This window comes from Prosopis cineraria, unplaced genomic scaffold (assembly GCF_029017545.1).
Source record: "Prosopis cineraria cultivar Desert tree isolate PC_DT_omini unplaced genomic scaffold, ASM2901754v1 PC3, whole genome shotgun sequence".
NCBI classification, from domain to species: Eukaryota; Viridiplantae; Streptophyta; class Magnoliopsida; order Fabales; family Fabaceae; genus Prosopis; species Prosopis cineraria.
This window is the reverse complement of record NW_026555334.1, coordinates 42943874-43015182: the sequence shown is the minus strand read 5'-3', so window position 1 is coordinate 43015182 and position 71309 is coordinate 42943874. Positions and strand designations below refer to the sequence as shown.

The following is a 71309-nucleotide window of genomic DNA, read 5'->3' as shown; positions in this document are numbered from 1 at the left end:
TATTTTTAGTTTTTTGATGTGTAATCATTGCTTTTTTTTAAAGTGTCCCTATTGACAGTGATTTTATATTATTATAGGGTGTTTAATAGGGATAAATAAAAAAATATAAAGTTAATTTGAAAGTAGGTAATCACTTTATTGAGAGGTGAGATTTGGTTAAAAATACCTTACATTTTAAATAAAGGGAGCATTTCTTTGGGTCTTTATTATAGAGCACTTTCTGAAATGATTTTTTAGTCTTTAATATAAGGCATCTGATGAGGTATTAATTATATTTTTTAGTATTGATCCTATTTAAATTTATTAATTATGAAAGATAATGTAATACAATTTTTTAAACCAGGACAATGAAATACAAATTTATTTATTTTTATTTTGATAGAGGTAGAGTTGAAATTGAAAGTTGGAAGAACGATAGAAAAATTTTTTAAATGTGAAAATGATAAAAAAAATCTTGTAAAATGTAATAATTGTTTTAAAATTCCTGAAAATTTAAGTGTCAATAATTTTAAAAAAAAATATGTTTTTACCCTTCACCATTCTCCCTCTCTTACCGTCTTGTATTAGAAGGAAACAACAGTCTTTCAATGATATTCAATCCTATAGACTATTGCTTCCCTTTAATACGAGAGATAGAGTAAGAGAGGGAGAAGAGTGAAACTTCCTTTTACTTTAAAAATTTTGAAACGCAAATATTTATGAATTTGAGAATAATTATTACATTTTGTATGATCTCATTAACATTTTCACATTTCAGGAGATTTTTTTTGTCATTCTCCCTTAAAAAGTTTATTATATTTTCATACATACTCCCTTCAACCTATAATATGAGATATCTTTTAAAAATATTATTTGGTTCAAAATAAAGCATTATATAACTTTTATAATTATATTTACAATTACACATCCTACTTCATTTAGTACTCTTAAAAAATGATATATTTGAATTTTATTTATCATTATTAAAGTACTTATATAAAGTATTTAATAATAATAAAATTGAAAAGATATAGTAACTTTTTTAAGATATTAAGATTTCAATTAACATTTTTTAAGAATTATAAATTAGCTACTAATACCTTATATTTTGATTGAAAAAGTAGTTAATAACTTAATTATATCTCTTTGATTCTTTTTTTTTGAACGATATCTCTCTTTGATTCTGATGAGGTAATTATGAATACAATATAAGAGGAGGGAGTATCTACACTTGAAAATAACTCTATTCCAATACAAGTAATGCCCATTTGGGATTGTTTTACTCCATATAGATCACAATATATGGCATATTTAGAAGATTTACTTGCTCTAAAATATAATGTATTGGGTAAATTGTATACTTATTTTTTTAACTATATTCTACTTTATTTACTATTATTTTTATTCAAATTTTAATTATCTTTATCAGATCATTTATATAGGATATTTAATGAGACTAAAATTTTTTAAAAAATATAATTTTTTAAATTAAAATTTTAACTAATAATTTTTGAGACTTATAAATTAGTTACTACTTTCATATATTTTGATTAAGAGGAGTAATTTTCAAGTTTGAACTCTCAGTGTTGGCCAAAAAAAAAAAGTCTCAGTTTTTATTTTAAAAAAGAGCTTGCCAGTTGGACCCACAATAAACGGAACATTTTTTTCGCGCAAACCCCCCCACGTCAATTTCCTTCCGTCGAATGCTTTATCCCATGAATTTTTTCTGGCCATCTTTATACCTTGAAATTGCTTACGCTTCAGCCTGAATTTAATTCTCTCCTCATTTTCCCACTAATTATGCTACGGAAAATAAATCACGAAATTACAACAAAAGGGAAAGCTAAAGAAAAGAAGGAAAGATTCTTGAAGCTTTAGGACGCACTGATTAGAAAAATTCAGTTATGGGCGAGGCTGTTCGCGGGCTGTGGGCTCGAACCCTCTGCTTTCATGCTGGAAAAACAAAAGGTATTCACTTTTTTATAAGTTTATATCGTATACATATCTGGCTTCATGGCTAGGAGTTTCTTGCTGGTTTCTTGGTGAGCTGCTATGTGCGTATGTTGTCTATAGTTGATGAGTCATCATGGTTTGTTTAAATTCTACACGCCTGCTCTCATGTCCCTTTGGTTTTGTATTTTACGCGTGGTTTTTAGTGATTTAAATGGGTTTGATTCCGGTAGCTGTTGATCGGTGACTGCTTTCTCGTGATGTATTCTTTTTGCGTAGTTGGCTAAGTCAAATATGCTCTCATGTTTCGGAGGTTCAATTCTACTCCCTATAGTATATTCTTGATGAGTTTATTGGCAACTTCTCAATTCTTTTTCGTTTGATTTGAATAAAAGAATGGAGAGCTATAGCTGGTGTAACTTGTGCTTCTGGTTATATCTTAGGAGACAGCAGTTTTCATCATGTATGACTTGATAAATTGATGCATGCACTTGACAGATTTTTGAGACAGGATAAAAATAATGGGTGGTAGGATCAGAGCAGATAGGAAAGGCAATAACAACAGGGGTGTGCGGAAGGTAATGAAGTGCCTGTGCTCAGAGGATCCATCAAGAGAAGACGATATAGTTCCTTCATCTGAATCTTTTGCAAGCAAGGGTTGTTCAGCAAATTGGATTTCTTGTCAGGCCAGTCAAATTGACAAGAAGGCAGATACTAGAAATATAGAGGAAGCTGAATCACCCCTTTGTGGTAACGGTTGTTTGAACTATGAGGTTGGTTTCTTCCGAATTCCTTACGTTTAAGTTTACTGCAATGCTGAATAATCAGTCACTATATGCTTTACTTTTTCTAACCTAATCTAATCTGGAGAAGTGATTCTATATGCTTGTGTAGTTGTATGTAATCAAGTGATTACACGTTTCTCTCGGTTCCTTAATTTCATATATGCTAATTTTACATCTTTCTCTGCCCTTTCAATCGAACGGCCCACACCATCTATTGTTAGATGTCCGATAAAGTCACACATCTTGCCTCATTTTGTTTTTCATGATCAAGGTGACAAATTCTCTCAGACCACAAGAGGGTTATCGACTATTTGGCCCTATTGGAGAGTGCCTTTGCCTTGAAACATCTCTCTTGATTTTTATGTCAGTAGAATGTATAATGGCTGGGTTTTAAAGTTGACATTGAAGTAAATAACGTCTACACTTTGCCCTATCATGTTCATATGAAGCTACCTGATGCATCCAGTTCTTTAATGAGCTATATTCAGTTATCTTGATGTTTCTACTTAAGTAGCTTATTCTGGGAAATTACCCCAGGCTTTACATGGATTAAACAAAGTCCATAATTTTCAGTTATTTACTGGTTATAAGTACTCTGCAGGAAGCTAGAGCTCGTTTAGGAAAATATGAATATCAGAAAGGAAATATAGAAGCTGCTTTACATGTTTTTGCTAGAATAGATACGGAGATTGTAACTTCTATGATTAGAAGTTCTCTTGCCCAAGGGGAAGGCACAACAAGAGACTTCCCCGGAATTATGCTAGGCCATCATTGTCTATTCAATCAGTTAGCTTACTGTTGGAAGCATTCTTCCTAAAAGCAAAGTCTTTGCAAGCTCTTGGAAAGTTTAAAGGTACGCTCACTATTGGCTTAAGATTTGATTCATAACATTAATTTTCTTTTCATCCTGCATATTGATGTGTCCAATCTTGCATATGCTTTTGGTTCTAGTAATTAGATGTGATGACTGAGTTTCTTTTCTTTTTTTTTCTCTCTCTTGCGAAATTGATGGAAATGGTTTTTATGGTCAAGCCAAAAGAACGTGCAGTTGCCCATGAGCACTTGCAAACATGACAGTGTCATCCTTTCTTGTTGGCTGTACAAAGCTTTTGTCTGTAGCTTTTCACTTCACTTGTGGGCTTATGTTAGCTATTTCAATTATCTTAGCAATTTTATCATCCTATGTGCCACATCACTTGAACTGGTTATCATGTTAAATTATTAGTATTCTTTGCTTGAACTTCATCACAAAGAGTTCTTTTTGCCAGTCATTCCGCTGACATTCCGATACAAATTTTTATGATGTCAAGCAAGAGAGTCATTCCTTTGACTTCTGGTCATTTAGAAAATTTAGGGGAAGTTCTGAGCTATATCAATACGAGGAGACAAAAGGCAACCTGATGTTGTATATTTCAAATCATTCTTGCAGAAGCTGCCCTATCTTGCCAGTTATTCTAGACATGGTTGAATCTTCATTACCCCGAGGCTTGCTTGGAAACTTTGGTGTTGAATGTAAATTGCAGGAGACTCTGAGCAAGGCAGTGGAGTTGCTTCCTGAATTGTGGAAACTTGCAGATAATCCACATGAAGCTATTATGTCCTACCGCCAGGCACTTCTTTATAAGTGGAATCTTGATGCAGAAACCACAGCAAAGATTCAGAAAGAGTTTGTTGTTTTTTCTTCTATATAGTGGATCTGAAGCAAGTCCCCCCAGTCTTGGTTCACAAATGGACACTTCATATGTACCCAGAAATAACATAGAAGAGGCTATTCTCCTTTTGATGATTCTGCTAAGACAGGGCTGTTCCAATAGAATTGAGTGGGATCCTTCAATTTTGGATCATCTTTCATTCGCTTTGTCTGTTTCAGGGGATTTGACAGCTTTAGCGAATCAATTGGAACAATTGCTCCCCTTCACTGTCAATCCAACAGAAAAGTGCCAAATTCTTGCTCTCTGTTATTATGGAGCAGGTAGGGCCTTGGCGGCATTAGGACTTCTTAGAAAATTGTTAAGTGGCAGAGAGGACCACCCAAAACATGTTTTGGCCTTGTTAATGGCTTCAAAGATTTGTTGTGAGAACCCTAGTCTTGCTAGCGAAGGGGTAAGTTTTGCTTGCAGAGTGCTTGAGAACTTGGAAGGAAGATGTGATCAGTTAGCAATCACTGCCACTTGCTTCCTTGGTCTGTCACTTTCAGCTCATTCAAAATCTTCAATTTCTGATTCTGAGAGGCATCAAAGACAATCTGAGGCACTTCACAACCTGGAAATTGCCTCTAGAATGACCAGAATGAGAAATCCCTTGATACTATACCATCTCAGTTTAGAATATGCTGAACAGAGAAAGTTGGATGCTGCACTTGATTATGCCAAAAGCTTGCTAGAACTGGAAGCAGGGTCTAATGTTAAAGGGTGGTTATTATTAGCCAGGATATTATCTGCTCAAAGTCGATTTTTGGATGCTGAATCTGTTATTGATGCTGCTTTGGACCAGACTGGGAAATGGGACCAAGGTATTTTGTTGCGAACAAAAGCTAAACTTCAGATTGCACGGGGCCATTTAAGGAATGGCACAGAAACGTATACTCAGCTTCTTGCTGTTCTTCAAATTCAGAGTACAAACTTCGGTTCCGAGAACAAGCTAAATGAGGTCTGTTCATTATTTTAACATGTAAAATTCTGAATTTTATGCATTCTGTCATTTATGATATATTTTCACCCCTTGAACATTCATGTTTTCCCAATCTTATGGAAGAAATATGGTTCGGAAAGAAGCATTGCTTCTAGTTGTTTACCGTTGTCTTTTTTCCCTTTTTTTTGCATTAAATTTGTGACAGGACATAAAAGATGATATCCAGAGCTTGGAAATGGAGATATGGCATGATTTTGCTTTCTTATACATAAGCCAGTCAAAATGGCATGATGCAGAAGTGTGTCTTTCAAAGTCTAAGGCCATCAAACTGTACTCTGCTTCTAGATGTTATGCAAGCGGTCTAATATGCGAAGCAAAGGGCCTTTATAAAGAGGCTCTGAAAACTTATCGTGAAGCTTTGGATATTGATCCTAATCACGTCCCAAGCTTGATTTCTTGTGCTACGGTTCTCAGAAGATGCGGTAATGAATCGAACGCAGTTGTTCGAAGCTTTCTGATGGATGCTTTACGGCATGATAGAATGAATGCTTCTGCTTGGTACCATCTTGGCCTTCTTCACAAGGCTGAGGGTACAGTATCGTCATCAGTGGAAGCCATGGAATGTTTCAAGGCTGCACACTTTCTTGAAGAAACTGCGCCAGTTGAGCCTTTCAGGTGACCAGCTCGTGCTCTTCCTGCAGATTGTCAAAAAACTCTTCTTTTGCAATTGGTATGTTGAACCACGTGTGGTTTTACTTGCTCTTGTCTGAGATAGAGGTCAGTTTGAAAACAAAATAAGGAAGTCACAGTTCATGACATTCTTTGATTTCCTTCGGTGCGAGCCCTGACTTTAGCTACTGAATGGAGTGAAAAGAAGTTTACACGTTGTATTGTTTGATCGTACAACGAGTGAACAAACGATTACAATGATGATGATAAAAAGTATAGTTAATACTGAATTTCTGAATATCAGTTGTGTCGCTGGAATATTTTACTTTGGTCTTTAAATTTGAAAATAGAGGCTGCTACCCAAGCAAGTAACATGGGGCAAAGGTTCAGAGTGCAGAAATTGAAGTCAAAAGTCCCAACTTTACCATCTCACAATTTTTTCGCAGTCAATCAGGAGAAGGAACGTAAGCATGAACGTAACGTTTATTCAATCAATCCTTGTAAGTGGGCCTGCGGCACGAGTTATTCATGCTTTTTTCTCATTTGAGAGAGTCTGAAACTCTGAATATGTAAAACGAAGAAAAAATATTTTTAAGATGAAGATAATGATCTGTGTGTAAGAATTATTATCTTTTGATGCTTTATTCTAATGATCTGCTACTCTATTCTCCTTGTTTTTATTTATAAACAAAATTAAAGTTTTAAGAAATATTTTTCACATTTCATAAAGTCAATGCTTATTTTTATTAAATAAATTTGTTTCATTAGTTATAAAGATAATTTAGTCTATTTTTTAAATTTTTAGACATAATTATTACACTTAATTAACTTTTTTAAATTATGTGAGTTAGTTATTTTCTTTTATACTTACTTTAGATTGTAATATAAGTTATTATTAATTAATTTATGTTTTTTAAAAATTAGTTAAAATTTTGATTTTTAAAAAATTTTCACCTTTTTCTAATCATGTCTTTAAATATAACAAATATAACATTTAATTTATTCAAAATATTACTATTGATTAATTAATTAATAAAATAAGGGTATAATTAAAAAAAATATATATACACTTGCTCAATGATCTATATTTTGGATTAACCAAAGTTTTTTAAAAATAACTTTATTTATATTATGGTTCAGAAAGTGTATTTACTATTTAGAAACGGAGTGAGAATTAGGTTCTCATCAATAGATCCAGGCAGACAGACAGACAGTAGATCAAAGTCGTGTAAAAGGATCACCCAACGAAGATACTCAGATGGCAATGGCATAGAGAAACCGGTTTCTAATAACAGCAAAATCAATCATTTAACTGCCTTTTATTTTGTTGTAAAAAAAAAAAAACGGCCTTTTATTTTTGTTGTTTGAAAAGATAAACTTGAGCTTTTAGGCGAACACTTATCTGCCTACCGATTAAATTAGCTGCAACGACTGATTAAAATATTATTCTGTGGAGTGCTATCACATTCAGCCAGGTTGAGCCGACAAAGCTGGGAAGCAGGAAATGAAAAGGCATAAAATGGCTAAAGCTGAAGCAGGCAAAAAGACAAGGCACGCAGAGGACAGAGAAAAAGTGTGTGTCTTTATATACCGAGTCCTTTGACTCGGAATCCCTCCTTTTCTCTCTCTGTTTCTCTTCTTGCCCTTTTGAATAGATAGATATATTGGGGGCAAAATTCTACGGAGCAGCCAAGATACGGAAAGATGGAAGGTAAGAGAGCGGAGGAAGCTGCTGGCTCATCCTCAGGGCTTCCCGAATCGACGTCAGAAATGCCTGAAAATCCAAATGAAGAGGAAGAAGAAGTAGACGAGGAGGAGGAGGAAGCCGATCATCATAAAACTGGTGGGGTAGTTAATGCCTTTGTTCCTGCTCCTCCTGTTTCTCTCAAGGAGCAGATCGAACTCGACAAGGTGATCTTTTTCGCATTTTATCGTTCCTCTATTTCCATATATGTATTTGGGTTTTCTGAAAGCTTTACGTCTCTGCGATCGAGCATCAATTTGAGAGAGTAATCGGGGTTTGCAGGAGGACGAGAGCCTAAGGAGGTGGAAGGAGAAGCTATTGGGTTGCTTGGAGAGTGATTTAGATGGTTTGTTTGAGGGTTTTGTTTATTCTTTATGCTCCATAGTCCATAGCACTTCTTGTGGTGGTTCTGTTTTAAGTTGCGTTCCTTATTGATGACTAGGGCAAATGGATCCTGAAGTGAGATTCCATTCCATTGGAATTGTGTCTGATGATTTTGGTGAAATTGTTACTCCGCTACCAGTGGATGACAACCAAAATGGTCGAATCCTATTCACTCTCAGGGAGGGTTCTCGCTATCAGTTTAAGCTCAAATTTAGTGTCCTCCACAACATTGTATCTGGCCTCGCATACTCCAACACGGTTTGGAGATCTGGGCTTCAAGGTACGCCTCTACTCACATGATCTTCAGTTTGCAAAATCACTATCGCGTTTTTTAAATATTGGGGTCTCGAAGCTGTTATCTTTCCCCAAGACTTCGTTTCAAGCTGGATTTGGTTTGGAAATTCGGGGATGATGCACATGATCGATGGTGTATTCAACTGACAGTAGTTCTCTCGGTCTCATAGCTTTATAGGCTAATCATATTGTTGAAGCGAAACATGTTTGTTCACATGTTGCTCAGTGTCTTGTTTCTCATGTATTACATTTACAATCTGGTTTAACTGTTTGGCTTTATTCAGTTGACAAGAGCAAAGGAATGTTGGGTACTTTTGCTCCTCAGAAAGAACCATATGTCCATGCCTTGAACGAGGAGACCACTCCATCTGGCGCGCTTGCAAGAGGTCTTTACTCTGCTGAACTTAAGGTATTGAGAAGCAAAACACTTCACACTTGAGCATTTGCATGCCTGGTTTTTGATTTCTGTAAACATAATGCTCGATATATCTAATTTCCTCCTGGTCTCGTGTTTAACAGTTTGAAGATGATGACAGAAGGTGTTACTTGGAGCTTAAATATTTGTTCGAGATTAAGAGGAGCTAGCCAGCCAGCCAGCCCTGGTTACCTGATAAATCTTTTCTTCTAGCATTTGCTTGTAATCCTTTCTTTTTGAAAGTAAACAAAGCTCTTGAGATGTCACTTGTGGTGCATTTTTATATTTGTTTGTTCACAACTGCAAAATGATTTTATTCTGATATGCGCACACAAAGAGCTTATCTTTCACTTGAATGGATTAGCAACTTGAAGCAAAAGGGATTTTGAAACTTAAGTGCTGAAAAATAGTTCAGCTTAGATAACCCATACGCTCTCGCATGTCCATCAATGTATTCCATGATAGTGATAGAGGACCCACGAAGTTGGGATGAAAAGTAAGGTTATCATGATTAGTTTGACAAATTGTTCCCGAGAAGACTGGACATTGCAATCACCTGTTTCGAGAAAGGAGCTCATAATTTCATGCGTTGCAAGCAAATCTTTAAAATGGGTACAACTACAACCAGTTTTGGGACCAGCCTGCAAGTATCAATTGTGGTGCACTGTAGCGTAAGATGCTCATGCTTAACTAGAAGGACTGGAAGATAGGATGCAAGGGGGTGTGTTTCTCCTTTTTTCCCCCCCTCCATTGCTTTTTCACTACAAATCTATACAGTTTAAATTAAATTTGTATTTTTAAAAATTATCAAATTTCAATTTTTAAACTCAATTTAATGGTCCAGATTTGTATTAGTCTCTTCTCTGTTTTTCTTTGGAAGGGGAAAAATCCAACTTCGGATATGAGTATTTTACACTATCATCTGTAAATTCTAAACTGGCGCTTGACGGTTGACACTGATTGGCCAACCTTCTTGTTCGACCATTCTCTTTCTTTAAGGTCTCTAATCCTTCCACCTTTACAGGTCACTGCGTTTGCTGGAAGTTGCTTCTTCACTCCTGCAACTTCAAGAAGATAAACTTTCATTTTGAATGATGAAACTGGCGTTAGGGATTTTCCAGGATCAGTTTCAGAATCAAATTACTGGGCTATGAATTTGTAAGAATCACGTAAGAAAGAGAGGATCGTGAATTGGATCGGTGGATTCCGGGCGAACTTAAGAATTAAAAAGATAATAGGTGGATGTTTGGCAGACACCATTATGTATTCATGCGACTTCCTTTTTGTCCCTGCATTCTGCGAAGATTTTTCTATACAAAGCTTACCGCAGCGTATTTCTCTTTGGAGAAGAAGAGGAAATAATATGCTATTGGCTTTGTTGTGATTTTTAAAGAAATGGAATTTATTACGATTTCTGCATACTTTGACAAAATATTTTATAAGCGTTACTGTGAAATTATTACTACGGAATTTCAAATTGCAGAGGCATGTAGCTTACAAAAATACAAGTGTATAGTATACTGTTCAGAAATTATACTCGTTAACTTTGGAAATGTTTGAAGAAAACTGAACTCATTCAAATCATAAGTTAATGGTAAATTGAAATTTTGTTCTTATGCAATAGGATAATTGGGAGCTTTTCAAGGTATAATTCATATTATATAACCAAATCAAGTGAACAGTTTAATATTTATTATATTTTGCATTATAACAAGTTTATTATTATTGTTAATAATATATTATTGTATATCAATGATAAATTTTTTATAAATTTTTAAAATTTTGATGATAAATTTTTTGTATATCAATGATAAATTTTTTGTGTATTAATATGGATCGATCGCACTTCTAAATTTTTAAAAATTTAATTGTTAGAAGAAATAAGTTGAAAAATTTTATCATTTTAAAATTAAACCGAAATCCCTCTTTCTTGCTCATGGCCTCATACACGTTTTACCTGTTTTAAAAATAAACCACAAAGTTATGGAGGCCAGACAAACTTATCATTAGTTGGCTTTTCTCTCAAGCTTTGCTTGCCACTGTATTGAAAATAAATAATAAACCGACAAAACAAACGCCGGCGGCTCAAGGGATCGGAACAAATCATTTTATTTTTAATATAATAATTAAAAGTTACTAAGCATTTTAAATCTTATTATTTAAAAAATATTTTAAATCTTAAATTTTTAAAATAAACAAAAACTTTCATTAAATTTCAAATAAATTACTGCCCATCATTTATTCATGTAATGTTGATCATTATATAGCTTAATTCATGTCACATATCAAGAGAAGATTAATATCACATCAATCTTTAATTAAATTTTATAAAGTCAAAAGTAACAGTGATCATATATAAATTTAAGGAAGTGGGTAATTTGCTATCCGAGTAATAATTTAAGGTCAATTATGCTCATTTTAAGAGTTTAGAATTCAGAATATCATTCGAGTAATAGTTTAGAGTTAATGATATTCATTTTAGGAGTTTAGAGTCTATAATGCCATTTGAATGATAGTTTAAGGTTTAGTCTGCTTATTAACTTAATAATTAATAAATACCCCCTTCAATCCTATTTATAAAATACCTTCTAGAAATAATATTTGGTTCAAAATATAAGATACCTTGTAATAGTTTAATTTTTTTTTTAATTTTATCCCTTCTTGATTGCGTTCAGGTATTTAATGTAATTATACTATTATTTAAAGTCAATGATAAAAATGATAATACAAATTACTTTTTTATGATATAAAAAAATTAATTTTTTAAGATATGTAAAAATGTTAAAAGTATCTTATAATAAAAATATGAAGAAATACAGTAACATTTGTTGACGGAGAAAGGAAGAACTTTCTAATGATTGAATTCAAATTTTTTGCCCCTGATAGAATGAGAATTCTGTAGAAGATTGATCATTGAGAAGCTCAGTAAATAATTTAACCCCATTTATTTATTTATTTTTAACGAAACAGGGAATGTGGCGCCAAAATTAAAAACAAACAACCCGTACAGGGTGATTATTTCGGTGTTCTCTGATTCCAAAGTTTCAACTGGGAAAACCAAAGATGATCGTCCCGCAATACGACGACGAGGGTTATCTACAAATGTTTGATCCTCTCAATTTCCTGCTTTTCTTCGTTCAAATAATTTCACCTTACGATTTACGAAAGCATTGCTTTTGCGTTTGTTGCTCGGACAGCATTTCCCATGGAATCTTCCAGGTTCCATTTCAGAGATCATCAAGAATTTCAGAGTTCGATGCATTCAGAGCCCAGCTCCTTCGTTTCTTCGGTTTCAAGTGACCGAGGGGATAGCGAGCCTGAGATTGAATCAATCACTGGACGGGTTTGAATCCCAAACCCTCTCTTCCTTTGTTCAATTGAGCATCTGTTTCCTTCCCAAACCAAAATTAATTGTATTTGTTGATGACAGGGCATCAAGCATCTCTGTTCTGAACTTCTGGAGCTTAAGGCAGCGGCAAGTGAAGACTTGCAGTCAAACATCTTAGCTAATTATTCAGCTTTTGTTAGGTAAAGGTTTTATGATAGAGTATAATAACGTTATGCAACTTATACAGCTGACCCACCTAGTGGGATAAGGTTTTTTGTTGTTGTTGTTGTTGGGTAAAGGTTTTTTACATTTCAGTTTCCCTTCGCTAGGTGCGCTTGCCCTTGATCTAATGTGATTGATTGTGTTTGTTGTGTTCAATGTCAAGGCCTGAAGGCTCACGTTAGATCTTGCTTCCCTCGTTTACATTTAAATGCTAACGAAATTGTTCATATTTTGCAATCAGGAAGATCAGGTGTACGATTTTAGGCTCTTTTTGCAGCAATAGTATTTTAGACCCAACAAATTTGAACTGCTTATTATATTTTGATGTGGTTTAATAGAATATAAGGTTGGGATATGCTTTGATACGTGCAGAATACCAAAGGAAGTGAAAAGAGTTGAAAATGAACTTCTGCAACTAGAGAACCATTTTATAGCCCATCAAAGACTAGTTAAGAATCTTATAGATGACATATATCCGAAGATACTATCAGAAGAGATCATAGATTCAACCTTTAAAGATACAATAGATGTTTTGCTATCTTCTCCTAGCGAACTAGAAGTTCACATTAATGATGTTTTAGAGAAGCTGGATGTTTATCTGTCTGAAAACCGGGTAGATGAAGCATTGGACCTCTTAGAATCTTCAGATGAATATTTTCAAAATATCCATTTCGAAGACCATTATCCAGAGAGCGAGATTACGTTATACAAATCTTTGATTTCTAAGAGGAAATCTACCCTTATACAACAATTGGCGCAGATAGCTGAGAGTTCAAAAATAGCGGGACTGGAGTTACACAAGGCGCTAGCTGGTATTCGCAGGCTTGGGGATAATCAACTTTCTATCAATTTGTTGCTCAAACATTACCATTTGCGTATTTCTACTAGAACTTATGAGTTGCAGTGGTCAAAATCATCTTCCAATGGGATATACATAAGAGAATTAGCAAGATTTGTATTTTCTACGATTTCACAAGCGTCAAGGAGCTTTGTCAAATTATGTGGAGAAAATTCTTCTTACGCCTCTGAACTTGAGCAGTGGACATGCGAAGAAACAAAATCATTTATCACTTGTTTGGAAAAATATGTTGAAGGCATCTCAGAGAAAAGTGGTGGGTTGTCCAATGCCATAAAAGTTGTGCAGTATGCAGTCTCATACTGTTCTTTGTTAGAAAATCACGACTTAGTGTTGCATCCATACTTGGTAAGGCATCTATGCCCCTGTATGGAAGAGGTCTTGCATATACATTTAAACCATTTTAAGAAAGTGATTGCTATCTTCGCCGGCAGTGATCCTTGGGTTCTAGAGAGATATCTTGTATCTGGACTTTTTGATGGAGGATCGTCATCTCAAGCTATTGGGCAACAATCGGAATATCGCCTACTAACTTCCAGCGGCCGGAAATTCATAACGCTATTGCAGGTTGCTAATTGCTCTCTAATTATTTTGGGTCTATCTCCTAACCTTTTTTTTCTTTTGATTTGGTACTTGATAGTAAACATGACATATTTCAGTCGTTACGTTTTTTATCAGGCCATCGTAGAAGATATATCTCCCTTGATTGGCCTTCAAATGGGAAGTTTAGTCATTGGTGGACTCACGAAACTCTTCTCAGAGTATGTTGTTATCCTTGAACAAGCACTCACATATAACACGAGTGTAATAGAGATAGATACTTCTCGAATTAAGCCGGCTGAGTCAGTGCCACAACAAGTTTCTATTTTGGCAAGTCTGTCAACGTTAGTACAGTTTCTCAGTACCATGGGTGAGAGTATCTTTAGGGGCACCGTTGACATATATTCAAACTCATTGGAAAGCCATTCAATCGATTGTCAGCAGACGCAGCTTGATGAATTTCTATTGTTTATAGAAAAGGGTTCTAATAAGTTGAGACATCAATTCTGCCAGCAAATCATACTCAGAGCATTGTCTATTCATTGGAGCCATGAAATTACTCTAGCTAGTCACGATGATGAACAGGGTGATGCTAACACAGTCCACAATCCAATGCCCTCTAGTGTTCTTCAGGTACGTACGTATGTTTTCTTGAAAATTGTCAGCGTAATGAATATACAGTCAGCAATACAGTTAACTTGAGAGATGAAGTCAAAGTCGATGAGCTGCTAAGAGGAAGCTGAGATTACTAAAACTCAAATTCATCTCACTTTTCAGCCCTTGTTGAAGTTTCCTTCTTAAATTTTTTAAAACTACATTGCGGAAAAAGATGTTGTAACTTGTAAATAAGGTACAAATAGTTGAAGGAAGTTCAAAGACTCTGCCATCTGTTTTTGATTCTAAGAAATTTCTGCTGTATTTTATATTTGATCTGATATATATTTTTTCTTTTTTAACTGCGGCAAGATTTTATTTCTAGAACTAAGGAAATTGGAACAACTTGCTGAAGGAAACATTTTGAAAGCGGATTGGTTGATGGGCTTAATAAGAGAGATGATGGAGTCCATCTTTATTTGGGTTTCCCAAAACAAAAACATTATTAGAAATGCAGAAGAGAATGCGAGTTCAGAACATGATGACTCCAAGCAGGTTTTGATCTCCCCGTCTCCCCTCCTCTTCTATTAATTCTATGGGTCTATGCTCAGAGAATTTCAGCAGCATTGCTCTTGATTTTGATTTTTCTATTTTCACAAGATGTAGCGATCTTTAAAGTTTCCTAAGGATAATCCACATGATTTAGAGTTTTTCATTTTGATGCCTTTGTCCATGCAGTGTGCACAATGTACATATGCCCTTGATTAACATGACGTTTCCTACTTTTTGAACTTGTTGCTTGTAGAGTGAAATAATGGCTAATTAGTTCTCATGTAATGAATTAAGATTGTGAACATCAGCTGGAATTATATTTCCATCTAACTAGCAAGTCGATGGTTGAGCAGTTTGTTCTGGATGTGCAATTCCTAATGGAAATTGCAATGTACGGAGGATACTTTTCCGATGACCCCTTGGCACTTCTCTCTCTCATGAAATCAACCTTTCTTTCAGCAGGACTCGACCCTTTCAAGTAATGCCTTCTCGTTACAGTGCTTTCCCAATGCAACCTTTCTTCTGAGTTTTGATGCCCTTCTCTTATTCCTTTTCAGAGATGTTGATGACGACGGATGGACGATTGATGCTTCTACCCAGACGATTGAAATGCTGCTAGAGATTGAAAAAACAAAACTTCTCCCTAAGGAGCACGCAGTTGCAATCGAAGAGGCATTGGATGAGGACGGCCGATCTGCACAGGCTGGTATTGGTGTTATTTCTCAGGAAGACGATTCACGTTCTTCAGGGAACGGCATATTTGCAGAGGAAGATGACGTCACCGAAGATGAGTCAGAAATTGTTACGGATTCAGAATCATTAGGTCAAGTAGAAGGGAATAGAGATAGTGTTGATAAAAACACTCGCACTGAATTGGAGGATAACAAATATGAAAGGGAATCTAATGCAGAACATGATGGAATAATGGAACCGATTAATGGGACCGACATTGGGATGCGAGGGACTGAAGATTCTATTAGGAAAGGGGGTTAAGAGGACGGAGATGGTGTTGAGCTTGATTTGATGTTCAATAAGATTGTGGCAGGGATTTAATGCGGCGATGCAGAGGCTCCAATAGAAGCTATAACTTGATGAGTTGGTAGACGATAGGAATAAGGACGAGGAACACCAATCGCAAATTTGCTCTAAATTCGTTTTCCTTAGCTCATTTAAACCAGTTTCTTCCAGAACATTAATAATATTAGTGGATACAGTTTTGTTATTTCTACATTTAATGCTCAGACGCCATTTATTACGGATGTTATTTCAATTGTTGTTGCGTGTGTTGTGTAGTTCCTCTCGTATCAATACAATGAAGTATAAACTAAAGGAAAATAAACTTAATTAAAATTAATTAAGCTAATTTAAATTTGTAGCAAAGCATATTTTTTAAAAAAATTTGATCTTAATTAATTGCTTATATGTTTCCTTATGAATTCCAAATTTCTCTCTCATTAGACAATAAATGAGAATTATTTCAAGAAAAGACATTTAATAATCCAAGAAGTTATTCATCACACTAAATCTTTGTATTTAATACTTTTACTCTTTTTTTCATAAGACAGAGTTATCACATTTACACAATCAAGAAAACTGCTTATCAAGGAGAATGACAAGTAAAGACTTTATAGAAAAAATTAATACTAATCAAGATTTTTAGTATTAAATAATAGAGAATGAGTATTGAATTTGAGAACATTAGTATTGAAGAAATTTTAATTAACATTAATATTCTTATGGGTCCTTACTTGTCATTGTCCTTTTTTAATATCTTTAAAATTATATTATCTTTTCAAAAGTACCCTCATTTTTTTCTCTCTCTCTCTTAATTAATTAAAAATTCTCCTTTTCAAAGGGAACATTTAAGTTACAAAAGAAAAATATTAATTATTGATTAGATTTTATAAATCGTCTTATAAATGGAAAAGTCAAAATCTTTTAAAGATTGTTTTATAGAAAATAACGGAGGGAATATTATAGAGACTAATATTTGTTCAAGATAAACTTGACTTCGTTCTTTTTACATGTGATGCACATTGGGAGTCTGTTGGACTAGAACTAGACTACGACCTTCTGGTATACAATAGACATTACTACCTTACAAATATTTTGCCCTTACCAGTTCTAGGAATGACTAATTAATCGGCTTTCAATTACATATGCATATGACATTGACATTAACGATGAACAACAGTAAAGTGATACAATTCTTTTCTTTTACTAAAAATTTAATGTGAAAGGAAAGTAAATAAACACAAATAAAAAATTTAAGATATATTACGTTGGATGTCCTGATCCTTTATGAACTATTGGGAAAGAAAAAATATATATTACTTTCAGCTTTTAGCCTTGATTAAGATTGGATTGGGTATACCGAAGCAAATTAAGAAATGATTCATGTACATTACACTACGATACATCTGAAAAGCTTTGTTTTACACCACATAGAACAGATGTTGGGTTTGCTCTAACTGTAGTTAATTGGCTGTGCTGGGAAGTGCTGGCTTAGGTCGCCCTTGTCCTGAGATGGAGTTTTCTTCGGTGAATCCTCCATCTCCATGTCCGTTTTAGTTTTTGCAACCTCGGCATTATACACGAATGATTTGGAAACAACCAAAAAGAAGAGAATGTTGAGAAAGCTCAGTACCGCTAAGAATGCATAGTAGTAATCTAAATGCGAGATATTGGGATTATCCAAAATCCAACCCTTGCCACCATTTCTCTTAGTAACATCAGCAACAGTTGACAGAATAAAAGAACTGATAAAATGTCCGATTCCCACGCTGGTTGTGAAATATGACGTCCCGAGACTTTTCATGCCTTCTGGTGCTTGATCATAGAAGAACTCTAACTTTGCATCTTCCACAAAGGTATCGACAATCCATGGCAAGCCGAACCGTGATCCCTCTTGGCCAATGCCTAGTCTCTACAGCATTGTGATCCCTCTTGGGTTCTTGGTGTAGCGCTGCATCACAGGAATGAAAAAAAGGTCATAGATTACGAGGCTTATCAGCATGAAACTAGTCGCAAATGCAACAAGACATGCTGGAGGGATCTCAAAACGTGGGCCTATATTCCTCTATAGTTTGGTGCCTTGGTTAACGGAAAGTGTTCCTCCTTGATCTATCAAGGTGCTTGGAATAAATGTCGCTACCAAAATTGGAATCATTTTCATCATTTGTTTGGTTTCTTCAACTTGGGTCACTGTATAAAGCATCCAAGGTGAAGTTTGGCCTGTCATCGTTGCAGCTTTGACAAGGAATCTGCAGCAAATTTCCAATACCGTTATATAATGATTTTCAACCCAAGAAAACAAGTTTACTGGCAAGTGGATTACCTTAATGAAGAAATGTGATCCATTCTGTATCTTCCCTTACTTAAATACTCGTTTACGCTAAGCTCATGTAGGTCTTTGGGGTCTTCTGGTACTTGGACCTTCCATTTCCTCAAAGAAGCCATAAAGACTTGAGCCATTCTAGTCAAAGGGCTGCCTGAGGGCAATTTGTGCCTATAAAGAGGAGTACCCACCAACAACAACAACACTGAGAAAGCGAGCCCAGCTGTCTTGTATGTAAACTAGGAAAGTGTTCTAGAATAGAGTACCAACGAAGATACTGAACATCTACTAGTTAAATAATGAAAGCTTCTGGGATTTCTCCTTTGGCTCAAAGTCATCAAATTGGTCTGCTCCCATGGTTGAGATGTTGGGCTTTATTCCTCCTGTGCCTATTGCTATGATGTACAAGTCAAAAAAGAACATACCCACTTGCAATGATGACGCTTGTTTGCAATCCTCTTCATTGACTCCTTTTCTGTATGGTGGTGGCATCAGTGCTGGTAAGGAAACTATTAGAGTCAGCAAGCACATCTCCTGTAGAAGAAGAAAATAATCATAAACAACAATAGGTTTATCTAGGATTATTGTTGTGTTCGATTGAGAGAAAATGAATCATGTTTTATTACCAAAAAGTAAATGACTGACGTAGACGCAAAGGTCCAATATCGACTGAGATGTGAATTTGCCATATAAGCCATTGCAACTGGCATCATCCATGCTGCACCAACCTAGTTGGTTATATTATTTGCAAATTTAACAGTACCCTCATGCAACTTTGTTATTAGATACAACACCAAGCTCGTTGAAATTCCATAGTATGCCATCCTCTGAAACACTTCATGCCCTATAAACACATGCATTTAACTATATTCCACCTAAAAGATGTGAGAATCATTCCTAGTCCATGAAAGTAATACTAAATTGGCTTGAATTTGTAGTTCAGGCTATAAAGACTGCATTTACCTATTATGAAGGAATAAGCTTTCCACCCTCCAGTCTTTGATCTTAATATTGGTCTGCCTTTAAGATCCACAGTACCATCCTTAGTGTAATCCTCTTTTCCTTCTGCAAGGCCTTTTTCTTCTATCATAGCCATATTATGCAGGAGAGGGAGGATTAAACAAGCTTAATCGAGTTCCAATGAGAAATGAAAGTGAGGCCTTCAACTTCTTTATTATGACCTTTATATGGGTGAAAGAATTATCTTTGCATTTAAAAGCCACGCTATCTCGGCCCAATTTAGATGAGCTAACTAACAAAGACACATCTGGCCATCTGACGATCGAATTTGGTTTTGCCCTACTTGACGTTGTCTTATTGTACTCAGCTACTTCATTTCTGTAAATATATATTTGACATTTGCCTCTTGATGAACATTATACTAGAGGTTGGTGAGAGATAGACATGTTCTCACAATAAAGTCATGAAGAGCTACATGCAACTTAAGGGGAAGAAAATGTCTTGGGCCATAGGTTTCATTGTAAATAATCAACTTATCTTTTATTAATTGATATTTGTCATCATCACTGCTGCCATGCCTTTAGCAGTAATATTGAATAATGAAAATCAGCTTCTGCCTTCAACATTTATTTTACGTAAAAGGATGATTCAGGCAGAAGTCATATAAGGCTGGCTATTTGTCACAGTTAGTGACCAGAACTCACGAGTCAACAGTGATCGTCAGAAACTTTACATGTAACTTTTTTTTTTTTTGCCTTTATTTTTATATTTCGTATCCAACCCCATTTTGGCTGGTGCGCAGAACTTAGAAACCGCTAAAAGCAAAAAAGTTTGAGTATGACATGACCAAGAATGCATAATAGGAATCTCAATTGGCAACATGCAGATTATCCAAAGTCCCGCACTTGTGTTCATTTCTTTTTGTGATACACATGTATATATGTCAGCAATGGTTGTTACTGACAAGTTATCCTATAACGGCACCACTTTCCTTGTTCAAAAAATTACTAGATTTGAACCTAGCATTTGATGTAATTGCATACACGTACTACGTGTCTCCCTTTCTTGTACACACACCAGTAACGGTTGATTATAAACTAAAACTATAGTAAGAAAATGTCCAATCCTGACAATGTCTGCAAAATATGTTGTTTCTATTGGATTAGAGTATGTCTGATAATTTAGGTAAAAAGAGGTACGTCTGATAATTCATGATCGATTGGGTTTTGAAGTAACGTACTTGTACGACAAGGTGGAATGCACTTATACATATCGCCATGCATGCATGCAGTTATCTTTAAACATTGTCATATTAAAAAAAACAAATTATAAATCTGCATTGAATATAAAAGTTAATTCATGAAAATAAATTACATTAAAATGTCGACACATGATTTTTTCCTTAAAACAAATTAAACAATAGTATTTGATGTAATTTTAATTACAGTATAACGGCATTTCATTTTCTTCATTGATATTTTTCACACTTAAATTAACAATTCAAAGCACAACACGTAATTTGTTGTCATTTTGACACATATACACACAACAGTATGGAGGAAACAGAGAGAAGTTTGGTTTGCCATAGGACTAGGCATGCATCGTCACTCATCAGGTTGGTGCAAGTGCTAGCTTTCCATGAGTTTTATGGACGAGCACTCCATCTCGAACCTCATTTTAGTTTGTGTTAAGCCAGCATTACACACACAGAATTTAGAAACCACCAAAAGCCAAACAAGGTTCAGAAAGCTAACCATGGCCAAGAATGCATAATAATAATAATAATCCAAATGGGATAGGTTCAGATTATCCAAAATCCAACCCTTGTGTCCGTTTCTGCGGGTGATATTAGCCACAGTCGATAGAATGAAACTACTCAAAAAAAGATCGATCGCTACACTGGATGTCAGATACGTTGTTCCAAGACTCTTCATGCTTTCTGGTGCTTGATCATATTCATAGAAGAACTCCATCTTTCCCACTTCTATAAAGGCGTCAAAAATCCCTATCAAAGCCAACTGAGGCAGCAATATGAAAACACTTAAAGAGGGATTTTGTCAGATTTCCTAAAAAGATCGTTCTCTCTTGCAACTCCGAGTCTCTTTCTTTTGGCTAAACATGCAGTGACCATCACGATGATCTACAACACAATGCCGATGCCTAGTCTTTGAAGCAACGTGATCCCTTTGGGGTTCTTAATGCGTCTTCGGATTGCCGGAACAAATATTCGATCATAGATTATAAGGGTTGTCAGCGAGAAGATGTGTATAAATGCTGCAAGAGAAGCTGGTAGAGGGATCTTGAAATGAGGGCCAATGCTTCTATCTAGTTTTGCGCATTGTCTGATAAAGAGTGTGCTCCCTTGAGATATTACAATTGGTGGTATGAGCGTTGCGGTCCAAATATGAATCACCTTCACCATTTGCTTTGTTTCCTCAACTTGAGCAACCGCACAGAGCATCCACAATGAGGTATAGCCTGTCTTTGTTGCAGCATCGTCAAGGAATCTGCAGCCATTAATATTTCAATACGATCATAAACCATTAGCTGAAATAGTTGAACTAACATGTATAGTTGGATTTTAAGGTATTCAACCTTAATGAGGGGGTGTTATCAATCTTGTGCCTCTTGTTTCTTGAGTACTCTTCGATGTTTAGCTCATGTAACTCTCATGGGTCATCTGGAACTCGTACCTTCTACTTCCTCAAGGCAGCTACAAGCACCTGAACTACTTTCTTTACAAGGCTATCTTTGAGCGATTTGTGCCTATAAAATAGAGTACCTACCAAAAACAGCAATATAGAAAAAGCTAATCCAATAGTTGGAAGCCCATAACCAAGGGACCAGCCTACGTTATCTTCCATGTAAATTAGTAAAGCACTTGCGAAGGTGATAAGGAAGATAGTAAACATCCACCAGTTAAAAAATGAAAGCTTCTGAGATTTCTCCTTTGGCTCAAAGTCGTTAAACTGGTTGAGACGTTGGGCTTGGTTCCACCAGCCCCTGCGGCCATTGTGTACAATGCGAAGAAGAAAACATCGACTTGATACCATGTTGCTTTTTGGCAATGTTGTGTTCTCACGATGTGGAGGCTTCATCGCCCTTAATGAAACTGTCAGCGTCAACATGCACAGTACCTGAAAAACACAGCCTGTTATTTTAAAGCCAAACGATAACGTCAATGAAGAAGCAGGGATTAATATATAAACGACCAATAAATAAATGAGAGCGTCAATGAGAAAAGTCCAGCATCGACCCAGTTAAGCATCGGCGATGTAGGCGCCAGCGAGAGGGGTGATCCAAACAGTACCCCACCAGTTGGTGACATTATTGGCAGATTTGACAGTTTCCTGCTATTCCCAAGCATGCCAATCTTTCGACCATCTCGTACCCTGTTATGTTATCAGTTTGACTCAACATACCAGATCACCATTAATTCATTCATCGATGACTCGAAAGGACAAAAAGAAGCCGTCATGTAGATATATTATATTTACCCAGTATGAAGCATGAAGTAACAAGCTCTCCATCTTCCAGATTTGGATCTTAAAGCTGGTCTTCCTCTTAGATCCACCGTACCATTTTCTGTGTAGCCGTCGTCTCTCTCATTTCCGCCCCCATTTTTCTTCTGCCATTACTGATATTACTTGCAGACGGCTACGGTTTGTGACTATATACCCCGTTCCTTTGTGTATGTGTGTGTTTATACTTTATAAGCATCGCTTTCTCTATCACCCCAGTCGATAAGTCAGATGCTACATAGCTGAGTCAGTATTCTTATATATATATATATATATATATATATACATATATATATATATATTTTCCCCCGTTACAAGAGACACCACTTGAATAAATTGCATTAATTTTTTAAGCCATGCCCAGTTGTTAAAGAAAATATACTAGAGGAAAAGATACCTTGCTAAACGCCAACAGAAAAAGGCTTCTCGCTAAAAATACGTTCAAATTATTTATTTATTTATTTTATATTTAAGCATGGTTTGAACAAGTTACCACTATTTATATCTCATGTCACTCTCATTACCTGAATTTGCCCCATTTTATTTTTAAGAAGAATTTTATTAATATTTGGGCCACGAACATTGTCCCAAAAGGCTCTTCTTGGCTTAATTACTTAATTACAAGGATAGAGTTTTATCTTATATTAAAATAAGAAAAAAGAAAAAATGTTGAATCCTAATTTCAAGCGATTTGATACCATTTTCTTCTCATTGGAGATATGAGAATGGAACCTACTACAAAATTCAATGAGTTAAAATCAAAATAAAAAAGTAAAGTAAAGGACATTAGAAGGTCACTTTTCTTTTGGGCTAAAAAAATGGATTAGATACAATTTAAATTAATGAATAAAAAAATTAAAAAGGATCAAAATAAATATTTTTCTGGTTTGATTCTATATCAATTCAAAGAAAAAAAGGGTTGTCTTTTTAATTGAATGAAATTGCATAACAAAGTTCTTATGGATGGGTAGATGTCACATATGATGAATGAATCTGGCTCAGGAACAAGGAGAGAGGAGAGATAGGCAAGCGCAGTGGAAGGACATTACATTTTAATTCAAAATCTCAAGGTTTAAGTTTATATGTCCTTCTTTTTTTATTATATATTGATTATTAAGCTTAATTTTATTCAATGTGGGACTTCTTACATCATTTTAAGTTCACCCACACTTGAATAACCTAATAATAAAGACGGATTTGTAAAAGAGAATTAGGAGGAAAAGCAAGCACGCAGCAAATATGGATTGTTTAATTAATGCAGACCTCAATATCATAGGTAGCTCTAGAACACAAGCTGCTTATATTTTAACTCTTCCATTTTCTCTAACACCAATAATCTACTAAACAAGCCTGTTGTTTTGTGCTTGGCATGCTCATAGGCCAGAGCTCACCCATCATCAATCGTCACCCTTGTCATTGATCGACAATGCAAAATAATCCACTAGCTCATCCTGTGGTTCTGTGGGACCCGAGGGACATGCTTGGCCCACATTCACCTCCGACATTATGGTTTTGGGCTTTTGAGCTAGCAAGAAATAGCAGGATCCAAAAACATAGCCCAATTGTGGGAAGCTTGTGGCCCAGGCCCAGATCTTCTTTCACCTTGGCTGCCTTTCTCTTCCTTCGACTTTTGCTGTAAATTTACTTCCAAGATCTCTTTCTCCATAGTTTTAATTAGGTTGCTGCATTTATTATATTTTTATTAAAATTATTTTGGTATTTAAAATATAAAAACTGCGCCTCGTTTTTTTTTTTTTCGGTGCAAAACATCTCACAAAAGGTGCGCTAACATTTAACTTCATCCACCTGCCTATTAAATTTCTATTCTTTAAATATTTGACATATATTTCTTTTTTGAAAAATAAAATCTCACTATCACAGAAACAATATGATTTATCTCAAATATAAAGTCGAGTCCCGACTATTTGGTGATCTTTTGCGCGTACCAAGGAAGTCACTCCATGAACACAGGTTTAATTTTTTTTCCATTACGATCAATATAAACATGTGTTTAAAACTCACACCTCAGGGGTGGTGGCGCAATTGGCTAGCGCGTAGGTCTCATAGCTTCTGAGTAATCCTGAGGTCGAGAGTTCGAGCCTCTCTCACCCCATTCCTTATCGCTTTTTCTTTTTTTTTTTTTTTTCAGTATTGCTGTGAGAGGGCATCCTCCGATATTTATTAGAGAACATATTTGTAGAAAATCTCACGTAATTGAATGTTTGGTCTGAAGGATACCAACATGGAGGCCTCAAAAATGGAATTATATTTCGTCAAGTATGGAATCGGATCTGAGTTAACGGAATGATCTTGAACTGAAAACTAGAAAATACATAATAAATAGAAGTCTTTTACAATGCTGATTGATAGAATTGGTCCGTAGCAACATAGTATCTCTGGAAGAAATGCTTCCTAGGTTGAAATCCAGTACCATCCGAAAAAGAACCTTATTAGATACATTCACACAGTTGAAAAGCTTAAACAATGTTCAACTTCTTGCATGGTAAGGAAGTCAAGTTACCAAATAATATACAAAATGGACAAGAAGCCGCTGTAACCACGAGGATTCAAATAAGTATTGCAACAAGCAGTTGAGTCTAGGAAATTCCTAGACTTGAATATGGTCCCAGAGGCACAGTTGAAGTGAAATCTAAGCACAATTATCATCGTGTATTGGTTTAGCATGGTTACTGGTTTGGTTTTACTGACAGCTGGTTATATATATGTAGAATAAGAGAATAAATTGGCGTCAGAACCTCGCCATTTGATTTTGATGAGATCTCAATTTGAAATTTTGAATGGAGGTTCTGAAGAAGCTGATTCCACTCACGCTCTTTAAGTCTCTTTGCGTTTTTGTTTTTGGAATATATCATAAGGGATATCTCTATTTAAGATTGTCAATCGTAAATTTAAATAAATTTATGATAAAAATATAAACTAGAATTACAAATTTGAATTGTGTAAATTTGTAAGAGATTAATTTTATTAATAAATAGCCAGTAAATATATATGGTTAAATAATTAAAATATAAATATAACCATAATTTAATTTAAATATATTTTAAATATAAATTATTGAAATTAAATCCGTCTATATTAATAAATTATCATACATGACACAAAATATTCAGAATAAGGCAACTTATTTTTGGATTTTTTGTTTTCTTTTTTATTAATATTAGTTTTTGCATTTTATGTTTTTTCCTCTTTGAACAAGATTCTATCACTTCTATAAATCAAGTTTTATATAGTATATATTTAACTCGCTTAACTCAATAAAAAATTGACAGGCTTGACAAGTTTAATCAAACTTGTATCTAGTTTGATTTTATAAATTAATTGATAATATTTTGTAAACTAAAAACAAAAAAGCAGTAAACTCAAAGATATCATGAGTTTAATCAAATTTATATTTAATTCAAATTTATAAATAAATTGACATGATATTGTGAGCTACAAATATAAAACTATTAAACTCGGAGAGTTAACAGTTTGCTTTCCCTCCTTTTTGTTTTGACCTTTAAGCCATCACTCATTGTTGCACACTGATAGGTGATCACATTTTTTTGTGTTGATAACTGCAAACATTCTATTTTATCCAAAAAATTTAAAATATAATAATATAAAATATAAAATTGGAAGAAATGATTTTTTAAAAATAAAGATAAAATCAAAAGATAAAAAATTTTACTAGGGTTTAATTTCATTTTAGCCTATATAATCTTCGGTTGGCTAAGATTTTATTTCTTTTGGTTAATTAGTTAAAACAATCAATTTGAAAATTTAAAAACTTTAAAAAAATATTTTCTTTTGTTATAAATCTTAAGAAGTAAGAAAATCTAGAACTAAGAAAAGATCCTTTATTCTAGATGTAACATCCAAAAAAATTTAATCTTAGTTATTAACCTAATGAAGGTGATTAGTGAGTTAATGAGGTGTGTGGTCAAAGGAGCTTAACTTGGTAAAATTGTTGTGATTTCAGCCCTAGAAGTGGTTTCAGATCAATGGCGGGCCACTCGGGCAAGGAAAGAGGAAAAAAAGTGAAAAATTGTCCCCTGTGCCACATGCTGTGGTGCATGGTCAATTCGTCACGGCGCACAGAGATGAATTTGACTTACAAAATGATTTTAGAAAGATAACCTTAATTATGCCACTGTTTGTGTTTTACGAAATTGATTGTGATTTGTTATTATGGGTGAAGAATTGTGATATATTGTGTGATGAGTTTGTGGAATATTTGAATTTATGTGAGTTCATATACTATGAATTGATTGTTAAAATACATATTATGTGAAAAATGTGTATAGCATGATCATTGGCAGGAATTCACTTAGGGAGAGGAGTGGATTGATTTAAATTCATGTGGTATTAGCAGTAACTGTTGGAATCGAGAACTTGCCTTAGCACCAACCATTAGAATCAGAAGGTAGCCCTTATCCCATGGTTGATTTGGGACTGTCTCACTTGTTCTATAAGGGACTTGAACCAAACTAGTTTCTGTCAGTTCATGAGGAAGCTAGATTAGGGGTACAACACCCTATGATTGTTAGTATTGAAAGAAACTGGATTACATAAGTAAGTGAGTTTATCTTAATCCGGTAGCTCCTCACAAGTGGAAGGCTAAGTTAGTCTATGAAGAATGTAGTTACGTGATAGTCACCGATTTCATGTCGTAGGTAACAGGAGGACATAAGATTGGCATATGATTATACATATAAGTCCGGCCATATAATTATTGGTTTTGTAGTTTGGCATGTGTTGAGGACGCATAATTGTTATTTTTGCAACCCTGTATTATGTTTTGTGAAATAACATGATAAAGTGTGTTGTAGCAAGCCCGATCATATGGCTGTTAGTTTTGTGAACCGTGGTCAAGTGTTATATGTGATATCTGTGTTTTTGCCTAATTGCATCTATTTAGAATCGATATGCAACTATATAGCTTAAGTAAAACTTAGATATTGAGTGGTTGTACTCACCCCTCAATTCTCAATATTTTCAAGACTTAACTCATCAGATCCAAATTGAGAAAAACACATAGAGGCTTAGGATTGTGGAGTAATCCTCTTTATGCCTCTTTTTGTTGTTTTCATGTGTATTTGTTAATAAAATTGCCAATTTGGATCACTTAACATGATTTATGCACTACTTGCATGATTTTATGTATAATTGGTGTATTTTATACCCTGGGTTGTTAGTTTTGGTTGTAAAACCATGGATAGGGCCAACATATTTGTGTAAGTAAAAACGTATATATTTTGAAAGATTTGAGATGAAATTGATGATTTTGTACAACATTTCCTCCCCCTTTATGTTTTGTAAAAATTAAGGTTGAGTGGTGATTTTATGATATGAGTGTGTTTGTTTGTGTGTGGTATGTTGCATGGGTCCATTAGAGTCTATTGAATATGGTTAGATGGTTGGTGTGAATTATTGACACGAGTGGTTGAGTTGTGACACCTATTTGTAAAATTTTGTGAAAAAATAGTCAAAATAAATTTTGGTGTCCAACATTTTTATAGAAAATGAGTTTGAGTGTGAAACTAATGCTATTAGCTAGAGTTAGGAGAAAGCTCTGTGTAGACATCGAAACCACCTCAATCAGACATTAGACGAAGATCTAGGACGTGTCGAAAGTTTGCTCCCTGTGTTGTCAAATGACAGCACTAATACTGTTAAATTCGTGTAATGCGCCGTGGTGCATAGTACAGAGAAGATAAGCCACGACGCACATGTAATTTTCTGCACAAAATCTATTTTTAAGTTTTAAAATTCATTATTTTGGTCCCAATTGATTTTTAAACTTTCGCTTTACTTTCAAAACTCTGATTTAAGATTATTAAATAATGTTTGAGATTCAACATGGTGAATTTGAGATTCTTTTCAAAAAAAATTGAAGAAATTTTCTTTTTGTGAAATTTTACAATTTAATAATCTTTTGATTTCTATGATTTGAAGTTAAATAGTGAATTAGTAAGAGACACCTTACAGTTTGGTCTCTTGGGTTATTATACTAGATAATCTTTCTTTATAAAATTACAATTTAAAAAAAAAGTGGTAGTTAAAAAAATCTAACAAAATCTTAAAATAAAAAAAAACTTTATTTCCTTTTAAGTCTTTTTAAATAAGAAAATTTAGGATTGAGAAAATATTTTTCTATTCTAGATAATCTTTCTCTTTATTATCAAAATTTTAAAAATGAAAAAATAAAATATCTTAAAAAAGTTACTCTCTTTATTAAAAAATATAAGACATTTTTAATTTTTTAAGGTGTAATTATTATCTTTTTTAAAGTGCCCCTATTGAATAAATTAATTTATATTTATTTTTAGGGTAATTAATTAAATAGGAATAAATATGAAAAAGTTAGGGTTAATTTTAAAAATAAGTAATTACTTTATTGAGAGGTGAGATTTAGTTAAAAATATCTCACATTTTTTAATGAAGGGAGTAAATAATTGAAAAAAAAACAATAACATAACAATAAAATGAAAGGTTAAACACATTTAATCCTCCAATCTTCAGACCTAAATGTGCACCCTCAAATCCTTAGACTTATCAATCAACCTATAGTCTTTAATGATGAAACCGTTTTGCACTTCATAATCACGACTCAGAAAATGCAGTCACAGACACCGAGAAGAGGAAGAGTACCCTTCCATATTCTCTCCTCACGCACAAGGCCTAAAAATGGGATGCCCCATGCTTGCAAATTCAAGGAGAAATAACGTTGTAAATGGAAAGTAGTAGAAATTAGAGGTGAAGAAAAATGGCTCTATAAATGAAAGACATGTGATGAAGGATAAGGCCAAATCGAGTTAGATTTCATAGACTATGGTAATTTATGCATGAAATCTCAATCTGTATAAAGCAAGGAAAGTGAGTTTGATTTTGGGAGAGGATGAGGTCTCTGGAGGTAAAAAGAATCACAAAGAATTACCGTGGACCAGGGGTAAACAATTGAAAATGAAGGTGAGCATTCAAGCATTCATTTAAAAGGAAAAGAGGGACCAAATGAGTAAGAGGAAGATTCGAGGTGTGATTTGTAACGTCCCCTTTAACATTACCAAATGCATAGAATGCCAAACATAGAACAACATCATGATAACTGAGATTTTAATAATCCCATAATAATTATCATAACCAAAAGATTAAAGAATATTTGAGAAAAATGAAATCCTGAGAAAATCTTTTTAAAGATTATTTAAGCTCAAATTATAGTTTAAAACTAATTAAATAAGACAAAAGAAGCACAAGAAATTTATAATGCCACAAAAATAATAAGTAACAAAATATTATTAGCCATATAGGCATAGTGTGTTGTGGCGCGCGATCACTGTCATGACAGCAAACTATTATCATGACAGTTTCTGGGCCAACTTTCGGAGCCTACTATTTTACCGTTCGATGTCTGATTTGAGCGATTCAAGCGTCTACACATAATTCTTAGAGCCACCTACCTCTTGGCACTAGTCCCATTCAAAAACTGAGTCAAATGAGATTTGGACACCCAAATTTAAAATGGCTCATTTTGTTTCAAAATCATCACCAAGGTTCCCAAACTTCCACACCAAATGCTAATAGTCGTGGAACTACTTGACCCAACTCAAATGGATTGCAAACAATATGTTTAAGCATTTAAATCACAATCATAATAGTCTAGACAATATATGGCCACCAAAACCTCACTTTAAACATAAATTTCACTAGGAATGATAATTTCTCACAAACAATCCTATGGCTAATCTAACACATGAATCGATATAAAACTAACACTTGTCCTAATATCTTAACCTCTCACTGCCATTACAACACATATATAATAAACCTAGGACAATATACCCACAGTTCACAATAGAATTCATGTAAGCGCATCATAAAATTATTTATATATGTCCTAAGTTGGCATATGTATTCAATATTCATTACAAACCAAAATAAATGAAAGGACTATACAATTTAAAGCTATTCCCCTTGATGCTCGGTTGCACCTTCCTTTTCCTTACCTCTATCAGAGCATTCACCTGTAAAATATAACCACAGGGTGAGTCAAGAACTCAATAATTAAATAGTTTAATCAACTATTCATGTGTGAGAACAATTTGTGCGTTTGTAATAGGGCTATGCAAAGTCTCGTAGTCTGGTCCAACCCGTGAAAACCCAGTCCTGTCCAGTCCTATAAAATGTTGGTCCTGCAGGACTAAAAGGACTAAAAAGACAGGACTAATTTTTCAGGTAAGACTAGACTAGAGACCAAGCATCTGGACTAAGTGGTCCGGTCTGGTCCTATAGAATTATTTTAATATAATTAAAAATAATTTATAAATTATTAATTAATAAGTTAGTGAATTAATCTTACATTATTACATTTTGTATTAACACATCGAATAAAAAAAAGTCATCTAGCACTCCAGGCTCCAGCAACCAGCAGCGTCAATCACGATCTCACACGTGTTAATCACTTTAGTCACACAGCAAGTCAACAAAGAGCCAACGCTGTCAGAAATCCAGCTCACTTCAGCTTCAGCACAAAACTCATTCTCGGTTTCTTTCCACACTCTCTAGTCTCCAGTACGCCGAAGCCCTACCTCCTCCAGTGCGCCACTACCAAACACCGTCAATCACGTCGCCTGCTGTTGCTCTTCCCTTTTCATTCTTGTTCGATCCCTAATCTCTGATTCATTGCTCTTCCCTCTTCATTCTTGCTCGAGCCGTTCTCCTGCCACCGCTGCTCCGCTAGTGCGCCACTACTGTCGACATCGCCTCTCGCATCTGATTCACCACTGGTGCTCTCCATTAACCTTAACCTTTGATTCACGGCCATTCTCGCATGTTCAAGCAAGCAATCACCAGGTAAGTCCTGTTACCTATTGCCCTACCCCTACCCCTGCTCGAGCCATTCCTTGTTCTTCTTCCTTCTTTTTTTTCACTTGAAAAGTAGCTGTAGAGATTTCTTGTGCTGACCTAAGTCTGGCATATTCTTGTTTGTTTTCCCTTGTTTTTTTTACCTGACTCTGCCTCATCATCGAATCTGTGAAAAACTATGAAGTGGATGTGTTTTTTTCCCCTGACTCTAGCTCATCACTCTGCACGATCCAGAATTTGTTGAAATTTGCTACACAAATTTAGATTGACTTGTCTTAGAAGTTTTTTAATATGGATTGAAATTTGTTACATAGATTTGGAAGATTGAAATTTGTTAGACAGATTTGGATTGACTTGCCTTAGAAGTTATTTAAAGTTTTTCCCCATGTCTGTGTTGATCTGTTCGAAGGACATTCCTGTGGGATGATTTTTTTTAATAATCACGTTATCAATTATGTGCTCTCATTTTCTAGCTTTTGTATTACCTGCCATGATTTTGTGCTGTTATAACTTGTCCATTTTGCTTCGTTTTCATCATTGTGAAGTGATGGATATTGAGCAAACATCCAACATTGACCAACCTCAATCGTCTCCTTTCACTGGTGAAAATGTGAGTTCAACTTCTTCTGGACCATCTTTGACACCTACTCCTCCTTCTCAACCCCCAACTACTATGGAATGTCCTCGTCCTCTTACAACTGTAACTAAAAGTGAAGCTACAGAAGGTAGTAGAAAGAGAAAAAATTCTTCAAGGTGTCAAAAGTATGGGAACACTTTACTAAGTTACCATTGGAGGAGACAAATGGAGAAGTTAGAGCTACATGCAAGTACTGTAATTTAGATTATGCTTGTGACCCAAGCAAGCATGGTTTAACATCCTTAAAGAGGTATATACCAAAGTATCCCAAGAATCCACATAAAGCTACACAAATGACAAAACAATCTATGTTGAATTATGTGACACCAAGTGGGCAAGAGGGAAGCTTAGTACCTCACATGTTCAATCAGAAACGATGTCGCAGGGCTCTAGTTGAGTTCATCATATGTGATGAGATGCCATTTAGGCTTATTCAGAAAGAAGGCTTTAAAAAGTTTGTGAAGGAGTTAGAACTACGATTTCAAATCCCTTCAAGAACAATAGTGGCTAGAGATGCTTGACAATTGTATCTTGGTGAAATTAGAATCTTGAAAAATTTATTGAAGAAGTGTACTAATCGTCTTTGCCTCACTACAGATTGCTGGACATCAGTTCAAAACTTCAATTACTTATGTTTGACAGCCCATTTCATTGATGATGATTGGAACTTGCATAAGAGGATTCTAAGTTTTTGCATGGTTGAGAATCACAAGGGTGATACGATAGGCAAGACAATTGAAAGGTGCTTATTAGATTGGGGCATACAAAATGTGTTCACCATAACTATGGATAATGCAACTTTCAGTGACACAGCCTTGTCTTACTTAAAAAGGCGTCTAAAGAAATGGAGGGGTCTTGTTTGTGGTGGTGATTATCTTCAACTACGGTGTTCTGCACATATTCTTAATCTAATTGTTAATGACAGGTTGAAGGAGTTGAAAGATACTTTTGAGTCCATTCGAAATGCTATTAGATATGTTCGTTCCTCTCCTACTCGCTTGCAAAGATTTAAAGATGTTTGTGAATTGGAAATGTTGAACACAAAAGTATTGTTTGCCTTGATGTTAGTACTAGATGGAATTCTACATATTTAATGTTAGATGTGGCTTTGAAGTTTAAAAAGGTATTTGAAAGATTAGAGGATGAGGATGAAGATTTTGTTAGCTACTTCAACAAAGGTTCAAAGCGTCATGCTCAGAGTGACTTTTCTTGTTTAGAGGGTAGCATAGATGCTTATGTTTATAGGCAAGGTGCTAGACCGGATGATAACATAAAAGCTTTTACTTACTCTAGGCAAGCTCCTCCTAAGCGTAATGGCCCTCTAAACAAACAAGCTTGGAGTAAAGCACGATTCTTTCTTAAGTTCTTGAAGGTATTTTATGATGTCACTTTGCAATTTTCTAGCACATTGAAAGTTATTGCACATACATGCTTCCATCAAATTGCTTTAATTCAAGAGTTGTTAGATGAGAATATTGAAAGTGATGACCCTCTTCTTAGGGAGATGTCTTTGAGCATGAAGAGTAAGTATGATAAGTATTGGTGGGCAGCAGATAATTTAAACCCTTTGTTGATTATTGCTGTGATTCTTGATCCTCAATACAAGCTTGCCTATATTAATCATGTATTTGATCAACTTTTTTCTGCCCCTAACCTTTGCATGTCCATGAAGAACAAGGCAGAGACACTTTGTATCACCTATTTGAGGAATACTCTGCAACAGTTAGTCCTGATACAAGCAGTTCTGGTAGTTTCAACTCTTCAAGTTCTCTTGACACCAACACTTCAAATGCAAGTAAAGGTAAAAAAGACCCTGGTCGTAGATGTTGGCATCCCAAAAGCAAAAAAGCTCGTTAGTTGATACCCAATTAGAGTTGGATAGATACCTTTCTGCTAGTACATCTGAGGACACCCCTATTGATGATGATGATGATGATGATTTTGATATCTTGACATGGTGGAAGGTTAATTCTACCAAGTACAGAGTGCTTTCCTTGATAGCACGAGATGTATTAGCTATACCAGTATCTACAGTTGCTTCTGAATCAGCTTTTAGCACTGAAGGACATGTTGTTGATGATTATAGGAGTTCTTTATCTCCTAAAATGACTGAAGCACTCATTTATGCCCAGAATTGGCTAGTTGCAGGGCAATCTCTCTCAGAGTTTGTCTCTATGTTTCATGAGGTTGATAATTTTCAAAAGACTGACGATGTGGTTAATGTTACAGGTAATATATTCAATTTTATGTCTCTTAATTTAATTTATATATTGCATTTTTACACTTACTAATCACTTTATATATGTGTATATGATTTTTTTTTACAGATGCTTCAAGTGTTATTGACACTAAGAGATAATTATTTGAAGATTTATTGAGTTTGTTTCTGTTAAAGCTAAGGAGATAATTACATGACAGATGTAATGTAGTGTTAAACTTTGTTGAGTGTTTTTGTTGAAGTTATATATTTAAATCATTTGAAGTTTGGACTATAACTGAAATATTATTTTCTTGATGTTAGAAATCATTATGAATTATGAATTTATTATGATTATAACTTATAAGTGTTTTTATTATCTTAATTGAGTTTATTAGGTTGAAATGAATTATTATTTATCATAGAGAAAAAAAGAAAAAAAAGGTCTAATGAGTATTGGACTAACAGGACCAGTCTTCCAGTCCTATGGACCAAGTCCGGTCCTGTTAATCTCCGAGTTTTCACAGGATCAGATCGGACTACGGGTTTACCTAACCCAGTCCTTTTTATGAAAAGGACCAGACTCCGAGTTAGTCTGAAGTCCAGTCCCATCCAGTCCTTTATGCAGCCCTAGTATGTAAAGTGGCATAGCAAATCATATAATATGTCTCATAAATCCACACTCATGGTTATAGTATGATACGCATGATCAACACACCACCTTATACTCTCTTTATGTCTTCAACTAAATTTGTGGGCTGACAATTTGATAGGACTAAGTCTATGTGATTAATTGGCCCAAGCTTACCATTAGTAGGAGGCAGCCCCAGCCAAGAGCACATTTACCTACTATGGACCACAGTTTCTCCCTATCCATAAATACTTGATGTGTTGATGCCCAATCCATCATTTCTAATATTGAGACTTTTAAATAATATAATACTCTTATTATGTGATTAATAAGACTCAAGTATAACAATTAAGTTTACAAAAATGTCTAAAAAAGAAAATTATTTTAAACTCTTTTATAATAAAATATTTTTTCTTTTTCTTTTACTTATTTTAAAAATTCAATACTAATTGAAAAAATAATTAAAATTAAATTACTTCTTGCAAAATAAAACATACATATCAAAATTTTAGAAAATTATTTTATTTTCAAATAATACTCCCTCTGTTTTTATATATAAAAAAATAATATCACACAGTTTAAAAAAGTGAATTAATTATAATAATTATGTCTGAAGAAAAAAATTAGACTAAAATGCCATGTATTAATCAATATAAGCATGCGTTAATTATTTCTCGCTAATGTAAATTATGAGAAGTGATTTAAAAAATATGTATAAATATTTATTGAAATGAGTGATTTTACTTATAAAAAAATACAAGTGATGCAAGTGAAAAGTGATAGCTTTTCAAACAATAGAAAACAGAGGGAATAAATTATTTCTAATTAATTTCTCTTAAAAAATATATATTCACTAACAAACTTATAATCTCAAACTACATAAACTTTAATTCTCATTGCAGGATACGTAGGCCCTAGACTCTAATTCTAGATCAAATCTATCCTTTGTAAATGAATAAATATTCCTCATTTTATTATTATTATTTTTTAATATCCTACATGTGAATAAGAAAGGGTAATTAAAATAACTTTAAAGTCATATTAATTTAGTACAACTAACTTCAAGTAACCGTTATTACGAATAGGTGTTGTGGGGTAGCTAATACATTTCCCATACACAATTGACTCTCGAACCTATTTTTTAATTTTATAAATCATCTTTATCTCCTTTAAATGGTTTCCCAATATTTTTCTTTAAATGAGTCTTATTCAATCAGTTTTTACTTCGAAGGCCAAATCTCTACTCTCGCACATTTGTGTCGCATTTTCTAGTGCCACAATAACAAGCAACAATAAGGTCTTGTTTCCTTACTAGAAAGGAATGAAACGAAATATTTTAACAAATAAAGGTAAAAATAAAATTATCAACAGGGATATGTAAGCATATTCATAAGATGGAGGAGTAATTTAGTTTATGAGGTTAAAAATCATATTCATAAAATTTTTAAAGAATATTGTGATTCCTGCATTTATAGTATATACATTAATGAGTTTTATCATACTTATTATGAGAGAATGATAATTTAGTTCATTTTTATGTTCATTGTTTTAATTCATTTCATTTCATTCCTTTCTAATAACTAAACGGGACCTATTTTTTTTCTTTAATAATTTTTCATAAATGATACATTAAATGAAAGACATTTTTAGAAATTTAGATTTTTATTTTGAAAATTACTTCAGTCCTGCTTGATTACTAAAATGGAATGGATTAACAAATCAATACAAAAATAAATTAAATCACTCTTCCCCCTCGTGATAAGAATTATAAAACTCATTAATATATACTATAAATGTGAGAATTATTATACCCTGTAAAAATTTTATAATTATAATTCTCAATCTTATAAATTAAATTATTTCTCTCCCTTATGAATGTAGTTCATCATCTCTGTTGATAATCTTTTTTATCTTTTATTTTTTTAATTTATTTCATTCTATTCTTTTTTAGTAACTAAACGAGATCTAAATCATTTTATTAATCATTGAAACACTATTAACTTTAGTCCAAAAAAAACGAAAAAAAAAAGGTTGTTATGAAATCAATCATGTTGTGCGGAACCTTGACAAATTGGCCTTGACCGTTTACCCCTAAATTAAAAATTTAAAGAAAAACTAAATTGACAATGACCTGCATCTCAGTAACGTGTGAGGTGGATCAAACAGGGATCTGAAATACTAATCAAACAGGTATTTTGTTTAAATAAATAAACACAATTTGGGTGGCATGGTAGATCTGTAATTTTTTTTTTTTTTGGTAACAACATGCAGTTATGGAGTCCTTGTCGGTGCAACTAACAAGTGGTGCTTCTGATCACGAGGGCTTGGAACAGGAAACAACTGCAGTTTTTTTTTTTAATTTTTTTTCATCAAAATAAATGCATTAATAACCTCTATTTAGGAACACTTCATAAATTTTTATCGATGTCCTCCAAATATATGACATGCTGGCATGAAAAGGGTCCTAAAGAGGCATGGCTTCTTTTGTCGGCATTTGGCTTTTATTGAAGACCTATCCCTTTCTCACCGAATTTGTCAGCCCCATCCACCAAGATTAACAATCTGCCGAACTTAGAATGCTCAAGAAAAACTTCTCGTTAATTTATGAATCTGGACCCAAGTCCTCTTCGATAACTTTTTTTTAATCATTATTATTATTCTTCTCCAAATCACTTTGAATAATGCAAAGAATTAACAATTTATGTTAAACTTTATTTTTACTTGCTCGAATTTTAAATACCTTTTTTAGTTTTTACCAAGTATTTTTACTTCATAATAGTATATGGAGAAAACTGGGGAGGAAGGCCGAAAGAAAATGTTGAATCTATTTAGATGCAAAAAGAATCATACACATTTGAAACTTCCCAGAACCTACGCCAATGCACAGTGTAAACTCAAAATAAGTCTGTTGATAATTCCCAATAAAATAACTAAATTGACGTTAACCCCACGCGTTATGCTGTTCAAATTGGCCAAAACCAATAATAAAGTTATGGGATAAGCTACTTAATTATTGAATCGTTTTTTAAAGTCTTTGCTAGCATAATATTGTAATATTTTCAAAACAGAAGTTCCCAAAAATAAAAATAAAAAGTCCAAACTCTCCCTATCATCTTCCTTAGGATACGAGTTGTTGTATGGCAATAAATACAAATGTACTGTTAGAAACTTAGAATTTAGAATTGTCGAAAAAGAAAAGGATGCTTCATTAAAAATTACTCCTCCCTTCTCATCCTAAATCATTTCTATCAATTTTATTAATATTAATAAAACAAATAATATTAATTAAAAAATAAAAGTTGTAAAATTTTAAATATATCATCATATAATAGATTTACAAAATAATATCATGTTATTTTTTTCTGTCATAAAAAATAATTTTAAAAATATTTTTTAAGTATTAGTTAAAAAATGAACTGTAACTTATATATAAAATTAAATAAAACTTTTTAAAACGTGGCTTATGAATGAAAGTGAAAGGAGTAAAAATTAATGAACCGATCAAAAGGCAATTTTTTACATACCAACCAAGACCGACTCTTGATCCAGTTTTTCCAGCTTGAAACAACCTTTTAAATTGCACACTCGCTGAATCAGTCAAAAATCGGTAGAACCGAAAAGGGCAAACTGCTTCTAGACCATTAAATTAAAAAACACACAGTACAATTCAACCATCAATCAAACATATAAAAAATTGGCAAATCATCGATTTTAAAACTTGAGAGCCAGGAGCTGTGATTTTTATCCTCACAACTCAACCCACACTTGCTTGCAATGTTTTCTTCTGTTTTTACCGCTTTTTATAATTGAAACGCCTCATCCACCATATCAACGCTTTCGATGTGAGACTTTGGAGCGCCATCATATATGAGGCATTCAAAATTACATTAAGAATTCTCCTTCCTTATTCATTTTCCCTTTCTTTTTTTCACTGATATTTGTTAGTTTATTTTACTTAAATCTTCTATTAATTTTTTAATATATGCACATTTTTTTAATCTTTGTACATCTAACTATTCAAGCTTTATATTTTTTAATGTAGTCATAATAAGTCTCTTAAAAGTATCTAATATTTGTTTCTTCTTTTTTTCTTCTCTTTTCCTCCTAAGCAAATATAAAAATTATATTATTAATATTGCATATTAATAGAATGATATTGCTCAACAAAGGGAAAAAATATTTTTTATTTTGTAAATTTAATCTTGTAAAATAACATTTTATAAAATGTCATTTATAATGTAATATTTAAGATATAAAATTAAAATACATTAAATTAATTCTAACTGGTCCAACCACGACTTAACCATAGTCTGATTATTGAATCTCAAACTAATACCTTATTCAATTTAGTGATCGATTTGAATTTTAAAACCTTGAAATTAATAATGACTAATGAGGGCGGAAAAAGTCACAAGCCAATTTCTTCTATTCGCCCTGTTTTTTCGACCAAGACCTTCATCATTGTCAATCGAATGGAACTCATCCTTCGTTCTCCTAGCAACGCATTTAAAAATTGATTATGACCCATAATAAACAATATAAGTACAAGCATACGACTAAGAGTTTAGACTTTAGAGTTCATTCACTCAAAAAAAAAAAAAAAGAGTTTAGAGTTCAGACATCATCCAGAAATGCGGGGACGAGGAAATCATAAATAAATATTCATAATTATATTAATGATAACTACGGACCGTAAATTTATTTTCCAATTTATCATAAAGTTATGCTTATATTCTGTATAAGTTAAAACCACTTCAATAATAACTTATTTCTATAATAATTGAAAATAACATAATCACTTTCTCAAGAGAAGCCAAAAAAAAAAAAAAAGAGGCAATGGTCCTCAAAATGCGAAGTTACAACGCGCTGTCATGTTGTGCTACCAACCCCACATAAGACGACTAAGGGGGTCGTCGCAGGCAGAACCTTCCTGCGTAAACTTTAAAGCTGGTCAAAAAAACAATCTGAAAACCGAGTGAGCTTGAAAAAAGATACAGTTCAAGTAGCGCTAGAAAACAACAACAGGTTTACCAAAAATGAATTCAGCCAGGGTTGGTCAAAGAAACACTTTGTTTAATCTCACTGCATACCTCATAATGCGGAACATCGTTGTATCTTTCTACGTCTTCCATTTATGATAGAATCTGGCGTTTGACTACAATCCCAAAGAAAAGTGAACAAAATTTCTTTAAGGCGGCTGAGTAGGAGTGCAACGGCAGAGCATGTACTCATTCTCATAGAAGCCATTCATTAGGGCGAAGCATGACAACCTTTCACAAGGCTTCTGCTCTCATCTTTCACATACTCTTGCTATGTTTTCTTCCATCGAAGATAGCTGCATCACTGCAAACAGAAGCAGAAGCTCTAGTGAAATGGAAAAACAGTCTGTCTCCTTCTCTTCCTTCTACCCTCGACTCATGGTCCCTCAACAATATGGTCGACCTTTGCAATTGGGGTGCCATAGTCTGTGACAGCAAAAATACCACAGTCTCAGAGATAAACCTCTCTGGAGCAAATCTTACTGGTACACTTGCGGGTTTGGATTTTACTTCTGTCCCCAATCTCACCCGCCTGGACCTCAGTTACAATAAGTTCAATGGGACAATTCCATCTGATATTGTTAACCTCTCCAAGCTCATTTTCCTGGACTTGGGATACAACTCCTTCAATGGAACTCTGCCTGCTGAGCTAGACCAGCTGAAAGAGCTTCAATATATGAGTTTATACAACAACAACCTTAATGGGACCATTCCCTATCAGGTCACGAACCTCCGAAAGGTATGGCACCTAGACTTTGGATCAAACTACTTTGTTAATCCTCCTAACTGGTCAAAATATTCAGGCATGTCTTCCTTAACCCACCTCAGTTTGGCTCTCAATATATTCACTTCTGAATTTCCAAGCTTCATTCTGGAATGTCGAAATTTGACATTTCTTGACCTGTCTTACAATCCGATTAGTTTAATACCAGAATCGTTGTACACCGGTCTGCAAAAGCTTGAATACCTCAACATGAGCAATTGCGAGCTAGAAGGACACTTGTCACCAAACTTGTCTAAGCTTTCCGGTCTCAAAGAAATTCATCTGGGTGTTAACAAGTTGACAGGTTCCATTTTCCCAGATATAGGATTAATATCTGGACTAGAAGTTCTTGAATTGAATGAGAATTCACTCCAAGGTGAAATTCCTTCCTCTCTAGGCCAACTTAGTGAGTTATTGCGTCTTGATCTCAGGCACAACTCCTTAAATTCTACCATTCCTCCTGAGCTTGGCCTTTGTACCAATCTAACCTACCTTGCTCTGGCAGTGAATTCTCTGGTTGGTTCCTTGCCTGTGTCGTTATCCAATCTGACAAAAATTACAGAATTGGGTTTATCAGATAATTTCTTTACAGGTCAAATCTCTGCTTCGTTGATCTCTAAATGGACTGAGTTGTTTTCTTTGCAACTTCAAAACAACACATTCATGGGAGAAATTCCTGCAGCGATTGGCCTATTGACAAAAATTGATATTCTTTTTCTATACCAAAATCAATTTTCTGGCCCTATTCCTCCCGAGATTGGAAACTTGCAAGCAATGACACAGTTAGACCTTTCTTCAAACAAATTTTCTGGTCCAATTCCTTCAACCATATGGACACTTAAAAACCTTACAAACATAACTCTTGCCTCAAATAACCTCTCAGGAACCATTCCCATGGAAATTGGAAACCTCACTTCATTGACAAGTTTTGATGTCAACAATAATTTTCTCGATGGAGTGTTGCCCGACACTATTTCCCAGTTAACCAAGTTACAGTTGCTATCTTTGTTCACCAACAACTTTTCAGGCGGCATTCCCAGAGATTTTGGGAAGTATAGCCCTGATTTGAGATATGTCTTTCTTTCAAATAATAGCTTCTCCGGAGAACTGCCGCCTGATTTGTGCGGTGGTTTGGCACTCGTGGACTTAATGGTCAATAACAACAGTTTTTCAGGACCATTGCCTAAGTGCTTGAGAAATAGTTCTGCATTAACAAGGGTGAAGCTTGAAAGAAATCAATTTAGAGAAAACATCACAGAAGCATTTGGGATATACCCAAGTCTTGCATCCATCACACTTAGTGGCAATCAATTTTTTGGTGAACTCTCCCCAGATTGGAGTGAATGTAAGAATTTAACCAAGATAGAAATGGATGACAATAAACTTTCTGGGAAAATTCCATCTGATTTGGGTTTGTTAAGCCATTTACAATATCTAAGCATGCACTCCAATCAATTTACTGGCAGCATTCCAACGGAAATGGGAAATCTAAGACAACTTTTCTTGTTCAACTTGAGCGGAAATCATTTGACAGGAGAAATTCCCCGGAGTCTTGGCAGATTGGACCGACTTAATTATCTTGATTTATCAAACAACAACTTCATTGGAAGCATACCAAAAGAGCTCGGTAACTGTGACGTTTAACTAGCTTGAATTTGAGCCATAACAGTTTAACTAGGGAGATACCATCTGAGCTTGGAAATCTGTTCTCACTCCGCTACTTTCTGGACCTCAGCAGCAACTTTCTCTCTGGACCAATTCCTCAGAACCTTGAAAAGCTCATTTATTTGGAGATCCTCAATGTCTCACGCAACCATCTTTCGGGGACAATCCCGCAATCATTTTCAAGTATGATTAGTCTTCAATCCATCGATTTTTCTTACAACAACTTGACAGGTCCTATCCCTACGCGGGGTATTTTCCAAAGAGCATCCAGTGAAGCTTATGATGGAAATTCTGGTTTGTGTGGCAAGGCAAAAGGATTAATTGCTTGTTCCAAAGAATCTTCCCCAGATAAATCTGGAGGAGTAAACAAAAAGGTGCTTCTTGGTGTTATTATACCAGTTTGTGCGCTACTAATTTTTGGGGTGATTGTTGTAAGAATCCGAGCGTGTCACCAGGCCAAACTTCCTCACGAAGAGTCCAGTGACGCTCAAAAGAATGAAAAAACTGTAAGCACGATTTGGGGAAGAAAGGGAAAATTCACATTTGCTGAAATTGTCAAAGCCACAGATGACTTCGATGACAAATACTGCGTTGGGAAAGGAGGTTTTGGAAGTGTCTACAGAGCAGAATTGCCTACAGGTATAGTCGCCGCCGTCAAAAGACTCAACATCGCAAACTCCAGTGACATTCCAGCTGAGAATCTTCGGAGTGTTGAGAATGAGATAAAAACTCTTACCGAAGCAAAACACCGCAATATCATAAAGCTTTATGGGTTTTGCAGCACCGAGGAACACGCGTACTTGGTTTACGAATATGCCGAAAGAGGCAGCCTGGGAAAAGTATTGTACGGAGAAGAAATGGAGACGGTATTAAACTGGCCTCAAGGGTGAAAATTGTGCAAGGGATAACACAAGCAATAGCGTACCTCCACAGCGATTGTATCCCACCAGTTGTGCATCGAGACGTGACGTTGAATAACATATTGTTGGACTCAGAATATGAACCTCGCCTTGCAGATTTTGGCATAGCAAGGCTTCTTAGGCCCAATTCAACAAGCTGGACCTCAATTGCTGGCTCCTATGGCTACATGGCTCCAGGTACGGACTCTAATCAATTTCTTTTCTTTCGTTCTTTTTTTTTGGACTAAGGAATTCATCAATCATCCTAATAAAATTGATTTTGCAGAGCTCGCACAAACAATTCGGGTCACAGAGAAGTGTGACGTTTATAGTTTTGGAGTGGTGACATTAGAGATAATACTGGGAAAGCACCCCGGCGACTTCTTGGCCACATTGCCATCACTGGAGAATCCACAAGTGTTGTTGAAGCATGTAATCGACCAGAGACTCCCACCTCCATCAGCTCGATTTGGTGAGGCGATAGCCTTTATAATGACCATAGCCTTGGCGTGCACGCGAGCCCATCCAGAGTCTAGACCCACCATGCATTTTGTCGCCCAGCAACTATCGGCGATTGAGCAGACTTCTCTAGTTGAACCCTTTGGCACAATTACCCTAAATAAGCTAACAAGGTTTCATGAGTAGCAATGTAGAATGACGATGTCTTTGAAACTCACTGGCCAATGGTTGTGTGGGTATGCCTTGGATTGGCACAGTAGGCACTTAAGTATCATGTTTACATAATTTGAAATGAGAAGGTATCTTGCATTCCTAGAATTCGAGAATTAAGGTTGAAATTATAACCTCTTGAATAGCCCAATTATAACCATCTTTTTTCCTTCAAGCTTACATACTTCATAAATGATTTTCCTAAAACATGTAAACTTCCAAAACCATCAAACGAAATGGAACAAAACTACATCCACTAGTCTTTGCAACTTTAACATTCTACCCCACATTGTTCGAGTACTGGACCCGTTTTCTTGGGCAAAAATGGATCAATCCGAACCCAAAGCATTGACAAAACTAATGCTACAAGTAGTGACCAGAGGACAACGATGGTAGGAGTCCTATTCTTGCCCATCAGACCTTTGAGGAAAGGATGTAGGTGCACAATAACCCAGAAAGCTAAAAATAGTTTACCAAATAAGGGTCCCCATGAGCCATAGCCATTGTTGACGGCATCTGAGATTCCGGCCACAATTCCCACTACGTTCAAGATTATAAGAGTGGTTGGTGGGATGAGAAGATTAGTCCACTTGAAGAGGTAGAAGTGAGTATCACCTTTTGCTTTTGCCCGGGCAAAACAATCAGCATCTACTCCAGTAACAACTTTAAGCAGACCTTGAAATACAGCAAACAAATGTGAAGAAACACCTCCAATGATCCAGAGTTGCTCATTGTGCCACCAATCCTGAATGCTAACTCCACTCCATCGAAGCTCTAGCACACAAGTTAAGATGATGGACATAAAAAGCGCCATCAAACAAATGCTATCAAGATTTGTCAGCTGCACATAATAAAGTTCTGGTCAGTTATTCTAGTAACTGGTTATCCTAAAGCAGATTAGTTATCCTAGTAACCAGTTCATGAGATTCTTTAATTGTTATGTGGTCGAATATCTCATCAAATATAGCCAAATATAATTCATTAATCGCTCTTGCCGACCAAGGCATGATTTACTTACGGCTGGGATGAAGAACTTCCCTGTCAGAAGACAGACAGCTGGAATTGTACAGTATATTATCAAAGGGATGGAGGTGATTGGGTGAACAATAGTATTAGTATAAGCTAGCCTCTGAAGCCACTTCAACTTTCCTTTGTAGCCATACCACATAGGGCAATGGAAACTAAAGAATATCTCAACAGAACCAAAAGCCCATCTCAAAACTTGGCATAACTGATCTGATAGATTTACTGGATCAAATCCCTTGAAAGCTGCTCTTTTTGGTATGCAGTACGCTGATTTCCATCCTCTACAATGCATCTTAAAACCAGTCAAGATACCTTCTGTGACTGAGCCATAAATCCAACCAATCTACAAAGGAAACAAATTTGTGAAGTAATTGGTTCCTAATCATGGATTATAACATAAACTAGCAAATAAAAGAAAAAATTCATTGCAACAAATGCCATTACCTCTTTGCCCCATTCTGTTTTCTCTTCATAGTCACAACATATAACATGAATGGCCTCCTTCATAGCATTCGCACTTTTTAGAACTCCACCAGCCCTACTCAAAGTGGAAGCAATAAAAATTGGTGACTGCCCAAATCGCTTCATAAAATTTCTGGTGATATGAGGGATGGTTCCCCTGCCTCATCATAACCTTCAAGCTCTTCTTCACTCTCGTCAAGATCAAGTATTTCTATTATTTCTTCCAAGTCAGAACTTTCAAGCGATTCTTCCATATCCTCAAGATCAAATATTTCTAGTTCATCATAGCCTTCAAGATTTTCATCAATCTCTTCAAGATCAAACATGGAATCAGGCCCACCACCGCAACAACGACACCACAAAGGCCACCAGTCGCAATTCATCTTTGAGCTTCTCTTAGATATTTGTGGATCATAGCCATATAAAGCCCACCTATTAAATACACATCCAGCACCAACATATTCCGGACCTTGAATCCCATCAAGGCTTTTCATGTTGATCTATAACCAAATTAACATAAAAGGCATAAGCTGAAGGCTGGTTAGCAAAATTACAATTTACATTTTATTATTATATTTGATAAGTTGGAATTAAGAAGAGTCTCTCTTACATTAAAGAAAACAGTGTTGTGATTAGCATATCTATCACGGTCATCCAAGCCATCGAAACTCAATGGAAATTGGACAAAACAGAGGTCCCTTCCTCGGGGGTCCATTAGAAAGCACATAGCCTCCCTTATAACCTTGCTATTGTTGATGTATTGGTCACAGTCCAAATTCAATAAGAAAGGCGCATTTGTAAGCACAGCAGAAGCTCGAACCTATACGACAGGTGACATTGCACGTATCATTAAAAAATTTTCTAATACCTTCGTCTTAATGGAGGTAACAAATATAATTTGAAGTTGAAGTGTGAGCTGCGTACCAAAGCATTCAAGGCACCAGCTTTTTTGTGATGTTGATAGCCAGGACGATTTTCACGTGAAACATACACTAGCCGTGGCAATTCCTTACCTTCAACTACCTACAATGGCAAGTTTATGAGCCATAGCGGCAGAGGCCTAACTCTTTCAAAAATTACAATTCAAATCCATCAAATCGTGTATCTTCAAAACAAAACGTCAAATACAAATCAAGCAGGAAGAAATTGGGGATGGAATGCCAAACCTGACAAATTCCCGGATGATCGTGAGTATTGTTCCCCGGCCATGGCACACCATTCTGCATCACCCACCCCTCCTCTGGTTTTTTCTGAGCTTTTGCCACCAATGCATTAATTTTCACTTTGAATTCTTCATACTCCCTCTGCAAGAGAGAACAAGTTTACAAAAGTAGCCTTACATTACACCTTAAATTCTACAATCATGAAATAAATAAATGAAAGCAGATTCCATATCCCATCTACGTGTCTACCTTAATGGCCCTGCGTTCCTTCACAAATGTGGGGTGCACCTTATCTTTAAAGTAATTAACTTTCTGAGAGAAATAGAACTCAGGTGCCCGTGGCTCAATGCCATACTTCTTGCAGAAGGGAACCCATGTTCTTGCGAATTCAACTGTTTCAGATAGGGTATTAAAAAGCAAAAGAGACGCAGCGTCATCGGAGACAAAGCAGGTGACCTTCTCAACAGGGTAATCAACAGACAAGATTGAGAGAACGGTGTTTGCCGTTACAATGGGTGCTTCCTTTGAAGGGTCTACAGTAGTTACAAACACATCAATTGGGGCTAGACGGTTTGGCTCTTTATGCTCAAACTTGATGGATAAGCGGTCTAGGTATGTTTCGCGCGTGATGGGAAACCATTTGGGAAATTGGTCAAGAATCCAAGACAGAGCAAACCAGACCTCGCAGATTACAGAAATAAGCCATAAGGGGTATGCATCGTGCACAGGATTCAAAATCCGGAAGCGGAAGAAGAAAGCTAGGATGATGAGACGCATTACAATGACTATGCGGTATGGATTGATTAGGTTTGAAGGTATTGGCACTACGCGCCATAACGGCTGCCTTGAACTGCCACAATAAATTTCGAAATCATCATGTACTTTTGTACAGAAAAAAGGTTCAGTAACTAATACCAGATTTTTTCGGATCTATAGTTAGTACTCCCTCCTTTTAAAATTATAAATCATTTTAAATTTTAATTAACTTCCACCGCGCAGCACATTAGTTGGTGATCGTTAAAATTATATATTTTTATGTTTATTTACATTTAATAGAGTGCCTCGATTAAAAATTTTATAAATTACACTTTTAAATTGTAAATTAATTTTTTTAACCCATAAGTATTATCTTATTGGAGGTAATCTTATTCAAAACATTATCGAATACTAAATATAAACATCTCTCTAAAGTAAGATTCAATTCTTGATTGGCCATGTTGTAAGAGATTAGCTCTAATTCCCATTAGGTCTTGAGAAACCAAAAATAAAAAACCTTTTAGCAAAAACGAAGGGAAAAAAGGAAATATGCCATGCAACTTTAATTTAGTTTGTTTCTTCTAGATCAAAAATATAAAAGAAAACTATTTCCAAATTATTTTATGATTTCTCACTAAAGGTGTTTATAGGTTCAATTTGCTTTGGTTTTAAAAAAAAATCGAATCAAACCAAACCAATCGATTCACTATAATTTAGGACTTATTGGATTTTTTCTCCTACTTGATTTGGTGATTTTTGTACAATTTGATTTATGTCTGAATCAAATTTAAATTTTTTTTAATGAAATATTCTTTATAATCACCAATACATATTTATGTTCACTAATAATTTTTTACTATTAACTATTATTTGCAATGAAAAAATCTCTTAAGCACAAAAGAATATTTTTTTAACAATTAATTAGCATATTTAACTGTTAAAAATTAATGTATTATCTTTAAAACACTTAATTATAAAAATAAAAAATTATCTTAAACAATTATAATTAATATTTAGCTAGCTGTAATTTTGATTTACAAATAGCTAAACCTAAAAAGGGAAAAAAAAACCTTGACAAATTTATAAAAATACATATAATAAACATAATAAAACTTGATTCAATTTGGTTTAAATTTTCAAAAGAAACAACTTAAATCAAACTGAACCCATCAATTTTGCCAAAAGAAGAATCAAACCAAAGCTATTTTATGATCAGTTTTGATTGATTTATGTCATTTTGGTTTAGTTTGGTTTGGTATGACTGGTTTAAATTGATTTTGAACTCCTTATTTCTTGCCATTTAAGAAGCGAGAGAGAGAAGGAAATCTCTTACAGGGAATCATCGTCCTCGTGGTAGTCTTTTTGCCTGTCTCTGCATTCTACAATATTGCCGAGGGAATCCTTGCCAGCAACTACGACCCGTGATTGAAAATAAACACAATCGGAAAACCAGTAATTAATTCTCAGAAAGGAAAACCATATAATACATATAATTCTTCAGTTTTCTTCTCCATTAGTTGCACTTTCAACTTTTGAATCCCTCTCAGTCCGATCGAGAAGAAATAAATAAACTATATTGTATCAGTCCCGCTTTTTATTTGTTTGATTTCTGTCAGAATTGCAACATGGCGATGTCATATCAAAGCTATAAAAATACGATATAAATTTTTATGTGTATATTTGATAACATCTATCTGTGTTATTTAAAATTTTGAATCCATCTGTTTGTAATTTTGATAATGTAATTAATGATAGTTTATACCCCACACGCATATATATATATATATATATATATAGCTACATATAGTAGCAAAATTTAACACATGGAAGCTTAATTTTGTTTCCAAAAATAATTGGTTAGCCAAAGAAAGAAACGCTTACCAGTTGGAGAAGAGGATGAAGCTTGAGAATGGGCAAGCAATAACTCGCTTGGATTACTGTCCTTGTTTCCCTGTCAAAAATAATCACAACGCAGCCTTTATCGATCGTGGCATTGCTTTCTTAATATAATAACAAATAATAAAAAAATTGATAAAATCACAATATATATAGTTTAATGAAAAAAAATATGAGTAGCAGCCGGAGACAATGAATAATTGTTTCGTTATGCATATACATAGCGAAGCCAGCATGAACAAATTATATGGAACAAATGATTTAAAGTATTAATGCATGAAACTACTCATGCTCAGTATAACGAAAATATTTGGCAAAACCTGTGGGTGTGAATATATATATATATATATAGGAGAAGAAGCTCACTCACCTGATGAAGAGAGGAATGGAGAAGCTGAGAAGCTGCAGGAGGAGACATGGTATACATGCAGACAAGAGTGGGAAGTAAGAGGAGGAGGAAGAAGAATTTATAAGAAAACAAAATGCATGAACGCATTACATTTTCCATCAAACCTGTGGGTTGGCATGTCTTTAAGCCATTGCTTTTGATTTGCTCCATCACCACCTTCCTTCCCTCTTCTTTGTACTCTCTCAATACACACACACACACACACACAAAATATAATATCTACTTATCTAGGATAGAGAGATTGTTTACTTTAGTTCTACTTAGAAGACACCCGTTTACCGGTTTATCCCTATGAAATTAATACTAGAAATTAAAGTTTATTAAATATTATAATATTATATTTTTAAAGTTATATTAAATAGAGGTAAATTAAAAGCTTTTTAAATTTTTAGATAGAGCTAATAAATTTAAACTTTTTTTGTTTCGATGAAAATACTAAAATGATGCTTAAATAGGATCAGAGGAGGAGTAGCTTCCTAGCCAGTTGTAAATATATATATATATATATATATATAGCACCCACGTAACTCATCACTCTGCAGTTATTTTAGTTGGCATTTTGCTGTTGTTACAAAACATCGTTTTCTCCTTCTATAAGAGATAAATTTCTGTCATCATTTGATTACATTAATTAATTCTTCTTGTGTAACTCCCAGAAGTGTGTGTTATGTGCCTGTTTTGGGCACCCTCTTGTCTTTTGTATGTCTATTTTGCGGCACTGATATGTCCTAGTATGTGCATGCACCTTACGTGAATATGTCATGCAATATATAATCAAGAGTCGATTTTTAAATTGTCGGCACCCTACTTAATTAAAGATTTATGATGTCTTCTTTTGTACTTAACTGTTTAGTTTCCTCCAAATTGAACCAATTATAATTATTATTTCATCCCTTCTTTAATTTGTAATAATCTTCCTCTCTGATGTAGTTGTGGGATACTCAGACACGTTAATTAGTTGAGTTGATGGTTTTAAAGAATATATATTGAAATATACTTCTCGAGATTTTAATATGGTTTACCGGGTATTTTGATATCTCAACTTATCGCATAAAAAATTGTCAACTTATTCATATTTGAAAGTTAACGTGTCTGTCTATTAAGAAAGAAAAAACGCAACCAGGCTGCAAGAGCCAAGTCTCAAATCATTTTAGGTCGAAAACACCGATCTCTGCTCTGTCTGTCTGTCTTTCTTTCTTTGTCTAACTCATTGCATAATCTGTTCGAAACGAAAAGCAACCCGTGAAGATCCGACTTGAAGGTGAAATTTGAGGGTACGGCAAACTTGTCTTTTTACGAAGGCCACAATTTTAGTTGATCAACGGATCTTATCCTCTCCGACGTAGAAATTAAGTTGGTGTTAACAATAAATAATCTCTTGCTTTGCTCTTAATGGTCATCGCTCTCTTTTCCCATTTGTTACTGTCAAACTCAGGGATAGTTGTCACAGATCAATTTTTAGTTGTCACAGTAAACATTAGGCGTTTAATATTACTAATCTCAACGATTTTCTCCTGTTTATGTATAACACACCACAAAGTGTTCATCTTTCTTCCTTTGATTATTTCTTTCTCTTGAAGGACAACTTACTCTTTAGGGACCATAAATATTCTTTTTGAATATTCGGAATTCACCAGTGAAGTTCATATGCTTAATTCCTTAGCTGTCAAAGTCAAAAGTAAATTATATTCTCCCTTTCCTTTGTTTTTGGCGAATTTTTCTCAATTTTCTATTTTATGTTTAAAATGTATTTAAATTAGGTCATAACTTCTTATTGAAATATAATTATATCCATGTATTCTTAAATTAAAGGGTAAAAATATTCTAAAACTTTTTTATGAGAGACATCTAATGTCTTAACTTTTTATTTTTGAAACAATGCCATACTAAAACTTGTAGAAAAAGTGCAATTTTATCTTACTATTAACATAAACTGATGTTTTACTGTTAAATTTTTTGCTTTTGATGACCCAACTTTATACAAGACATTCTTCAAATCCATTCTTCTTGATTCTTTTCCACCATCAGCTCTTGAAAACTCAAATTTTGAGTAATTTTCTTCAAGAACGTCAATGCATTCATCTTCATCTACGAGATCAACGAAGCAAAAAATATCACCAAGCATAACTATCATGCTCTAAAAATATAACGTGATTGGCACAAGATGTAAATCATGTCATACATCCTTTAGCTATAAATTGAGAAATCTTTTCATTTTAAAACATAATTGAATTGCACTGAAAATCATGACATACTTAATAACAACAACAACAACAACAACAACAATAATAATAAAATTAATATTTTATAAAAATTTTGACAAAACTTCTACAAATTGAAGCTTCTGAAAAGTCTACAATACACTATTTCAATCAAAATATCAAGTCAGTCAAGAGCTCAACTCCTTCTAGTTAGCAAATAGTATATATGACAAAATATAAATCTTAACTGTAGACTATATGAGCACCTAATCTACTTTCACTACTGTAGGAAGGACTTTTAATAATAGTTATTTTAAAATTTTTTACGTTAGTTATTAAGAGGAAGTAAAAAAAAAAAGTGAAAAGTTGCCTTTCTATGTTAGTTATTTAACTAGCATGAAAAAGATTTTTCACATCAGTCATTTATCTTTAAATACAAACAATTTAAAAAATACTTTTAACAACAATTATTTAAAAACTATTGTGAAAAACTTTTTACAACAGGTATATACAAATAATCATTGTTAAAAGTAACTTTCCACGACAGCTATTTGCAAATAATCGTTGTAAAAAGTAACTTTCTACAATAGTTATTTGCATATAATTATTGTAAAAAGTTTTTTTACAATAGTTTTTTAAATAATCATTATTAAAATTTATTTTTAAAAAAATTATTTATTTTTTTATACATTTAGAACTTAAAATCTATAAATTGTATAGATTGTACAGCAGATATAAATAATTAGCCAACAGAATCACAATAACTAATCTAATAGCATGACTAATTTAATATAAGTTTCACTTAACTTTTTAAAAAATTTAACAAAATTTTTCCTTATTTTTCAGACTTCGAAAAAATACATAATTAATCCAACATCAATAGCAATGTTAACTAAACCAACCAAACAATCTTAATACCTAAATTCATCTATACAAATACCCTTCTATCATTAAATATAAATTTGAGACTTAAAATAAAGATTTGAAAGCACTAATTCATTTATTAAAATACCTAACTATAAAAATATTTAATTGAATAAACCTAATAACAATATGCGGTAAAAATTGACAAAAATAAATAAAAATAAAGACTTATAGTAGAGTTTGCAAAAACTCTCAAATGAAAGAGGAGAAAGAAGAAGATGAGCAACACCCACACCTATGAGTTGAAATGGTAAGGAGGAGAAAGGTGAAAGTTTTAAGTGATAAAGGAAGAAGAAAGAAGAGAAGAGTTGAATTACAAATTAAAAAAGTTAAGGAGAAAGGTGCTTGAAGAATTGCCCAATCAAACAATGGAGGAGGAAGCAAATGGAAGAATTTAAAGAAAAAATATATTTGAAGAAGATCATCAACAATAGAAGAAGAAAGTAAAGCAAATGGAGAAAAGAACTTCAAAAATGAAACCCGCTAATCTTTAAAATCTCAAAATGACAAAAAACAATGAACAGAGAATGGCAACGACGGACGGCAGTGGATGGATGGAGAATGGAATGAGTCGGTGGCAACTATGGTGAAAGGTCAAACCTTTTCGATAGTTTTTGAGTATGAGAGAGCTATTTTTTGAAAAAATTAAAGATTTAAAGATGCTGAAACATAAAATGAGTTTTTGAAAAATCAATGTAAAAAGTTTATGTTTTTTATTCTTTTTTATTTTTAAATTTTTTTCACGTCGATTTTTAAAAAACTGATGTGGAATAGCTTTTTTATATCAGTTTTTTTTTTCTAATCAATGTTAAAAATTTTATAAATAATTACATTTATGCTGTCGCTTTTTTTACTATGATTTTTTATAAAATTGATGTTAATTAGCAACATAAAAATCTTATTTTCTAGTTGTGTGTCAAAATAAAATATATGAGTTCAAATATTTACATCAAAAGGGAATATTGTCAAGCAAAATTTCACTCAAAATGGTCATATGTCCTTTAGAGGTCAGCAGTATGATCAACATCAATTAATGAATTTGAGATCAAAATAAATTTTAATGAATAGCATCTAAAAAATAATTTAAAAGAGTAAGAGTAATAAACTAACAATTACATAAAATAATTGAAAGAAGAATAATTCAATATAATAAAATTACTAAATCTAAAAAATCTCAATCATAACCAAAAATGCGAGTGAACCAAAATTTACTTGATTCTAATTATGTTTGAGGAGAATAAATTGTTCATATGTGAATACAAGTAGTACACTTATACTAACTGTAACAATTAAAATTTTAATTACACATGTTGATTAAAAATCTAGAATTTTAAGGACTTAACATAACAAGTGACAAATGTAGACACACAATTCATGAAGATAAAATAATTAAACGTAACTTATGCCATAAAGACAAACATAGACATATAATCTACTAGGGTAAGTAACTAAATGTAGCGTGAGCTACAAAATAAACGTGGACACACAATCCACAAGGATAATACTAACCAAATGCAGCTTGCAGCCATGAAATCAATCACAGATATTAAACCTACAAATAATGAATGTAAGATCAAAGCTCACAAAAGTTAAATTAACTAGTCATTAATCATAGCGCTATGGGTTAAAGGAATTGTTGTTAGTGACAATGTTCTGCTTTTAGTTCTCTCAAAATCACATTTTAACTATGCAAAAAAGACAATCATTATTGAAATAAAATTTTCATTTTCAATGGAAAACTCATGTGAATTATTGTAAACATCAATTCAATACTTATCAAAATAAAATCTCATAAATGATGTTCATTATTGCATTGATTGGACAATCAAAATTTTTTGAAGCTAATAAAATAATTTTATAAATCTTAAAAATAAGAATCATATGAAAAAATACATGCACTTGCCACATCATATTTATTCTTTGCCGTAATTTCATATTTCACATAATAAAATAATTGAGTTAACAATGTACCCAACTTATCATAATAATTAGAAATGACCTCCCTAGAGATAAAATAAAATTTTCAATAAAGACTATTATTAATAAAATAATTGTGATGCTATTTACTTACATGTCAGACTTTCTTTCCTTCAATTACTATCAGAATTCTCTTCTTCCACACACCCTATGAGGATATGAATAAATAAAATTTATTAAATTTTTTATAACTTTATAAAAACCTCTTTCTACTTCTAATACAATTCCAAATCAACTATCATCATTTAAAATTTTAAAACCAAAATTTATGCTTTACAATTTATCCAAGTATTATCATTCACAACACTACTCTCCCCGACATTACTTTAACCATGCCAACCTACTTCTTAAGACAAAATTCTCTTAGGCTTTGCACTAAATACCTTAGGTGCATTATTTCTGACTATTCAATTAAAATATCCAACAATTTACCAATAATCATACAATTTTTAAGAATTTAAATAGTTACATACAAATTCATAATTAAATTCCTTTGCAATCTACAAGTTAATTCATAAATCAATAACTTTTGTGTTAACATACTTCTCACAATGACCAATGAAATTTCAAAAATACAAAATCAAACAAAACTCTCCTAATATGCATTTTATCAAACACTTTATGGGCATTAATATTAAACTAATACTAATCTCTTTCTTTTCAATTTCACTTTCCTAACATTTTTCAACATCAATATTGTAATCAATAATCCATTCGAACTCAACTCACATCATCATCACTTTCCTTTTACAATCACAAGTTTCAATTTAAATCAAGTTTCCTCTTCTTATGCATCTATATATGGTCATGGACAGCAACAATAAAGGAGACAAATTTCACAACTTCAATCATCAAGTCATATATATGCAGAGCAAGAGAAAATAAGACTTGAGGCTTCCTCACCTTGAAGCGTGAATGATGGAGAAAAGGGGAGGAGGAGTCAAAGTTTATGGCTGTACAGGGGAGAGGGAAAGATGAGCACCAAGCGCAAGAGGAGAAAGAAAATCACTTCAACAGCACCAGACCAAGCTCATGACATCACCACTAGCTTCGACACCTTGTGATTTCTCACACCCAGCAGCAACTTGAACATGAATGACACAGACAGAACAGCAGACAAGGAAGATAAATAGAGACAGGGAGCATGAAGGAGAACTTGGACATATCAGAGCAACAACGAGTCTCCACCCTTACCGGCGACCACTAGAAACGAGAAGGAAAAAAACAAAGTGCCGTGAGAGGATGAAGAAATGGCAAAAATCAAAGCTTCTCCCCCTCTCACCGTTCTGGAAAAATCAAAGAAGGGAAGGAAGAAATAATCCAAATTTGAAAGGTTTGGTAATTTTAAAAAGGAAAAAGCAAAAGCAAAAATGAAATTCCCTTTCCACCTCTATCAGATTCGAGCACGGGACATGCTAAAATAACATTTGTACAATCCTCCACTACACCGACATCCCTTGCGGTCAATGATTCCAAATATTAATATTATTACTATTAAAATACAAACTTACATATTTAATTTTACTTAAATTCTTAGGTTATTACAATACCCTTTCATAACATTCTCTTAGAAAAATATGAATCTCTTTTGAATTTTATTGCAATACACAAATCCCCGTTCACTAAACCCTGTCTCACTATATCCATCTTCTTCCTTCTCTTTCTTCATCCAGTATCGCATTCTTCCACAAGCACCCCAAGCCAACAAGAACGTGAGAGGTGAGAATCATTGAATAAAAGTCACAATTAACAGCACAATAACTTCATTAAATCAATTAGAAATCAATTAGAAATCAATGAGAGCAACCCAATCAACAAAATTGAAATCTTAAGTGGCTAAAATCAGTAGCCAAATTAAAGCTAATCATGTCAGGTAAAGAGAACAAGAATTCAATTTCTCAGAGAGTAAGTTTCAAACCAACTAGTTATATTGTATATGCATCCCAAAAAAATAGACTAGCAGTATAGTAGCAAGCAAGACTCAAGAAGAAGCAATGAACCAGAACAAAGAAACCCTCTCTTGATCTCTCACCTTGGACCCGACACAGGACTCGTGAAGACCCGAAATCGACCTGACATGATATTGCGATCTATAGTGAGTGAGTTATTGGAGTAAAGATCTCTAGCACTACAAGAAAAGATTTCGAAGGTGGACACAAGAAGCAAGATCTGAAGGGAGATTTATAGTCATGGACTCTTACCATGCGAATGCAAAAAGAGAAGAAAAAGATGGAGAAGAGAAATAGTTCACAGAGAGAGAGAGAGAGAGGAGAGCGACACGTGTAAAATTTCCAGTCAAATTAAATTTTCGTGGTCAAACATTAATCTAGATTAACAACGGGATAAAGTTGCATCATTTTTAAAAAATTTAAAGTAACGTTGCTTTAAAAAATTTTGAATACCAGGCACTTCTGGCATAAAAGTTTCATGGCATTTTTGTCATTCAACTCTATTTTTTTTATCCATTTATTCTTTTTATCGATAGTTCTTTGAATTGATGAATTTAAAATATAACGTTTATATTTGTTAAATGTATATTTAAAGTTTTCATATTAGATATCACAAACAATTTTTTCTCCATGTGATCTTTTTACTATGTTATTTATTGTAATGATTTAAAAAAAGATAAATTTTTCCTTTGAAAATTTTATTCAAATCAAATCAATGCACAAATTGCCTGAGCAAGCAAGCTTCTAATCTACCAACCAATAATTACAAGCAATGATCTTAAAAATCAAATCGGATCGGACGGTCAAATTGATTTGACTGTCGACTGGTTCAAATTTTGGCTCAATTAACATGTAAAAAAATTATTTTAGGGTTTGAGTTGGGTTTGACCATTTTGGATCGATAGTCAAACTGAAAACCAGAATCAAGCTGGAAACCATATTCAATTTTCAAAAATAGATTGTTCAAAACAAATATTTTTTATTTTTGTCAAATTTTCTTAACAAAATGACTAATTTTTTTAATCATTTGTGACTTGTTAAGTTATAATAAACTTAAAATATTTAATTTTATTTTTAAATTAAGTAGTAATTTTTTATTTATTTCTTATATTTAGATTACTAAATACATATATAATTTTTTAATTTAATTATTATATCACTTAGTTAACCATTGGTCCAACCGATTGAACCATGTAAACTATAAATCGTTAACCTTCTCGATTCAATATCTAATTCAATTCTAAAAATATTAGTTACAACTTACAAGTGAGCGAGCATTCCTTGATTGCTTGCATGAAAGATTTTTTTATATATTATTTATTTCATAAATTTTATTATTAGTATCATTAACCTGATTTTAAATTTGAAGTCCATAATTCTAATTTGTTATTCCCTCTAATTTTATTCATAGAGTAGAAAGAGAAGAAACTTTTTATTTTATTTATAAATCACTTCATCCAAATTTTCATTACAAATGTTTCTTTTTACTTTTCATTAAATGTTAAAAATAGAAAATAAATTGTTGTGTATATATATATATATATATATAAAACAAAGATAAAGTTAATAATTTAATAAATTTTTAAACATAGTTAATAAATTTTAATTTTTTTTAATTTCAATAAAATATGTTAAAAATAATTTATGAATAAAACAAGAATATCACGTTTAATCTCATCTCGAATAGATGTACCCATTTGGCAAATTTTGGGAAAAGTTAAGATGCTCAGGAATGCGCATCCCATTCCGAGTTTTCAGTAAATTTTATTTTCGATAGCTTAACTTGGCAAAATTTCCATTATATCATTTACTAGCCTGTTTTCCCCCCTCATCGGGTCCCTACACTTACAAACACTACCAAAAAAAAAAAACATAGATTTATAAATAATGAACAATATAATTCACACCAGATTCCACATGAAGCATGAGACAACAGTTCAGTTGCATTTAAATTATCAAATATCATATATTTAGTGATTAGTACTTTCATTTGCGTTGGCATCTCTTCCTTTGTGCGACTAATGCAAGGCCTCCCAGGGCCTTCATGGCTGCTTCGCCTACAGGACAGGACAGGCTTTATGGAGAGTCAAACTAATTAGTAGGAACCAACCAATAAAAAAGCCCCAATGTGAAACACAAACCCAATCCTGTGCAATTGAAACAATGTGGAGAACACTGACCGTCCTTAAAGCCACCTGCAAACGTGTCTTCCTGTAAGGGCTACAAGTGTACCTGGCAAACACAATAATTATGGTAATTTTAAACTTATTTTATTAGTAGTATGCTTAATTCCCCACTAATGTGTTTCTTCACAGGGTAAGAGCTCACTTCAGAATCCCATCGTCATCCTCCCATAACTAGACTCCACTAAGAAATAAAAGGTGGTGAAGAATGTCATGATCAAAATTTTGACTCATCCTCTTGGGACAACGAATTACACATGCAACTCGCAATTAGTCGTTCAACACAAGAGAGAGGTAGGAATTTATAAGTTATGGAGCTCTACCCATCATTTAGCCAAGTCTTACTAACTTAAATCTCTCGTAAATCAGCATTGCCCTGTCAGTTCAACGCTGATCTGGGAGATCATACGGCTTACTCAGTTACTCGTCCGTCCTCTGCCTCTTGGAGGCTGGAGCACTCTCTTCACTGCTTTGTAGCTTAGGGTTATCAGAAGCTTGTTTTTCAGGTCCATCATCCTTCATACCCACTTCCAGAGAGCTTTCCCCAACTGCAGCAGTGCCATTAGCCTGATCACGGCCTGACTTGCAATGGTCCTCCACTTCACCTTCGGCAGGACAATCTTTGACAGCATCTGAAGACTCTCCAGATGGATTCTCCGCGGGAGCTGCTGATGATGACTTCTTGTCAGCGCCAGATTTGCATTGCTTCTCAAACATCATCTGAAGGTACCTTCCTTGTTCTTCTATTCGAAGTTGTAGGTTTCGTTGAATCTGACACAGAAAAGGACAGCAAGAGGAATAACTTCATCAGACTATGAAACAAAATACATGATCACCTTAGGAGAAAGAGACAATAAAGCAATTAGATACCTCGATCGCTACATATTGGTGCATGTTTAACGGGGGAAAAATAAAGGGGAAGAAGAAACCCTAAGCCTATTTTCCGTGGACATAACTATATGCTGGACATTATTACAGAAATTAATTCTGGTGACAGCAGAAACAAAACTTCTCATCAATACTCAACAGAACCAAAACTACCTTTAGTTAATTTTCCTAAGCATATAAACGTAGTCACCGTATGACCATGCCACAAGATTCCAAGAAGAATAGTTCATACCTCAAGTTGTTCATGCAACCGCTTCTGAACCTCCATCTGCAGTCGCAGCGCTTCAGTGATCTCAATACCACTGTCAACGGCGCAGCAATGAAGTCAGCATATGAATACAATTACCATATATTATGTCAGAGCGTGTCTCGGCCCATGAAATATGACCGCTAGTTTTGACATAGATTGCCGTTAGAACCGTTAGAACAATTAAATCATCGGCCCTCTTATTATTGCCTTAATCCAGTCTTGTGGCAGAATTTATGTCCTTGAAAAGTCCCTTCTTGATTATACTAATCCAGTCTTGTGGCAGAATGTAGTTGATAGTTGAACTCACACAGTCTGTTTCTTTCTTTTCTTTTCTTTTTCTTTTTAATCTTTAGGCCTAGAGTTCATTCCTGAACCTTCCCCTAACTACCAGGTTTACCTGTTTTCTTCTGAAATCTATCGTCAAATATATCTATAATTACTGCCATAGACCGTAGAAGAAACAGACCACATGCTAAGATTGCATAGAACTTACATGCCTATTCCGTGAGGTATTATTATCAGTCTCCAGAGTATAATTACTATTTACTAATTAACATAATTGAACATGCAGATTTTCCCTCCAAATACATCAAACTAGAAACCAACATTACTGATACATGGCATCCACATTTCATATTTGGGTAAGTTACACTCCCCTCCCTTGAGAGATGGTAAAATCAATAATTATACAATTATCTCCTCTATTATGTAAATATAAACAAACCTCCCTCAAAACCAGAAGATGCCCAAAATACCCTCATGATCATAGTGGCTTCTCTTTTAAATAAGTAGCTTGCTACAAAATGTATTTCTCAAACATTTATCATTTATTTTGTACTGAAAATCATAAATTTATTCTTTTTTCAATTTGAAAAAGTGACTTCTTATGCTGTCCAAATACATTTTTAATACTTGTTCTTTACAAGGGCATTTTGCTCAAAACAGGTATAATTATAACTTAGCTTTTGTTGGAAGGGGAGTTATTGTAGCACACTTTTTTAATATCTGAGGAGGGGAGTATAATTTGGACTTCCCCAGGAGAGAGGGAACAGTAGTTCATCCATCAAAATTTCAATATAGCTATAGGTTAATTTGGTAATTGGCAGCTAACTACCTTACGGCAAGATATTTCGACACAGATATTACACTGTAATACACATTCAATACTAGCCAATCACCATTCCCAAGAGTTAAACCTTCTGATCTGTAATTTCACATTAGAAAGCAGGCCACGTTGACAGTAACACTACACAACAAAAGTCACCTGAAGTAGTCTACTTACGTTTTCAAGTCTAGAGGAGGCATATCTTCAATGGAAGTCAGTCGTTTCTCCGAGGATCCTGCCAACAACATTTATTAGCCGACAACAGATTGGAGCATGACTCTTATTTAAAGGAACAGACTTAAAATACACTACTTCAGACATCATATGCATGGCATTTGGTCAGTAAAAGATTTTATAATCATCCCAAATGGGCGCTTCTAAGCTCTTGATCAACAACCTATTTTAGGAGACAGAAATAATAATGGGGCTGGGGGAGAAGCTAGTTGATTTGCATTTATATTTGTCGTCATATCATATAATGGATCCAAAGAAGCAGATACAGGAATTTTATTGTTGTACCCATATAGAACACATCTCCTTATCAGGTACGCGTGAATACAGATAAAATTGAAGATATTGATATGTTGAATAATGAATACATATTAACATGTACCTGACATAGGCAACATAAGAAAGGCAACATTCTTACCACATTATGTTAGAAAAGCATTTTTATGTCAATCTCAGTTATATTCAAAAAGCACACAACAACAACAATAGGCCTTGTCCCATTAGGTAGGGTTGATTATATGGATATGTTCAAAAAGCATGTTTTACAAAATTGATCTATTTGGCGTGATTCTTAAATCCAATTATGGATTACACAAAACTTTCATCGCTTACAAAAATTGTTGGATAGTGCAAGATTGGCATAGAACTACATCAATGTCAATGGGTACTAGTACCTGCATCGGTACAAATACTACAATTCATATCTTATTTACCTTCAGATGGTTCCGGTCTATATCTAGCAGTCCTGTATTTCTGCATTTCATGGAGCAATAGCGGTTTCGGTAAAGAAAAATGGCAGCAAGCAAATCTAGACTTTTAGTGTCAGTGCACAAACCTGCAAGTGACTTTTAACATGATATATTGTCAGCCCTTCAACATTCATGAGCTTCAGCACGCCCTTAGGGGTAGCTCCTGTAAAATGAAAAACAGTTAAAGAGCAAAAGGAAAAAAAAAATGAGGCAAAGGTTTCATAAACAAGAGCTGAGGACTGTGCAGAAAGTGAGAAAGAAAAATGAACATACTTTCACTGCCACCAAGTTTGTTGACAGCCTCCACAAAGGCCTCATGAAGCTCTGGTGTCCAACGCATCCGTGGCTTGGCAGGAGCAGAACTTGCTGAGGAAGTTGGGAGGGCACCAACACAATTGTCTCCAGATGAAGCAGGAAGTTGCTGCTGACCTATGGACTGGTTTCCTGGAATATGTGAAGATGGTTTTGAAACATGGCACGCCACCTAAGGCAACAAAATGAGATCCAATAACATTTTGCTTCAAGAAATTACTGATCAGAATAATTTGCATGCTAATAATATAGAATTGAGTCACCAGAAACTTAACCTTTGGCTCCAGGTCTTGAATGTTGTCAGTAAGAAGCTCATTCCAATTCGAAGTCAAAGGGTCATCCATAAGCTGGTCAGCCCACTCTTGCCATTCATTCTGCTTACAGTACTCCTCGGATGCCATCACAGTGCAGGCACTATTTTCTGCTTGACTATTCTCGGTGGTAGTATGTACAGGGAAATCAAGAAAGTTGGGCAAGGTTTCTACATTCCAGGAAGCACTGTTTTCTTTGAAATAATTATTTGGCGTAGAAGAAAGAAGCGGTCCACTATTTGAAGAATAAGAAAATGGCAATGAAGAGATGTTACTGGATGACTGTGAAATGAAATGAGCACTTGTTGAGTGTTTTTCCTGAGGCGAAAGAGATGAGTGATGAAGATCAGTTGAATATCCAGGTGAAGATGAAAAAATGTGCCCAACTGCTCCGCTGGAATTTAAATGACTCGGCTGACCTATAGGCCCAGTCATAAACTCTTTTGCCATGACAGCCGGCTGAGAATCGGAAAATTTGGCAAATGCCTCTCCTATCGGGGTTGAAAGGACTGACAAGGATGACGGCAAAGCTCCAGAAATGCCTATGTTATTGAGCTGCTTAGTGCCTGATCTTTCAATGGAGGAAGTAGAGCGTGCTGCCATTATTTCCCTCCAGTTTTAGTTGAAAAACAACACATTAGTGATTCAGTCAACCAATAATGCCTAGAATTTGCATTTTTCCTTCAATTGGTAATGCTGACCAGCAACAATACGACACAAATTGCTTGCTCTTGAAGCCCCAGCCAGCGTGTCATCGATCTTCAATCTACACAACTGTGAACAGATAAAGTACTCGTGGTCTTTACCAAACAAGTTATCCAACAGAAAGCTAGTGACTTTCAAGAATAATGCCTTTGAAGATTAGAAAACCTCATCATGAGAATGAGTCAAATATAAAGAGCATAAATTTCATAATCAAGCCCGGAAAGAAGTTTAAGCTTTGCTTCAATTTCAATGTTATAATTTACCACTAATTCAACACACAAGGGTACTGAGAAAATACAAATGATTTAGGAAACCATTTGGTGTACACTTTGTAATCCTCATTTCACCAAAAGACTCAAAGCCTCGACCATTGAAAAAAGAAAAGGTTTATTGCCTCGCCTCCCTCTATCAGAAAAGCAAGGGATCATTCGAACATATAAAAAGTCATGCTTAAATTGATGATCATATATTTGCTGTTCATTAATAGCCATCAGTGATAGTCGGAAAGCAAAAGCCATGTATGAGGCATGCAAACTAAAACTGGTAATGACGTGCATGCATAAAAATAAATAAAATTGAAAACAAACTTCCAGCCAACAAACGATATCAGAAACAAGTAAGCAAGATATAACACCGAAGAGAAGTAACCGAATGTGATATGGACGCAATTAAGACTAAAAACACAAAATTGAAGCAAAAAATCCTCAGGGGTGTTTCTCAACAACAGACGAGGCATCCTCAAATTCCCAGGAGGGAAAGCTGTGCTATCCGGCAAACTAAGAAAACGGTGTATCATGTTCTTACCCCGAAAGCCCGCGGTGCCCTAAGAAAAATGGAACTGAAAGGCTGAGAATCTACTCAAAAGCAGGAATTTGGGCGGAGAACGATGGAGGCAATTCCTAAAGACGCAGGCGAGTGTTTGTAAATTCGGTCACCGGCAAGGCAAGGCATGGAAGGGGACAACGGTGAAGAGCGCGCTTAACCCTGCTGGGCCTATGGGTAGTGCCTTATGATAATGAGGAATAGTTGCTACGACACACACACCAGTTGGGCGCGTGGATGATTCTGGCGGTCCGGTTACGTGGAGGCGGATTGGCGCACCCCCATCCCGCATATGAGCAGAAAAATCTGTGATTGGTGGACTGGAAAATGAATCCAACAGTGCAGAGGTGATGTTAGGCTCCCACCATATGATTAAAGAAATGTTCCTTCGTTTCCCAAAACGCTAAATAAATCCTTCTTATGCCTCCTTCCCATGTGTAGCTTTCACGAACGCTAACTCCGTCCATCAATTTTTTAATACCAGAATCCAAAAGGAGTTATAGGAAGTGACCGAAATAGAATTTATGAAAATATATATCAGTAAAGAGGTTGGATGATAGCAAATCCGACCTTAGCTCAGTTGGTAGAGCGGAGGACTGTAGTGGGCACACCTGCAGACGATCCTTAGGTCGCTGGTTCGAATCCGGCAGGTCGGATTTTTTACCCCCTCGCACCCCCTTTCACGATTAAATTTTAATAAACCTAAACTTAGAAGAAGAGAAAATATCAAAATTCTGGCTCGATTCTGGATTCTACAATCCAAAAATACAATTCAAGTTGAGAGGATCAAGTGAACTTCTATAAATTTCTTTAATTCTTTAATCCAAGGAAATTCTCGTGAGATTCGAAATATCTTCCAATCCATAATATAATGCACATGTCAACTTCGATTCTACAAGCTTGCTTTAAAAAATGTAAATGAAGGTTGAGTGAATTTTCGCGAGAAGCTTTTTTCAATTCAGGAAAATTCTCCCGTGAAATTTCGAGAGATCGGCACAAGTATAATACAGATAAATGACTAATTTTTTAATCCCCGTAAAATGCACATGAATTTCGCGACTGTTTGCTCGCTGTATGATAGGTGAATTTATTTTCTAATTTTTATTTTGTCATGCAAGATGGCTTTATTTACTTGATACACGTACGGTTTACTAAAATGGACAAATTTGTCAGGGCAAATGAAAAATAAAAAACTAGACCGGCGCATCATTGGATTCCTACATTAATTGTCAATACTGACCCTTTCTCAAATTTGTTATTTTAATTGAGGTTAGAATATGAGATCAGGCTATCAGCATATGCATCGATCGTAAATTGGCTAGGAAATACACGGTACAGGACATATGAAAGAAAGCAATGATGTGGAGCCTAATATTCAAAAGAGAGCCAGAAAGGTTGAGGAGATTTAGCGGAAGAGAGGCGTGTGTGGTACGTAATATAATTAACTAGTGAGAAAGGAAGGGGCGGAAGTAGAAAAGGAGAAAGTGTGGGGGGGGGGGGGGAGTAATATAATATAATATCAATTAAGATAAATAGTAAATGGAATTGGGGAGCTTGAAAGTGGAGTGAGCAGAAGGGCGGCCATGAAAACTGCTCCACTGATCTCCCACGATGCCCCAAATGCGATACCCTTCTTCTTCCACCAACCGTTGCCTCACCCTTGACTTGTACTTCCCCACTTCCATTATTTCCTCCTCAAGCCCCCTGCATCCACCCACCACATTCATTTTCTTTTATTTATTTATTCTCTGTCACTGTACGTACTTCTCATGCATTTCATTAATTAACCAAATGCCCCACAAAGGTATGAATTGAAGTACATACCTTAGGATGAGACGTGTCCATCCATGAAAACCAACCTTGATAAGGTTGTCCACAGTGGCCGGTCGAAGTGTCTCCTTCCTTGAAGAAACCAGAAATATTTGGACGCCTCTGTTCCTTATTTCATGGAACAGCCCTACTGTCTCCTCTATTGCCGGTGCCTTGCTTTCCTTCATCCAAGCTTCCATTCTGCTCCAGTTCATCTTTTCCCCCCTGCAACCACAACCTTCATCATAACACTTTCCTGTGATCACAACTTTGATATCTATATTTATTGAAATATGGATCCATAATTCAGGGTTGGGGCTCACAGAACTTGGGGGAGAAGTTTTAATTATGGTTTCAAAAATTATGTAGCTACCCATATTTCAATCACGAAATATGAAACTGGCTACTGATTGTGCGCGCCCGCAACCAGAGAATTCTTCTCTGCTATTCTCCCTTTTTTTAAGAAAATATTGTGTATTTAATTTCTGTGAGAACTTCAAGCGAGGTCTGTAATCGTAACCCAGTCCGTGCGTGTGGTTCAAGAGAAGCCATATTCGTCATCGACGTATGTTTTCTGACTCTAAAACCTTACAATATTATTATGTTATTCTTTTCAGATATACGCATGTGGAAACCCTAATTTGGTCGGCCTTCGGTATCTAGACGGGATTCTGGAATAAGTAGTCAAAATATATGATGGACAGCACAAGTCTAGTGGGGCTTAATTTAAAAAGGTTGATTTAGTGGGGGAATAAAATTACAAAAAGCATTGCAGATTGTGCAAAGAAGCAAAAGCTCAGACGAATTTAGATTCAGTATTGATATTTATACAGACATTAAATATATAGCATCTAAATCCAAATCAATGATTATGAATTCATACCTCACTTTAATTAATAATAAGTAATTTTATCTAAACGATTAATCTGAATTTCAACGATTCAGATGTCATAAACACTCAATGCATGTACAAAATATAGCCACCGAATTCAAATTTTGTTATTGTCAAGTCATGATGGAGGTAATAAAAACAAAACACAAAAGGGAAGGATATAATATAAATAACGAAGTAAGAAAAACAAACCCAAAACCGTGGATCTTAAAATAAGGGACAGTGGACAAGAGAGTGTCGTCAATATCAAAGATCCAGGCATCTCTGGCGTCGCCTTTGATGGAGCAGCATGAACTCAGGTACAGCCTCACTTGTTCCACTGCTGTTTCACAGTCGGACTTGTACTGAGAAGAGGTCATGTACTTGTTCACATGAGCCACGCACTCTTGAGGTACCACGCTGAAGCCTTTTATGTTGTTCACTTCAACGTTCATCCTCCAGCTCTCGCAGTACCTCTTGAGGGTCGAGGACGATCCTGAGGATCCTCTTCTTCCCCACTTCACAATGTCCCAATTTTCTCCGCTCACTGTGCTGCTCCAGTACACCATCAGGGACCATAGTACAGCTGCCAGAAAATTGGCCATTATTTGATCTATCACTTGCGAGTTGCGATCACGAGGTTGAGTTCATGAGATGAGCAAAGTCTATATGGTTTTGCGGTTTTGAAGATTCATCATTATGAGTTGAAGGACAGCACTTTTTTATGACAGCTCAGGGGGACCCTCGTTTGTATGAATGTGAATTGGCATGCATAAATTATGTTGGATATTTTAAATATTTTAATATATTTCACAAGGAATTTTTATTTTGATTAATAATATTAATTATTAGTTAATTTTTTTATACTATAAGGCTATGGTAAAATAACGTACAAAATGATCAAAATCAGATCATGTCAGAAGTTAAAATGTTTTTACAATTTATGGGAATGTCATCAAATAAAATAGTATTAAAATTGTCGCTTGAGGCTTTGTGAGTTGAAGATCAACACAGCGATTTGTTTTTCTGTAAACATGTTTCAGAATAACCTTTCAGTTCCTCATGAATGAGATTTTTAATGCTTTTAATGATTGCTGAAAGTATATGACTTTAGACTAAGTAAATGAAGAATATGGACTCCATTAAATCAATATAAACATTAATTTTAGGAATCTTAACATTTCCAAAAATGTTTAGCCCTTAAAATTTTTAAGTAACAGCTGTAATGTATTGGTAATCAAGGTTTTTAGTGAATCATTTGTAATGTATAATTTAAATGTTATTATTCTTTAAATTTTTTTTAATTGTATTAAGGCATCATTAATCAGTGATCATTGCTCAATGTTCATAATAAGCTTTTGCCTATAAAAGATAGTGTTTTTAAGCACAATTCAAAATAATTTTTTATAGAATATGCCAACAAATTATGTGTGTGTATAGTAAATGGATCAAGTGCAACTATTACAAGCCAGCACTGTGTAATTAGATCGCGTGAAGAAGCACTTATTTTCCACTGCTACCCTCTACTCTCTTCTTTGTACTCTTATGTCAAAGAAATTTGTATGCACTCTCGGGAATACTGCAACAACCATGAAGTTGTCTTTGGTATATGTGGGGAAAATAAAGAAAACGCTCGTCCATTGGAGAAAAAAAAAAAAAAAAAAATCCAGAGAATTAATGCAACATGTGATAGCGATCGTGTAATTTTCTTTCTCAATATGTTCGGAATATATAGGCAAAAACAATGGGCACGCACTTGAGTAATATAATGATAATCACCTAGAGGCGGTGGTGGTGGATATGGGCATCAACTATCGAGCTGCGCAGGCAATCCCAAAGGAGGCTATAGCTATATTCAATTATAAAACTCATTTTAAAACTTCTAATAACGAAGATGAACAAATTTTGTGTCATCATGTTACGTGCACTTGATGCATTTCTAATTCAAGTTTATATGCGATATCAAACGAAAATATGTGTATGTGTATTGGGAAATCTTGCCGGCCACAAGCAAGGAGATTTATGTAATTTAGTAAATAGTAAGCATTTAAAGACTTTAAACAGTTGTGGATGAACATGAATAAATTACAGCTGTGCAGAAGGAGTTGATCCGACAAGATATCATTGTACTGTAAACATCATTTAGGTTAATGGAATTTCGTCATATTGTAATTTAAGCCCGTAATCAGTGCCACATGACACGCATCTCTTCTTTTCTTGCAAAGATTGCCTCCTAAAATCATTGCCAATTCCCACTTCAATTCAGGCGACTCCCATCATCATTACTCCCTCCATTTATAATTATAATACATTTTTGAATGAATTACTTTTAAAATTATCTAAACTTATAAAAATATTTATAAATTAATCACCATTGACAACTAGATTTGATAACACAGTTTATGAGTTATAAATCAAACTTTTACTCACTAGATCAACCTTTATTGATATATGTTATTTTAAATTTTAAAATTAAGAAGGTTATACTATTCTTCAATTTTATTTTGTCATTAATTGTGTGAAAGCATTAAATATTAAAATTACTGTTTCTATATCTAAAAATTCGTTCAATTCTAAAACCATAAATCGGATCCCTTAACTTAGTCTATGTCTGGTCCCTTCGCCAGCCTACCTAAAAAAGAGTCCTGTGAACTAATTAATTTCCCACTTTGATTTTCTTAAAGAACGAAAATAATGCAAGGGAAGTAACTATTCACCTTGTAAGAACAAGCACACAATTCATTTCAAAATTTTCGATTTTTTTTTAATAATCTAACATGAAAAAGTGTTTATTGATGCTTCCTCAGATCCCGTGATGGAACGAAAACAAAAACATCACTGATTCAAGTTCTTTTTTTTTTTTTTTTTTGCCATGATTTAAGTGGTTTTCTCCAAAGAGATTCTTTTCTCTTTATCATGCCTGTAAAAAAATGTCTGACAAGAAAGTTATCGGCTAGAAGAAGAAGAGGGAGAGGAATCTGTAAGAAAATAATGATAATAATAACAATAACAATAATATAAGCACATTTATCAATATGCCGAAGTGGAGAACAACTTGTCCTTTTAATTGTCGAATGAAAAAAGAAAAAAAAGGGCCGATACAAGTTTAACTTTTTCACACTTTTTGTTCACCTGAACTTTACAACAGAGGTTTGATAAAAATAACAAGAGGAAGTTATGTAAGACGAATAATAATTTTAATTGGTACTAATACGATTGCTTTAGACAATCATTTTTCACCGCAGTCACTATTTTGAAGAAGAAAATCAAATCTGCTGCTTCTTGCAATGTCTTGTTTTGCACCAGTAACGGGTCTGAATCTCGAAATAAATATGATTTTAAAAAGAAATGAACAACTCCTTCCCCTGAAGCAGCACAGCCCAAAAAAGCCATAAAAAATTAAAAATTTTACGAATCAGTACTGTAAAAGAGATGAGAAGATATGTTGTTGTTCTTGGTCTAGGACATGATTGGAACCCACGATTTATAAAGCAATATGCCATTTGAAAAAGGTGTTCAAGTCACATCACCACAAATTATCTAATGCATCCTCCTTTAATCTTTGGATTCCCAGATAGCCAACAGAAGAATCGCAAGAAATTACAATGGAGGAACCCAAGCCGAAAAAAAAAAAAACAGAGAGAACGAAGGTGTGAGATTGGATAGCTATTCTCCGTCTCACAAATTCCATATTCCATCCCCTGAAACCAACCGTGAAAATGATATACAAACCGTATCAAAATAGAGAATTTTTGTATTGTTTTCACAAGGGCAGCGGTCATCAATCAAGCCACTTTTTACAGTTACGGAATTTGCAAAACATTATCATGATGCTAGGTAGAAGAAGAAGAATCTGCAGAGAGACTTATTCATCATCATAATAATAATAACTCAGTAAAGGGAGGATCTAAAAGAAGAAGATCGATCATCTTGATAGAGGAGGAGGAGGAGGAGGAGGAGGGAGGATATGGTGATTCGAAGGATTGTCATCAAAGTTGAGACAATAGCTTCGAAGATCATAGCTATAATGTTGAGTGGTACTGGTTCGCCATCCCAAAGCTTGCTTCCATCGATTCTTCAACTTACAGATTACGTCTCTCAGAATGCTTGAAGAAGGAAAACAACCAAATGACGACAATGACGACCTTCTGTGAGCATTACCACCAAGTGTGACGGAGGAGCAG

At 34.4% G+C, this 71309-nt stretch overlaps 5 protein-coding genes, 1 long non-coding RNA gene, 2 other non-coding genes and 4 pseudogenes across 10 annotated transcripts; 6 read left to right on the top strand and 6 right to left on the bottom strand.

The window, feature by feature from the left end:
• Positions 1-1990: 1990 nt before the first annotated feature.
• Positions 1991-6620, top strand: LOC129306823 (protein NPGR2-like; annotated as a pseudogene).
• Positions 6621-7537: 917 nt separating this feature from the next.
• On the top strand, positions 7538-9207 carry LOC129306472 (rho GDP-dissociation inhibitor 1-like). Its single transcript, XM_054947085.1, has 5 exons — positions 7538-7925; positions 8041-8104; positions 8201-8422; positions 8721-8845; positions 8956-9207. The coding sequence occupies exons 1-5, from the start codon at positions 7719-7721 to the stop codon at positions 9019-9021; spliced, it is 684 nt and encodes a 227-aa protein (XP_054803060.1). The 5' UTR covers positions 7538-7718; the 3' UTR covers positions 9022-9207.
• Positions 9208-11866: 2659 nt separating this feature from the next.
• On the top strand, positions 11867-16198 carry LOC129307389 (exocyst complex component EXO84B-like). Of its 2 annotated transcripts, XM_054948330.1 has the most exons (8): positions 11881-11955; positions 12049-12194; positions 12282-12379; positions 12774-13824; positions 13936-14430; positions 14764-14946; positions 15297-15421; positions 15501-16198. In XM_054948330.1, the coding sequence occupies exons 2-8, from the start codon at positions 12057-12059 to the stop codon at positions 15934-15936; spliced, it is 2526 nt and encodes an 841-aa protein (XP_054804305.1). In that variant the 5' UTR covers positions 11881-11955; positions 12049-12056; the 3' UTR covers positions 15937-16198. The 2 variants fall into 2 exon arrangements, with proteins under 2 accessions (XP_054804304.1, XP_054804305.1); XM_054948329.1 differs by having other exon boundaries at positions 11867-12194.
• A 1212-nt stretch (positions 16199-17410) lies between these two features.
• LOC129305635 (protein NRT1/ PTR FAMILY 5.2-like) lies at positions 17411-19376 on the bottom strand (annotated as a pseudogene).
• Positions 19377-20699: 1323 nt separating this feature from the next.
• On the bottom strand, positions 20700-22948 carry LOC129307329 (protein NRT1/ PTR FAMILY 5.2-like; annotated as a pseudogene).
• A 1841-nt stretch (positions 22949-24789) lies between these two features.
• TRNAM-CAU (transfer RNA methionine (anticodon CAU)) lies at positions 24790-24874 on the top strand. The gene is given in 2 exon segments: positions 24790-24827; positions 24839-24874. It is a non-coding gene; the product is annotated as a tRNA-Met (tRNA).
• Positions 24875-40140: 15266 nt separating this feature from the next.
• LOC129305204 (MDIS1-interacting receptor like kinase 2-like) lies at positions 40141-44234 on the top strand (annotated as a pseudogene).
• A 101-nt stretch (positions 44235-44335) lies between these two features.
• Positions 44336-47636, bottom strand: LOC129305205 (cellulose synthase A catalytic subunit 4 [UDP-forming]-like). The gene is given in 8 exon segments (XM_054945183.1): positions 44336-44967; positions 45145-45495; positions 45597-45751; positions 45754-46114; positions 46225-46434; positions 46539-46637; positions 46781-46918; positions 47027-47636. Coding segments are annotated over 8 exon segments (2412 nt in total). The 5' UTR covers positions 47555-47636; the 3' UTR covers positions 44336-44397.
• Positions 47637-51742: 4106 nt separating this feature from the next.
• LOC129304648 (uncharacterized) lies at positions 51743-57127 on the bottom strand. 2 transcript variants are annotated; one of them, XR_008591746.1, is made up of 4 exons: positions 56973-57127; positions 55844-56143; positions 54473-54515; positions 51743-51926 (listed from the first exon to the last, which is right to left on the bottom strand). It is a non-coding gene; the product is annotated as an uncharacterized LOC129304648 (long non-coding RNA). The 2 variants fall into 2 exon arrangements; XR_008591747.1 differs by lacking the exon at positions 54473-54515.
• A 1623-nt stretch (positions 57128-58750) lies between these two features.
• On the bottom strand, positions 58751-64899 carry LOC129305943 (protein PHOSPHATE STARVATION RESPONSE 1-like). Its single transcript, XM_054946180.1, has 8 exons — positions 64428-64899; positions 62883-63692; positions 62569-62779; positions 62382-62458; positions 62260-62299; positions 61493-61550; positions 60193-60262; positions 58751-59843 (listed from the first exon to the last, which is right to left on the bottom strand). The coding sequence occupies exons 2-8, from the start codon at positions 63519-63521 to the stop codon at positions 59493-59495; spliced, it is 1446 nt and encodes a 481-aa protein (XP_054802155.1). The 5' UTR covers positions 63522-63692; positions 64428-64899; the 3' UTR covers positions 58751-59492.
• A 111-nt stretch (positions 64900-65010) lies between these two features.
• On the top strand, positions 65011-65101 carry TRNAY-GUA (transfer RNA tyrosine (anticodon GUA)). The gene is given in 2 exon segments: positions 65011-65047; positions 65066-65101. It is a non-coding gene; the product is annotated as a tRNA-Tyr (tRNA).
• Positions 65102-65631: 530 nt separating this feature from the next.
• On the bottom strand, positions 65632-67800 carry LOC129307032 (acid phosphatase 1-like). Its single transcript, XM_054947886.1, has 3 exons — positions 67339-67800; positions 66270-66479; positions 65632-66149 (listed from the first exon to the last, which is right to left on the bottom strand). The coding sequence occupies exons 1-3, from the start codon at positions 67728-67730 to the stop codon at positions 65969-65971; spliced, it is 783 nt and encodes a 260-aa protein (XP_054803861.1). The 5' UTR covers positions 67731-67800; the 3' UTR covers positions 65632-65968.
• Between the last annotated feature and the right edge of the window lie 3509 nt (positions 67801-71309).

Excerpts from the sequence above, each read along its gene's own strand:
- LOC129306472 (XM_054947085.1), top strand. The coding sequence starts at position 7,719 with ATGGAAGGTAAGAGAGCGGAGGAAGCTGCTGGCTCATCCTCAGGGCTT. Across the intron at positions 8,105-8,200 it reads CTTGGAGAGTGATTTAGATG|GGCAAATGGATCCTGAAGTG; the intron begins GTTTGTTTGAGG and ends ATTGATGACTAG. Across the intron at positions 8,423-8,720 it reads TTGGAGATCTGGGCTTCAAG|TTGACAAGAGCAAAGGAATG; the intron begins GTACGCCTCTAC and ends GGCTTTATTCAG.
- LOC129307389 (XM_054948329.1), top strand. The coding sequence starts at position 12,057 with ATGGAATCTTCCAGGTTCCATTTCAGAGATCATCAAGAATTTCAGAGT. Across the intron at positions 13,825-13,935 it reads AATTCATAACGCTATTGCAG|GCCATCGTAGAAGATATATC; the intron begins GTTGCTAATTGC and ends GTTTTTTATCAG. Across the intron at positions 14,947-15,296 it reads AACATGATGACTCCAAGCAG|TTTGTTCTGGATGTGCAATT; the intron begins GTTTTGATCTCC and ends ATGGTTGAGCAG.
- LOC129305943 (XM_054946180.1), bottom strand. The coding sequence starts at position 63,521 with ATGGCAGCACGCTCTACTTCCTCCATTGAAAGATCAGGCACTAAGCAG. Across the intron at positions 62,459-62,568 it reads CAAACTTGGTGGCAGTGAAA|GAGCTACCCCTAAGGGCGTG; the intron begins GTATGTTCATTT and ends TTCATTTTACAG. Across the intron at positions 61,551-62,259 it reads TAGACCGGAACCATCTGAAG|GATCCTCGGAGAAACGACTG; the intron begins GTAAATAAGATA and ends TGTTGTTGGCAG.
- LOC129307032 (XM_054947886.1), bottom strand. The coding sequence starts at position 67,730 with ATGGCCAATTTTCTGGCAGCTGTACTATGGTCCCTGATGGTGTACTGG. Across the intron at positions 66,480-67,338 it reads TTTAAGATCCACGGTTTTGG|GGGGGAAAAGATGAACTGGA; the intron begins GTTTGTTTTTCT and ends TTGTGGTTGCAG. Across the intron at positions 66,150-66,269 it reads TGGACACGTCTCATCCTAAG|GGGGCTTGAGGAGGAAATAA; the intron begins GTATGTACTTCA and ends GGGTGGATGCAG.